Source organism: Oncorhynchus mykiss, chromosome 13, assembly GCF_057628025.1.
Source record: "Oncorhynchus mykiss isolate SJ-2025 chromosome 13, ASM5762802v1, whole genome shotgun sequence".
Lineage (NCBI taxonomy): Eukaryota > Metazoa > Chordata > Actinopteri > Salmoniformes > Salmonidae > Oncorhynchus > Oncorhynchus mykiss.
In genome coordinates, this window is record NC_143034.1 from 14,422,262 (window position 1) to 14,491,845 (window position 69,584).

Here is a 69,584-nt window from a genome sequence, read left to right on the forward strand (position 1 = left end):
ACACACACATACAGGAATACACACACACACACGCACATACAGGAATACACACACACACACGCACATACAGGAATACACACACACACACGCACATACAGGAATACACACACACACACATACAGGAATACACACACACACACGCACATACAGGAATACACACACACACACATACAGGAATACACACACACGCACATACAGGAATACACACACACACACGCACATACAGGAATACACACACACACACATACAGGAATACACACACACACACGCACATACAGGAATACACACACACACACATACAGGAATACACACACACACACATACAGGAATACACACACACACACGCACATACAGGAATACACACACACGCACATACAGGAATACACACACACACACATACAGGAATACACACACACACACGCACATACAGGAATACACACACACACACGCACATACAGGAATACACACACACACACATACAGGAATACACACACACACACGCACATACAGGAATACACACACACACACATACAGGAATACACACACACACACGCACATACAGGAATACACACACACACACGCACATACAGGAATACACACACACACACATACAGGAATACACACACACACACGCACATACAGGAATACACACACACACACACATACAGGAATACACAGCTTTTTTGTTGTTGTAGCTTTTATTCTCTCACACACACTGAATATCCTCTCTCTCTCTCTTTGCCCCCCCCCCCCTCTCTCTCTCTCTCTTTGCCCCCCCCCCTCTCTCTCTCTCTCTTTGCCCCCCCCCCTCTCTCTAGGTGCATGATATTCTCATGGATTCCGTTCTGTGTTGACTCCTGTAAGGACGTAGAACACCACTGCCCCAACTGCAAGACAGTGATCTACATCCACAAACGCATGTGAACAGACCTAGACCAGACACCTACCACAAAGTGATCCTTACCTATATTAATCTATTCCAGTAGTGTTGACCCTCTGAGGGAAACTGCAAACCCAGTTGAATGCACCACGATTGGAAAGACAATGGGCTCCTCTACTGTCTGTCGCTGAAATCACTGCTGCAGTACCAGCTTTTCATCTACTGGGAATGTGTGACAGGGTATTGTTATAGTTGTCATTTACTCTATCGTAAAAATTCATGAAATCAAAATGTGCTTCTTGGTCTTAATTACAGGTTAAGGTTCGGTATTATGGTCAGCAGTGTGGTTATATTTGATGACTTTGTGGCTGTGCCAGCTAGTGACCCCTCTACAGAGCTGCCTACGGGGCAAGATTCATGACAATAAATGCCAACCTGCCCCTAATTAGGGGGAACAGGTTAAAGAGTAGACAGACATACACATGCCAAGACCAGTTTAATAGGTTTTATACTGATTGTAATGAAGTTTTTCAATTAACACAGAACGTATTGTTCTTTGCAATGAATAACGGTCAAGTTTATTGATTGGTTGTTTACTTTAAATGATTGATGAATTAACAAGGATTATTTTTGTGTGTTTTTTTTACCCCTTTTTCTCCCCAACTTATTTATTTATTTTACCTTTATTTAACTAGGCAAGTCAGTTAAGAACAAATTCTTATTTTCAATGACGGCCTAGGAACAGTGGGTTAATTGCCTGTTCAGGGGCAGAACGACAGATTTTGTACCTTGTCAGCTCGGGGGTTTGAACTTGCAACCTTCCGGTTACTAGTCCAACACTCTAACTACTAGGCTACCAATTGTTTAGTAGCTACTATCTTGTCTCATCGCTACAACTCCCGTACAGGCTCGGGAGAGACGAAGGTTGAAAGTCATGTGTCCTCCGATACACAACCCAACCAAGCCGCACTGCTTCTTAACACAGCAACACATCCAACCCGGAAGCCAGCCGCACCAATGTGTCGGAGGAAACACCGTGCACCTGGCAACCTTGGCTAGCGCGCACTGCTCCCGGCCCGCCACAGGAGTCGCTGGTGCGCGATGAGACAAGGACATCCCTACTGGCCAAGCCCTCACTAACCTGGACGATGCTAGGCCAATTGTGCGTCGCCCCACGGACCTCCCGGTCGCGGCCGGTTACGACAGAGCCTGGGCGCGAACCCAGAATCTCTGGTGGCACAGCTGGCGCTGCAGTACAGCGCCCTTAAGAATTAACAAGGATTTTAATAATCTCAATAATGACTTTGACTTTTGAGATTATAATGGTCATTGTATAATTTTTTTCAGAAACACACTCACACATTCCACATGGTGGTGCTATTCCACATGGTGGTGCTATTCCACATGGTGGTGCTATTCCACATGAACCACACCACCTCCAAATCACCTGTAGTGGTGTTAATGATGTAGCTGGATTGGACTGGACTGATCTGGGCCTGTATTCACTAAGAGTCTCAGAGTAGAAGAGCTGGACTGGGCCTGTATTCACTAAGAGTCTCAGAGTAGAAGAGCTGGACTGGGCCTGTATTCACTAAGAGTCTCAGAGTAGAAGAGCTGGACTGGGCCTGTATTCACTAAGAGTCTCAGAGTAGAAGAGCTGGACTGGGCCTGTATTCACTAAGAGTCTCAGAGTAGAAGAGCTAGACTGGACTGATCTGGGCCTGTATTCACTAAGAGTCTCAGAGTAGAAGAGCTGGACTGGGCCTGTATTCACTAAGAGTCTCAGAGTAGAAGAGCTAGACTGGACTGATCTGGGCCTGTATTCACTAAGAGTCTCAGAGTAGAAGAGCTGGACTGGGCCTGTATTCACTACGAGTCTCAGAGTAGAAGAGCTAGACTGGACTGATCTGGGCCTGTATTCACTAAGAGTCTCAGAGTAGAAGAGCTGGACTGGGCCTGTATTCACTAAGAGTCTCAGAGTAGAAGAGCTAGACTGGACTGATCTGGGCCTATATTCACTAAGAGTTTCAGAGTAGAAGAGCTAGACTGGACTGATCTGGGCCTATATTCACTAAGAGTCTCAGAGTAGAAGAGCTAGACTGGACTGATCTGGGCCTATATTCACTAAGAGTCTCAGTGTAGAAGAGCTGGACTGGACTGATCTGAGTCTCAAGAGTCCATGTAATGTTATTCATGTTGATCTTAGTCCAAACTGATCCTAGCTCATCAGTGCTTTATGAATACTGGCCCTTATCTATATGGTGCTGAGAGGTTCTCTGGCTGGAGAGATAGAGAGAGAGACAGAGAGCGAGAGAGAGAGAAGGAAGGCACAGCGAGAGAGCGGGAAAGAGAGAGGGATGGAGAGAAAGAAAGAGATAAATATATATATATATATATATATATATATATATATATATATATATAGAGAGAGACCGAGAGAGTAATGTATATGGACAAATTAATCACTTCCTGTACTAACTGTTTACAAGTTACATCTCAAAACAGCCAATCACTAGTAAGTAAGTGGTTGAGGAGAGGTCAGACAGGAGAGGATGACCTCAGAATGACCCACAATGACCTTTGGGAAAGGAGGGAGAGAAGAAGGGATGGAGGGAGGGGGAAGGGATGGAGGGAGAGAAGAAGGGATGGAGGGAGGGGGAAGGGATGGAGGGAGAGAAGAAGGGATGGAGGGAGAGAAGAAGGTATGGAGGGAGAGGGAAGGGATGGAGGGAGAGAAGAAGGGATGGAGGGAGAGAAGAAGGGATGGAGGGAGAGAAGAAGGGATGGAGGGAGGGGGAAGGGATGGAGGGAGAGAAAAAGGGATGGAGGGAGAGAAGAAGGGATGGAGGGAGAGAAGAAGGTATGGAGGGAGGGGGAAGGGATGGAGGGAGAGAAGAAGAGATGGAGGGAGAGAAGAAGGGATGGAGGGAGGGGGAAGGGATGGAGGGAGGGGGAAGGGATGGAGGGAGAGAAGAAGGGATGGAGGGAGAGAAGAAGGGATGGAGGGAGAGAAGAAGGGATGGAGGGAGGGGGAAGGGATGGAGGGAGGGGGAAGGGATGGAGGGAGAGAAGAAGGGATGGAGGGAGAGAAGAAGGGATGGAGGGAGAGAAGAAGTGATGGAGGGAGGGGAAAGGGATGGAGGGAGGGGGAAGGGAGGATAATGGGATGTCCTGTACTTCACAACCGCAGGGTAATGATGAGGTATTCACCAAGCCAGCACTCTACTCCTTCATAGGCATTAACCTCTCTCTCACTCTGTCTCAGACTGTCGCTCTCTCTCTCCCCATTTCCCTCTCACTCTCTCCCCCGCCCTCTCTCACACACTCTTCCCCTCTCTCTCCCCCCTTTTTCTCTCTACCCCTCTTTCTCTCTCTCCCTCTCCCTCCTTTGCTCAGAGGTTGACATCGTTCACACCTGTTGCATGGTGCTTACATCCCGATTTGCAATTGATTGAACTGTTTAAGTATTGTTAACTGACATACATGGTCATTGAAATTGACTGATTTGATTTTCGGCTCACTACACATTACACATTGCTACACATTGGAGTTGAGTTGCACTAACGCAAAGTGCTTTGAGATTGAGAAAGACCCAACACTGTATAAAGCCATATCAGTCCATTCACCCAGAGCTCTCCTGCTCAGCCCTACTCAGGGACGGATTGGCCACAGGGCAATTCTGGCAAATACCAGATGGGCCGGTCCATCTGTAGCCTAGTGGGCCAGTCTGGATAGTTTTTTCTTCTTCTGCAGAATGACCATTATTTGGCTTATAATGGGGGCTTCAAGGGAAATAAAGGCCCGGTCTCGGGGCCCAGAGGAACAAAATGGGCCGAAATACCTGGGACAATTTGTGGTCCGTCACTGGCCCCATTCATTCAGGTCATCATGGTGTTACTAGGCTAGTTGAGACATTATTAGACACACTAATCTGCACTGCTGACGTGTGTGTGTGTGTGTGTGTGTGTGTGTGTGTGTGTGTGCTACTGGAGATGATGACAGGAACCTTCTATGTTTAGCCTCTATTACCGGCATCTTTACAGAACTCTATTGTCTATTCACTAACCACTGCTCCTAACGACTCTCTCAGTAATAAACAGTCTCAGGGTTGGAGTGCTGATCTAGGACCAGGTAACGACTCTCTCAGTACAGTACAGTGTCTGTATTAATAAACAGTCTCAGGGTCTGTACTAATAAACAGTCTCAGGGTAGGAGTGCTGATCTAGGACCAGGTCCCCCATGTCCATGTAATCTTATTCACACACACACACACACACACACACACACACGGTCACAGACTGGGGATTACCCCCATGTCAGTATAAGGAGAAAGCAGCATGCGGCTGAGTCATGGATTTTCTCTGTTACGTGACGTCCTGTCTCAGTCCCCAAATGTCACCCTATTCTCTATGTAGTGCACTAGGGCCCATAGGACTCTGGTTTAAAGTAGTGCACTACACAGGGAATAGGGTGACATTTTGGACCGAGACACTCACTAAACTAAGGAGACAGCGGTTACGTGAACCTGACACTCACCTGTGTTCAGGACTCTTCTCCTCCCCTCCTCTCCTCCGCTCTTCCCCTCCTCCTCCTCTTCCTCTCCTCCTCCTCCTCTCCTCCCGCTCTTCCCCTCCTCCTCCCCTCCTCCTCCCCTCCTCCCCTCCTCCCCTCCTCCTCCTCTCCTCCTCCTCCTCTTCCTCCCCTCCTCCTCCTCCGCTCTTCCTCTCCTCCTCCCCTCCTCCTCCTCCTCCTCTCCTCCGCTCTTCCTCTCCTCCTCCCCTCCTCCTCCTCTCCTCCTCCCCTCCTCCTCCCCTCCTCCTCCTCTCCTCCTCCCCTCCTCCTCCTCTCCTCCGCTCTTCCTCTCCTCCTCCCCTCCTCCTCCTCCCCTCCTCCTCCCCTCCTCCTCCTCTTCCTCTCCTCCTCCCCTCCTCCTCCTCCTCCTCTCCTCCGCTCTTCCTCTCCTCCTCCCCTCCTCCTCCTCTCCTCCTCCCCTCCTCCTCCCCTCCTCCTCCTCTCCTCCTCCCCTCCTCCTCCTCCTCCTCTCCTCCGCTCTTCCTCTCCTCCTCCCCTCCTCCTCTCCTCCTCCTCCCCTCCTCCTCTCCTCCTCCTCCTCCGCTCTTCCTCTCCTCCCCCCCTCCTCTCCTCCTCCCCCCCTCCTCCTCCTCCTCCTCCTCTCCTCCGCTCTTCCTCTCCTCCTCCCCTCCTCCTCCTCTCCTCCTCCCCTCCTCCTCCCCTCCTCCTCCTCTCCTCCTCCCCTCCTCCTCCTCTCCTCCGCTCTTCCTCTCCTCCTCCCCTCCTCCTCTCCTCCTCCTCCCCTCCTCCTCTCCTCCTCCTCCCCTCCTCCTCTCCCTCCTCCTCCTCCGCTCTTCCTCTCCTCCCCCCCTCCTCTCCTCCTCCCCCCCTCCTCCTCCCCTCCTCCTCCTCTCCTCCGCTCTTCCTCTCCTCCTCCTCCTCTCCTCCTCCTCCCCTCCTCCTCCCCTCCTCCCCTCCTCCTCCTCTCCTCCTCCCCTCCTCCTCCTCTCCTCTGCTCTTCCTCTCCTCCTCCCCTCCTCCTCTCCTCCTCCTCCCCTCCTCCTCTCCTCCTCCTCCTCCGCTCTTCCTCTCCTCCCCCCCTCCTCTCCTCCTCCCCCCCTCCTCCTCCTCCTCCTCCTCCTCCTCCTCTCCTCCGCTCTTCCTCTCCTCCTCCCCTCCTCCTCCTCTCCTCCTCCCCTCCTCCTCCTCTCCTCCTCCCCTCCTCCTCCTCTCCTCCGCTCTTCCTCTCCTCCTCCCCTCCTCCTCTCCTCCTCCTCCCCTCCTCCTCTCCTCCTCCTCCTCCGCTCTTCCTCTCCTCCCCCCCTCCTCTCCTCCTCCCCCCTCCTCCTCCCCTCCTCCTCCTCTCCTCCGCTCTTCCTCTCCTCCTCCTCCTCTCCTCCTCCTCCCCTCCTCCTCCTCTCCTCCTCCTCCTCCTCCTCTCCTCCTCCTCCCCTCCTCCTCCTCTCCTCTCAGCATACCTGCTCTAGCTGCCTTCTAGTTTCCCCCTTTGATTTGATTCTTCTGAAGATGTTTCACCTTCTATTGAATATAGGTCTCTGTTTATAGGTTTCTGCTAAGAGGCTTTACCCTGCACCTTGTATTGAATATAGGTCTCTGTTTATAGGTTTCTGCTAAGAGGCTTTACCCTGCACCTTGTATTGAATATAGGTCTCTGTTTATAGGTTTCTGCTAAGAGGCTTTACCCTGCACCTTGTATTGAATATAGGTCTCTGTTTATAGGTTTCTGCTAAGAGGCTTTACCCTGCACCTTGTATTGAATATAGGTCTCTGTTTATAGGTTTCTGCTAAGAGGCTTTACCCTGCACCTTGTATTGAATATAGGTCTCTGTTTATAGGTTTCTGCTAAGAGGCTTTACCCTGCACCTTGTATTGAATATAGGTCTCTGTTTATAGGTTTCTGCTAAGAGGCTTTACCCTGCACCTTGTATTGAATATAGGTCTCTGTTTATAGGTTTCTGCTAAGAGGCTTTACCCTGCACCTTGTATTGAATATAGGTCTCTGTTTATAGGTTTCTGCTAAGAGGCTTTACCCTGCACCTTGTATTGAATATAGGTCTCTGTTTATAGGTTTCTGCTAAGAGGCTTTACCCTGCACCTTGTATTGAATATAGGTCTCTGTTTATAGGTTTCTGCTAAGAGGCTTTACCCTGCACCTTGTATTGAATATAGGTCTCTGTTTATAGGTTTCTGCTAAGAGGCTTTACCCTGCACCTTGTATTGAATATAGGTCTCTGTTTATAGGTTTCTGCTAAGAGGCTTTACCCTGCACCTTGTATTGAATATAGGTCTCTGTTTATAGGTTTCTGCTAAGAGGCTTTACCCTGCACCTTGTATTGAATATAGGTCTCTGTTTATAGGTTTCTGCTAAGAGGCTTTACCCTGCACCTTGTATTGAATATAGGTCTCTGTTTATAGGTTTCTGCTAAGAGGCTTTACCCTGCACCTTGTATTGAATATAGGTCTCTGTTTATAGGTTTCTGCTAAGAGGCTTTACCCTGCACCTTGTATTGAATATAGGTCTCTGTTTATAGGTTTCTGCTAAGAGGCTTTACCCTGCACCTTGTATTGAATATAGGTCTCTGTTTATAGGTTTCTGCTAAGAGGCTTTACCCTGCACCTTGTATTGAATATAGGTCTCTGTTTATAGGTTTCTGCTAAGAGGCTTTACCCTGCACCTTGTATTGAATATAGGTCTCTGTTTATAGGTTTCTGCTAAGAGGCTTTACCCTGCACCTTGTATTGAATATAGGTCTCTGTTTATAGGTTTCTGCTAAGAGGCTTTACCCTGCACCTTGTATTGAATATAGGTCTCTGTTTATAGGTTTCTGCTAAGAGGCTTTACCCTGCACCTTGTATTGAATATAGGTCTCTGTTTATAGGTTTCTGCTAAGAGGCTTTACCCTGCACCTTGTATTGAATATAGGTCTCTGTTTATAGGTTTCTGCTAAGAGGCTTTACCCTGCACCTTGTATTGAATATAGGTCTCTGTTTATAGGTTTCTGCTAAGAGGCTTTACCCTGCACCTTGTATTGAATATAGGTCTCTGTTTATAGGTTTCTGCTAAGAGGCTTTACCCTGCACCTTGTATTGAATATAGGTCTCTGTTTATAGGTTTCTGCTAAGAGGCTTTACCCTGCACCTTGTATTGAATATAGGTCTCTGTTTATAGGTTTCTGCTAAGAGGCTTTACCCTGCACCTTGTATTGAATATAGGTCTCTGTTTATAGGTTTCTGCTAAGAGGCTTTACCCTGCACCCTATTCCCTATATAGTGCACTACTTTTGCTGTGCTTGGCCAGCCTGTGTTTTAACCTGTCCTCGAAACCTTCCGCCAGGAGGAGACAGTCGGGCGGAAGAGGACAAGAAAGTGGGGATTGATTATTCCACTATTAATATGGGATTGTAATGGTTGATTGATTGAATGAATGTATTTGGGGGTGGCAGGTGGCCTAGCGGTTAAGAGCATTGGACCAGTAACCAAAAAGTTGTTGGTTTCGAATCCCTGAGATGACTAGGTGACAAATCTGCCGATGTACCCTTGAGCAAGTCACTTAACCCTAATCGCTCCTGTAAAACGCTATGGATCAAGAGCATCTGCTAAATGACTCACATGTCCAATGTAAACCGTTGAAAGCTGCTGCAGTTGGAAGGAACCAACATTAAAGGCCGGTCTGATTATATACTTTATTATTGCATTGTGAAAGTGATAGAGAAGTTGAGGAATCTGTGGATACTGAACTGTTGACCTCTGCATGGAGGAAGACCAGTGTAAATGCACTTCTGACAGTGGGTGAGCAGAGAAGAGCAGTGCTTGGAAGTAGCATTGCAGCGTCCCTGTGAGCCTCAAGCCGACAGCTGCAACCAAGTTGCTGTTTACATCCCCCGCAGATTTAGAGAGAGAGAGAGAGAGAGCGAGATAGAGAGAGAAAAAAAACAACTTTTAGTCAGGTTTGTTATATTTGGCTATGTGGGGGAGTGAAGTCAAGCGTGCACCTGACACTTTCTTGGAGTGCTCATAGCGCGCTGTAGCATTGCCAAAACAATGATGTGATATAACGTGATACCATGGGAAAATAAAGGAAACGCACCAGAGAGATTCCACAGACAGGAGTGAAATTTAACGGACCCAATAACCGTCACAGCTCGCGCCACCGGAGACCGGATGGAATACAAACGGAATAGTCAACGAGTGACTCACCTTTTATACAGTCCGTTATTTATGGTGAGCGTGCGATCTGCTGTGCGCACAGCTCGCCAACACGTCAGATAACGGTCACCTTGTAGTCGCCTGTTAATGAAGAAGATCTTAAATGAGTCTGCTGAACAAACGTCGTTGAACTAACATGGACCCAAGATGAATTATGAGTTTGGGATATCGACTATGTGGGACTAGAGATGTGACCTCTTTATTTTTCCGAAGTCATGACAGTTATTAAGTAACCTAACGGAACATTCGACTAATCTCTCAAGGTGAGTTCAGTTCACAATAATTGAACAAATGAATATTTGAAGGATTAATATGCACAGTAGTTTTATGGATTATTGTTGTTTTTGGTGTCAGATGTAAAGACTGATAGCTTAATTATAACTTTTTGATAGCCCCTATCGTAGCCCCGCCCCGGGCCATGGCACTTTCAAAAAAAGTGCTTTCTTCCAATGTTGAACTGTGTGTGTCGGTGTGTTTGTGTGTGTGCGTGTACTTGTCACTCAGCCTGTGTTGTGAAAACCCAGCGCTATGTAGGCCAACCCACTTGGCTGTGCGTTACTATGGGAACCGTGGCCCTGGCTGGCGCAGGCTGAGTGGGCTGCTGAGGGCCATGCTGTGTATGTGTGTGTGTGCATTTTAGTGTTTGTATGTATGTGCGTGCGCGTGTGTGTGTGTGTGTGTGTGTGTGTGTGTTTGTGTATGAGCATCCAAGCAGTTAGAGATTGAGAAAGGACATTACATAATAATGATATATTTGTGAAATGAAAGATGTACCAGGAACAGTTAGTTCCCTCTAGCAGAAACTCATTCCACAGTCTCTTGTGGTCCAACACTGAATGATACACTGACTAAACAAGTGATAGCAAGAGACAGGCCATTTTGGTGCTGCGTTGTTGACATGATTCAGTAACAACGTTTTGCTTCTCTCTCCCTCCCTCTTCTTCTTCTTCTTCTTCTTAATTTCTCTCTATCTCAGATGGCCCTCAGTCCCGTCCTTCTCTTTCTCCTCTCTCTGATTGGCTGCGGCCACTCCCAGGATGACATCATCGACCCCGGCCTGGCCCCTCCCTCTCCTCTGGGTTGCGGTGTGAACGTGGACCCCTTCTACCGGACGTTGTGTGACCTGGAGTCTGTGTGGGGGGTGGTGTTGGAGGCCGTGGCCTGTGGTGGAGCCATCACCTCCCTGGTCCTCTCCGTGGTTCTCCTAGCCAAGCGCCACTCCATCCTTGACCCAGATCGGCGCTCCGGCCTGGGTCCTCTTCTCCTCCTGCTGGCCTCCCTCTTGGTTCTCTTCTCCCTGTCCCTGGTCTTCCTGGTGGGGCGTAACGAGGCCCTGTGTGTGGTCCGCCGGGTCCTCTGGGGCCCCCTGTTCGCCCTGTGCTTCTCCTGCCTCCTGGCCCAGGCGGTGCGGTTGAAGAGGCTGGTGTCTGGAAAGTCTAGCCCCAAAGGGAGCTCCCTGGCTGGGCTTGGCATGGCCCTGGCCCTGGTCCAGGGGATCATCTCTGGAGAGTGGCTGCTGCTGACAGTGGTGAGGGAGGGCCACGGGGCCTGCGACTACCCACCGGTAGACTTTGCCCTGGTTTGCAGCTACGCCCTGGGGCTGCTCCTGACGGCGCTGTGCCTCTCCCTGGCTGTGGTGCTGTGTGGAGGGGAAGGGGGAGGGGACGAGGCAGAGGAGGGGAGTGACGGAGGGTGCGAGCGGCGTTGGAAGTGCAACGCCGTATGGCTCTTCCTGTCCTGCCTGGCGTCCCTGTTGCTATGGGTCTCCTGGCTTGTGCTCTATCTCTATGGCGACGCAGCGTTGAGGGGGGCGTGGTTGGGTGGTGGGGAAGGGCGGCGAAAGGACTGGGAGGAGCCGGTGTTGGCGGTTGCCTTGGTGGCGCAAGGTTGGATCCTCCTGTTATTTCACGCTATCCCAGAAGCCCACCTGTGTCTGAGGGACCCGCCGGTCCCCAACCAGCAGGACTACTTTCACACCAGCCAACCCCTGCAGCCCTGCTTCCAACAGGAGGTGCCATTACCCACACACACCCTCACACACAGGCCCTGCGCAGATAACCAGACCTACTCTATCGAGGAACACAGCGCAGGTACACTGTGTGTGTGTGTGTGTGTGTGTGTGTGTGTGTGTGTGTGTGTGTGTGTGTGTGTGTGTGTGTGTGTGTGTGTGTGTGTGTGTGTGTGTGTTGGTTGTGTGAAAGGCTATGTGTGGGTTTGCAAATGTTTGTGTACATGCAAAAGATGTAAGTCCTAAATAGAATGATTGTCTACAGAAAAAAACGAACTAACGATTAACTAGTAACATCCCCTTGATTTGTGTTTGCTCTCTCCCTGGGTCGAGTCTCAGCACTGAGAGGTGGGTCGTACCATAACGGACATGGGGGGATGCGTCCTGGGATCCCCTTCAGAGGCCACATGTACCAGCCCACTGAGATGGCCCTGGTGATGAACGGAGGAACGGTTAGTGTGTCCTATCTCACACACACAAACACCCATGTTCATATTATATTTAAGCAATAAGGCCCGAGGGGGTGTGGTATATGGCCAATATACCATGGCTAAGGGCTGTTCTTAGAAACGGCGCAAACATTGGCCATATACCACAAACCCCCGAGGTGCCTTATTGCTATTATAAACTGGTTACCCACGTAATTAGAGCAGTAAAAATACATGTTTTGTCATACACGTGGTGTACGGTCTGATATACCCTGGCTGTCAGCCAATCAGCATTCAGGGCTTAAACCACCCAGTTTATAATATTATATTAATACATATTAACTCAACTACCTCTTACCCGTACACTGACTCGGTACCGGTGCTCATTGTATATAGCCTGTATATAGCATCGTTAATGTTATTTTAATGTCTTACTATTTTCTTTTGATCTATTTGCAAATGTTCTTACATTTTAACTGCATTGTTGGAAAAGGGATCACAAGTAAACATTTCATGGTAAAGTCTACACCTGTTGTATTCATGTGACAAATAAACATTTGATTTGATTTAACACACACACACACACACACACTAACCACTTGTCTGTCTGTAACAGATGCCTACCGCTCCGGTGAACTACACAGGGAGACAGCTGTGGTGAGAGGAGAACCTTGGAACCGGTCTCCACGGCAACACGGCATATTATGGTGCCGGAATGCTCCGGAATGTTTCCAATGTCACTCACAACCCCATCAATGCCTCTACCTCACCTCACCATTGACTGTACAAAGCACTGCAACAAGGAATCTACCCCTAGCCACAGATCTAGGATCAGCTCACACTAACTTTTTTTTATACACTTTGGTCATTGAGAGGAAAAGGGAAAAACTGATTTGAGATCAGTGCTCACAAGAAATGTCATTCCAGGATTGACTGCAGGAGATTCAGAGAAGGGTAACAAAGACATTGCCTCCCCCGTCTTAACCCATGCAGACTGGAATATATCCCCATTGATGATGATGAACGTCAAGCTCGCTCAGTGAACAGTTATCGTCTGCGCCCCAAATGGCACCGGCTCTGGTCAAAAGAAGTGCACTACATAGGAATAGAGTTCCATTTGGGATACAGAGATACAGACTTCTGTTTTTCTGTTAAATATTTTTTTGCTTTTCTGTTTTGTTGTTTTAAAAAGGGAGGGGGGGGGGGGAGCCTATATGACACACCAGGTACAGGAGAACAGTGATCACGTCCCAAATAGAACTCTATTGCCTATAAAGTGCACTACTGCTGGCCAGAGCCGTATGGTTCTGGTTCTGGTTGAAGCACTGCATTATAAGGAATAGGGCTCCATTCTGGAGGCATTCAGTATTTATGTAAATTCCATCCATCCACCGTGCTCACTAACCTCGCCTGCCCACTCATGTTCTCTACAGACTCTGTGTGACGAGTCTCAAATGGCATTCTATTTCCTATTTAGTGCGCTCATTTGGACCAGGATCCAAAGGGTTCTAAAGTAGTGCGCTATGTGGGGAATGGGGTGCCATTTGGGATGCGGAACACTAAGAGTTGCTCCTATTGATGATGCTTATATGACTCTATTAGATGTGTTGGGACACTAGTGTTTTTTCGAAGACTGTCAGCTTTGTGTTCGGTCCACCAGAGTTGTTGTGATCCGGCACTTTATTATTAAGCTAATCTCTGCTATTTGGGATATAACGTTCGTGTGGCATATTTCTATGGTGAATGTTACGGTGGTGAAATTGAATTTATTATTGGTGTCACAGACGAGTACTGTATTTTTGTTGGTGTGGTTCTATGATATCAGTAGTTTTGTTTTTGGGGTTGTTTGTAACACATTTTGAGAGTTTTTAACAGGGAGTGCAATATCAGTATGATTATATGGCAGAATATACAGTATATGAATTAATGGTAGGATCTGCACCTCATACTAACGTTATATATTTCAGAGACTTCTTCTTTGCTCTTTGCGTGTTTTATCTCCCAACACCTGAACAGTGAGACACCCCCTTGTCCTTGATTGGACTAATCTGCTGCCTCTTAATCCCTATGGTGCTCTAACCTTGGAATTACCCATTTAGGGAAACTGATAGGGGGGATTGGTATTAGTGGCTTTACAGTGACCAGTCGTGTACTCCTGTATAAGGCTATTTATTATATGATCATCCTATGTCCTGATACAGAGGAGGGCTTGGTTGCATGTCTCTTAAACACAATTCTCACACAAAACTCAATGAAATAAAATATAGATTATAGATGAAAGATGAAACTGTTTGGATCGACATAATATTGAGGTGTCTGTAGAAGGCTTTGTAGCATGCAAACTTGAAGGCAGAAACATTTCTATATTAAACTGTTTGGAAGGTTTATTTTGCTTCTATCTAAAATGACAGATTGTTTGCGTTTTAACATGATATGCCTTGCGGCAGCCGTGTTGTCGTGGTAATGATAGTATGTAGCATGGAAAGCCTAAAACAGAAAAGGTTCCAAATCTTGTAGGTTTAGGGCTTCTATCTATCTCTGGTAAAAGCCACTGGCACGGTAAGTGACAGTTCTAATGAGCTACAGGCGTTGCTAGGGAGCATCCTGAATGGCATCCCGGTCAAAAGTAGTCCACTATATAGGGAATAGGATGCCATACTGGACACACCCAACGTAACGGCTAGGCTACAGCACCCTAACGCCCTCTGCTGTGGGTTACAGAGTCTCTATAGACGGCTAGGCTACAGCACCCCAACACCCTCAGCTGTTGGTGACAGAGTCTCTTTGGGTCAGCCAACGTAACGGCTAGGCTACAGCACCCTAACTCCCTCTGCTGTGGGTTACAGAGTCTCTTTGGGTCAGCCAACGTAACGGCTAGGCTACAGCACCCTAATGCCCTCTGCTGTGGGTTACAGAGTCTCTATAGATGGCTAGTCTACAGCACCCTAACGCCCTCTGCTGTGGGTTACAGAGTCTCTATAGACGGCTAGGCTACAGCACCCTAACGCCCTCTGCTGTGGGTTACAGAGTCTCTATAGACGGCTAGGCTACAGCACCCTAACGCCCTCTGCTGTTGGTGACAGAGTCTCTATAGACGGCTAGGCTACAGCACCCTAACGCCCTCTGCTGTGGGTGACAGAGTCTCTATAGACGGCTAGGCTACAGCACCCTAACGCCCTCTGCTGTTGGTTACAGAGTCTCTTTGGGTCAGCCAACGTAACGGCTAGGCTACAGCACCCCAACACCCTCTGCTGTTGGTTACAGAGTCTCTTTGGGTCAGCCAACGTGACAGCTAGGTTACAGCACCCCAACGCCCTCTGCTGTGGGTTACAGAGTCTCTTTGGGTCAGCCAACGTAACGGCTAGGCTACAGCACCCTAACGCCCTCTGCTGTGGGTTACAGAGTCTCTTTGGGTCAGCCAACGTAACGGCTAGGCTACAGCACCCCAACGCCCTCTGCTGTGGGTTACAGAGTCTCTATAGATGGCTAGTCTACAGCACCCTAACGCCCTCTGCTGTGGGTTACAGAGTCTCTATAGACAGCTAGGCTACAGCACCCTAACGCCCTCTGCTGTGGGTTACAGAGTCTCTATAGACGGCTAGGCTACAGCACCCTAACGCCCTCTGCTGTGGGTTACAGAGTCTCTTTGGGTCAGCCAACTAGGCTAGGCTACAGCACCCTAACGCCCTCTGCTGTTGATTACAGAGTCTCTTTGGGTCAGCCAACGTAACGGCTAGGCTACAGCACCCTAACGCCCTCTGCTGTTGATTACAGAGTCTCTTTGGGTCAGCCAACGTAACGGCTAGGCTACAGCACCCTAACGCCCTCTGCTGTTGGTGACAGAGTCTCTTTGGGTCAGCCAACGTAACGGCTAGGCTACAGCACCCTAACGCCCTCTGCTGTTGGTGACAGAGTATCTTTGGGTCAGCCAACGTAACGGCTAGGCTACAGCACCCTAACGCCCTCAGCTGTTGGTGACAGAGTCTCTTTGGGTCAGCCAACGTAACGGCTAGGCTACAGCACCCTAAAGCCCTCTGCTGTTGGTTACAGAGTCTCTTTGGGTCAGCCAACGTAACGGCTAGGCTACAGCACCCTAATGCCCTCTGCTGTTGGTGACAGAGTCTCTTTGGGTCAGACAACGTAACGGCTAGGCTACAGCACCCCAACACCCTCTGCTGTTGGTGACAGAGTCTCTATGGGTCAGCCAACGTAACGGCTAGGCTACAGCACCCTAACGCCCTCTGCTGTGGGTTACAGAGTCTCTTTGGGTCAGCCAACGTAACGGCTAGGCTACAGCACCCTAATGCCCTCTGCTGTTGGTGACAGAGTCACTAGAGGTTTTTAATGTCACGTGCACAAGGACAGTAAAATGCATGTAATGCCCAGCTGTAAGCCCGACCATGCAGTAATCAATAACAATGTAAATCTGAGAATAACAAGGTAGAACAAAAACACACAGTAAATACAAGGTAGAACAACAACACACAGTAAATACAAAATAAGAAGAACATGATAAAGTAAGTAAACATACTATATACAGGGTCAGTACCATATTATAATGTACAGGGATACTGGATCTATAGAGGTAGATATGTATAGGGGTAAACATACTATATACATTGTCAGTTCCAGTACCATATTATAATGTACAGGGATACTGGATCTATAGAAGTAGATGTGTATAGGGGTAAACATACTATATACAGGGTCAGTTCCATATTATAATGTACAGGGATACTGGATCTATAGAGGTAGATATGTATAGGGGTAAACATACTATATACATTGTCAGTTCCAGTACCATATTATAATGTACAGGGATACTGGATCTATAGAAGTAGATGTGTATAGGGGTAAACATACTATATACAGGGTCAGTACCATATTATAATGTACAGGGATACTGGATCTATAGAGGTAGATGTGTATAGGGGTAAACATACTATATACAGGGTCAGTTCCAGTACCATATTATAATGTACAGGGATACTGGATCTATAGAGGTAGATATGTATAGGGGTAAACATACTATATACAGGGTCAGTACCATATTATAATGTACAGGGATACTGGATCTATAGAAGTAGATGTGTATAGGGGTAAACATACTATATACAGGGTCAGTACCATATTATAATGTACAGGGATACTGGATCTATAGAGGTAGATATGTATAGGGGTAAACATACTATATACAGGGTCAGTACCATATTATAATGTACAGGGATACTGGATCTATAGAGGTAGATATGTATAGGGGTAATGTGACTAGGTGTCAGGATATATGATAAACAGAACAGCAACAGTGTATATGATGATTTTATATGAGTCGGCGTGCGTGTGTGTAGAGTCAGTATAAATGTATGTTGTGTGTGAGCAAATTATGGAGTGAGTGTTTGCCCACACTGCATGGCTGCATCCCACATGGGAGCTCCGGTCAAAAGTAGTGGAGCAATAAGCACGTGAGCTTTTCAGAGCTCTGCAGCTTGATTGGATATGTTTTGTTGTTCTGCACGTTTTTGAGAGAGAGAACCACACACACAGCATATGAGAGAGCGAGAAAGATAAAGACAAATACGACGTGTGAAGAAGGGAGAGAATCAGGAGATAGGAGAGGAACAGGAGATAGGAGAGGAACAGAAGGAGCGTGCCGTTGAGCTTTGTTGCTATAGACACACGAGGACGATCACTAGAAGAGAATCTGACAGTATTTCCGGGTCAAGGAGCAGTGCAGTACTGGTGTACACACGTTTCCACGTGAGTCTTAAAAGTAAGTCAACTTTAATGCCGTTATTTGTAAATATGAAATGAGGAAGCGTTCAGGTAGTCTTCCAGCTAATTGCTGTGTTGACCCGTTGCAAAGTGTGTTATCACCGGTGACGGGTTATTTGGCCAACTAACATGGCAAGCTAGCTAACCCTAACACCCCATGCACACATTCAATCGATGCCGCTTGCTAGCATAACTTGACTTACACTGATCAAGCTGTTTTGTAAACTACATTATAACCTAGGCAAATAGACTGGTAAATGTTATTGTTTTGTATAACTTACCTGCGTTAACTGGACTGGATGTGTTTGCTTCTGCAGACGGCTTTTCATGACGAAGTGGTTTTCGTGTCCGAGAAGACAGGAAGATACAACACCGTGGAAAAGGTCTTTATTGATCAGGTAGCTAACGTTAGATGAGATCACCATAAAATAAATCACATTATCAATTGATCAAATCACATAAACAACAATCATTATCAATTGATCACCAGTCAGTGTATGTGAATCACTGATTTTAAGACGCCTTCCTCCACATGTGCTGGGATTGGCTGCCAATTTGGATAGACAACCTATGAAACATAGTACTTTAGCCAACATCTACTGTAAAAGTTTACTGTTAGTTTTTAATCCGGGCTTTATCCCCTGTAGGCTCAACGTCTGGCCCTTCAGAGGGAGATAGACAAGGAGTCCCAGTCCACGGTTTCAGTCAGATCGCTGGTTTGTATCTGGTTCTGTGTTGCTCTCCAACATGACACTGACTGCATCCCAAATGCCACCATATCCCCTATTTAGTGCACCACCTTTGAACCAGGACACATTGGGTCAGAAGAAGTGCACTATATAGAAAATAGGGTTTAATTTAGGACACACACTGTCAATATCAATATTGTGTCCATTTTAAACTGAAAATGCATTCTCTACAATGTCCTTGGAAGTGACTGCTTCTTTCAAACAGATCCATATTGTGGGATGTTTATTTTTCTCAGATGGTCCAAGCCGACACAGGCAACAGGATGGTTACCATGAAGAAGACGAACAAGAAGAGTGGGAAGGACACCCACGCTGAGGATGAGATCTCAGAAAACACTTCCATAAACCAGGGGAATAACGAAGGAGTGAAGAAGAAAAAGAAGACGAAAGTAGAGACTCTGGTAGAAGAAGAGCGGGTGTCCAATGGGGAATGGGGGAATACGGAAGGAGAGCAGGAGAAACAGAAAGGAAAGAAGAAGAAGAAGTTATCGTCTGAGACTGACACCAACGGTGAGGAAGTCATGACTAATGGAAATGACGGAGGAGGGTGCGGCCAGGAGAAGAAGAAGAAGCAAAAAGGTGTTAACACTGTTAAAACGGAGCTAGAGACAGAACACAGTGGATTAAAGGACGAGAAAGGAGTTGTGGAAAATGGGCAGAAGCTGAAAAAAAAGAAGCGCTCTCAGGCAGAAGAGCCAGAGATCAGCGTTGTCAAGGTAGAGGAAGGAGAGGTGATAGAAATAAAGAAAGGCAAGAAAAAGAAGGGAAAAACAGAGGAAGAAAATAAAGTGAAAAAGATCCCTAAAGTTACTGAACCAACTGAGAGTCAGGAGGAGGAAGAGGGGGAGACGAAGAAGAAGAAGAAGGGTAAGAAGAAGAAGGGTAAGAAGAGAGCAGTCGCTGAGAAAGGAGAGACAAAAGAGAAAGAGTGCGGAGAGGCAGAGAAAGAAGTGGTAGTAAAGAAGAAGAAGAAGAAGAAGGGAGCTGAGGCTACAGTAGCAGTACAGCAGGAGGAACAGAATAACACCAAGAAGAAGAAGAAGAAACCCAAGTCCTCCAGCAGCGCTGCAGACACCACCATGGACACGGAGACGGAGAGAAAGGAGAAGAAGAATAAACCCAAGTCCTCCAGCAGCGCTGCAGACACCACCATGGACACGGAGACGGAGAGAAAGGAGAAGAAGAGAAAGGCCTCTGCACTAACAGAGGAGGAGGATGTGTTGGACAAGCGGAAGCCCAAACATATGAAAAGGGTGGATATGACAGATGTGGAGGACGGAGAGAGCGAGGGAAGGAAAAAGAAGGTGAAGAAGAGCTCCTCTGAGATAGAGACAGAAATGGAGGACAGCACCCCTCACCAGAAAGGGAAGAAGGTTATGACGAAGGGGAAAAAGAAGATAAAGGTGGAGAGCTGCGACCCTGAATACCAGGAGGTGAGTTAAAGGGGTTAAGGGTCAGAGGTGAGGAGGTTATCAAATCATGGGTCTCCTTCAGCAGGGTACAACGTTGTGGAACGTTCAGATAGACATATATGATGTAGAACAAACATGTCTCTCTGACATGTAGAATGAGGAATCATGTCGGCTCTATTCCTGACATTTCTATCTGAAATGGTCAACAATGTTTGCTTCTGGAAGGTGGCCCTGATTCTAGAGCCATTTGAAAGGTCCTTGTTGAAAGTATTGTAAAAACCAATGCTCTGACCCGCACCCAGAATGCTGGAGGTGCCGACTAACAGAATAGTTAACTGTTAAATGAATATATGGATAAATGGATAAAACAGTGTTGACTTTCTTACTTAATTGTTTCTACTTAAAGGTATTAAAACGCTGACAGTATCAGTCTGTAGTTGTCTGATATGTTGTTTTGCTCCAACCCCCCAGAGGGACCAGACGGATGTGGTTTTCCTGTCAGAGACCAGGGGAAACGCCTTCGAGATCAATATTGATCAGGTAGATCGCTAACGACCCATTAGATCTATTTGGATCCTGTGAATCCCACTTGCCAGTCAGTCCACCAATCCAACTCTGTCACTGTGAGAAAGAGAGATGTAATTTCTTCCTGGTCTGAATTAAACATTGTATATTGATTCTGTAACTATTTATAAATAAATTATGAATTCATTATATTATACAAATGCTTATTAGTGAATGCTGTTGTTTGACTGCAGCATTGTGTTTAATCAATGACATGTTGGACACACCAACCAATATAAATGCTCTATACTGATTAAGTAATCCCCTCTGACTGTAATAATATACATGGCGCTAGAAGCATCCGAGGACATTAAGCTGGACTGTGTGTGGCTCTGGCTCCAGAGTGGCCCATGGTGCCTGGTCTGTGACAGGGATACTCCCCAAGTGATTGCAAAGTGATTCTGCTGTTGTTCCAATAATCAGATCTTTTGCCAATAACTGGTCAAAAAATCAAATGGGCAGCCATTGAAGCACACGTGGATTTGAGTATTTTAATCTTTTAGACTAGGAGTACAGTAAATAGAATCACCAACCACATGTTATAGACTATAGAGTATATGTTGTGTACTATATAACATGGACTATACAGTATATGGTGTGTACTATATAACATGGACTATACAGTATATGGTGTGTACTATATAACATGGACTATACAGTATATGTTGTGTACTATACAGTATATGGTGTGTACTATATAACATGGACTATAGAGTATATGTTGTGTACTATATAACATGGACTATACAGTATATGGTGTGTACTATATAACATGGACTATACAGTATATGGTGTGTACTATATAACATGGACTATACAGTATATGTTGTGTACTCTATAACATGGACTATACAGTATATGTTGTGTACTATACAGTATATGTTGTGTACTATATAACATGGACTATAGAGTATATGTTGTGTACTATATAACATGGACTATAGAGTATATGTTGTGTACTATATAACATGGACTATACAGTATATGGTGTGTACTATATAACATGGACTATACAGTATATGTTGTGTACTATATAACATGGACTATACAGTATATGTTGTGTACTCTATAACATGGACTATACAGTATATGTTGTGTACTCTATAACATGGACTATACAGTATATGGTGTGTACTATATAACATGGACTATAGAGTATATGTTGTGTACTATATAACATGGACTTGAGAGTATATGTTGTGTACTCTATAACATGGACTATACAGTATATGGTGTGTACTCTATAACATGGACTATAGAGTATATGTTGTGTACTCTATAACATGGACTATACAGTATATGGTGTGTACTATATAACATGGACTATACAGTATATGTTGTGTACTATATAACATGGACTATAGAGTATATGGTGTGTACTCTATAACATGGACTATAGAGTATATGTTGTGTACTCTATAACATGGACTATACAGTATATGGTGTGTACTATATAACATGGACTATACAGTATATGTTGTGTACTATATAACATGGACTATAGAGTATATGTTGTGTACTCTATAACATGGACTATACAGTATATGTTGTGTACTATACAGTATATGTTGTGTACTATACAGTATATGTTGTGTACTATATAACATGGCCTTCATATAAAACGATGGTCCTATTATATTCCATAGGGGAGACGCCTGGCCCTGCAGAATGAGATCGACCAGAAGTCCAATCCAGTCCAACTCAAAGCAGCACCGGTACCATCGGTCAGTACTCTTATGATGTCAGGACACCAAGGTGTATCCCGACTCTTCTCTGAAACAAATCATTATGTCGAATATAAATATAACAAACCGTGTTCTTCTTCCCTTCCAGGGTTTGGGCCAGTGGGGCACCGCCCAGTTTGACAGTTCCGACCAACATAGTAAGTTCCTGCGGTTGATGGGTGGCTTCAAGAAGAGCGGGCAGCCAATAGCAGCGAGCGGTGCGACGGGAGGGTGGGCCAACATGGCGCTGACTAAAGACGGACAGCAGAGCTTGCAGCAAGGCCTACTGGGGGAGTTTGAGCGCGCTCAGTCGCGCCGCATGGACTTCACGGGAAGGGGGGCGGGACTTGGGTTCTCGGCGCCGTCCAATAAGAAGTTCTCGATTGACATCAACACAACCCGATCGGTGCGCTTCGATGACTGAGTCGGGACGGACCCTTGAGTGTGCGTGTCTAGCATCCAAAATGGATTTGGATGAGTGTGTGTGTGTACCTTTTCTCTTGCAGGGTCTTGGGAGTGTCTGTCGGTGAATGTGGTGTGTATGAATGTATATACAGTACCAGTCAGTAGTTTGGACACACCTACTCATTCCAGGGTTTTTCTTTATTTTTACTATTTTCTACATTGTAGAATAATAGTGAAGACATCAAAACTATGAAATATGAAATAACACATATGGAATCATGTACTAACCAAAAAATCTAAATATATTTTATATTTGAGATTCTTCAAAGTAGCCACCCTTTGCCTTGATGACAACTTTGCACACTTTTGGCAAATATATTTTGATTTGATATTTATACTTTTTTGTTGGTTACTACATGATTCCATATGTGTTATTTCATAGTTTTGATGTCTTCACTGTCATTCTACAATGTAGAAAACAGTCAAAATAAAGAAAAATCCTGAAATGAGGTGTGTCCAAACTTTTGACTGGTAACAAAAATATAAATGCAACAATTTTGATGATTTTAATGAGTTAGTTATAAAGAAATCAGAAATAAATGCATTGGGCCCTAATCTATAGATTTCACATGACTGGGCAGGGGTGCAGCCATGGATGGGTCTGTGAGGGCATAGGCCCACCCACTGGGGAGCCAGGTCCAGCCAATCAGAAAAGGCTTTTCCCCACAAAAAGGTTTTATTACAGATAGAAATACTCAGTTTTATCAGCTGTCCGGGTGGATGGTCTCAGACGATCCCGCAGGTGAAGAAGACTGAACGTCGAGGTCCTGGGCTGGCTTGGTTACACGAGGTCTGTGGTTGTGAGGCCGTTTGGACGTGCTGCCAAATTCCCGAAAATGACATTGGAGGCGGCTTATGGTAGAGAAATGAACATTCAAATCTTTGGCAACAGCTCTGGTGGACATTCCTGCAGTCAGGATGCCAATTGCACACACCCTCAGAACTTCATCTGTGGCATTGTGTTGTGAGAAACCCGCACGTTTTAGAGTGGCCTTTTGTCCCCAGCACAAGGTGCACCTGTGTAATGATCATGCGGTTTAATCCGCTTCTTGATATGCCACACCTGTCAAGTGGATGGATTATCTTGGCAGAGGAGAAACGCTCACTAACATGGATGTAAACATATGTGTGCACAATGAGATAAATAACATGTGTGTATGGAACATTTCTGGGATCTTTTATTTCAGCTCATGAAACATGGGACCAACACATTCATATTTTTGTTCAGTGTATAGGAGTACTGTGTGACATAAAGCTGCACCTATACACCTGTGGTATCAATGAGAGCAGAGCTGTGTGTGTTTCTGCCTTCTGACTGGTCCAGTATGTGATGCTTCCTGGCTGTATGATATGAGAAGGTTGTTAGCGTCCTGAATGGCACCCTACATAGTGCACTACTTTTGACCAGTGGGCCCTGTAGTGCACTATATAGGTAATAGTCTAGTACGGTCAACTAATGCCTTAACTGAACATGACATGATAAAAACTGGCAGTTGATAAGCTGTCAATTAGACACATTTAAACAGCATAGAATTGTTTTACACACAGTCAACAAATGGACATGCTGAATGATGGTCAGTTGGGGCTCTCTTATATAAAGGATTTCATTTTTTTTTTAAAAAGACATCTTTAAAATGAACCTTTCTGATAACAGGTGAATAACATTGGAACAGGGTGAGTAGTTCATACATTATACACTTTATTTGACTCCTAAAAACACATGTGCCTCTGCTGACAAGTACAGGAAGAAATGAGACGAAGAAACAACAGAAATATTGTTTTGAAACGACAGAAGAAACACCTCTTGGAGAGAACCAACCAGACATCTCCGTTTCTCTGACTTGGTGCAGAAAGGTCCACGTGGTCGTATGAGTCCAACGGTGCCGCCACAAAACGACACTTTCAATTCCAGCTCTTCCCTTCAACATCCCAACTGTTAGCCGTCTAAGGCCCAATCCCAAATCAAGCACTACTTCACTAGCGTGTAGGGTTTAAGGGTCCATTTGGAATTGGGCCTGTCTGTACTGGTGACTGTCACCCCAGGGCTGTGGTCTGATTCTATAACTCATTCACTACCCCTCATGGATTTAAAAGGAAAGGACTGGTGGAAGAGAGATGCTAGTAAATCCATGGGGGGGGATACATGAGAGCACAGTTCAGGGAGAAGGGTATGGGATCAGAAGGTGACCCCGGATCAGAAGGTGACCCCAGATGTTATTTATTCCTGCTTCTAAAGGGCTAGTATTGTAGCCCAGTAGATTCCTCCCTCTACAACCTACAGCAAGGCAGCATTTCTCTCTCACCTGGTTCTACAAGGCTACAGTAGAGGTGCAGGCTTTTATTCCAGTCCAGCACTAACGAGACTGAGTCAGCCAATCAAGGCCCCAGTGATCAGTTGAATCAGGTGTCCTAGTGCTGGGTTGGAACAAAATCCTGCACCTCTACTGTAGCCCTCCAGAACCCGGAGGGAAAAAAATGCTGCCTTGCTGTAGGTTGTAGAGGGAGGAATCTACTGTTGAGGTATCCCTCCTGAAAATAAGGCTGTGTGTGTGTCGAGGTATCCCCCCTGAACACAAGGCTCTGTGTGTGTGTGTGTGTGTGTCAGGTCAATGACCTGTGTACTATATAAGCATCATGTCCAAGCATCTGTACATGACCTCTAAAATATTTTGGTCCTTTGTACACACAATGCATCGTTCACAATCCAAGTGTGAGTGTGTTTGTCTCTCTATCAGAGATATGGAAGCTGTGTGTTTCTTGAGGAAGGGAAAGGGGTCCCTGCCGGGGGGGGCTGGAGGGGTGCACGCCACCCACTGGTCCCTGCTCAGGCCTGCAGGTACTCAGGTTGCACCCTGGCCACCTTGCGGAACTCTTTGGCGTGTGTCCGTGGGCACTGCATCTCACACCAGCTGATAGGCACCATCTGGGCTCCTGAGAGGAGGGAAACAGAAATATACTACTGATAGACACCATCTGGACTCCTGAGTGGAGGGAAACAGAAATATACTACTGATAGTCACCATCTGGGCTCCTGAGAGGAGGGAAACAGAAATATACTACTGATAGACACCATCTGGGCTCCTGAGAGAAGGGAAACAGAAATATACTACTGATAGACACCATCTGGACTCCTGAGAGGAGGGAAACAGAAATATACTACTGATAGACACCATCTGGACTCCTGAGTGGAGGGAAACAGAAATATACTACTGATAGTCACCATCTGGGCTCCTGAGAGGAAGGAAACAGAAATATACTACTGATAGACACCATCTGGGCTCCTGAGAGAAGGGAAACATAAATATACTACTGATAGACACCATCTGGGCTCCTGAGAGGAGGGAAACAGAAATATACTACTGATAGACACCATCTGGACTCCTGAGTGGAGGGAAACAGAAATATACTACTGATAGACACCATCTGGGCTCCTGAGAGAAGGGAAACAGAAATATACGACTGATAGACACCATCTGGGCTCCTGAGAGGAGGGAAACAGAAATATACTACTGATAGACACCATCTGGGCTCCTGAGAGGAGGGAAACAGAAATATACGACTGATAGACACCATCTGGGCTCCTGAGAGGAGGGAAACAGAAATATACTACTGATAGACACCATCTGGGCTCCTGAGAGAAGGGAAACAGAAATATACTACTGATAGACACCATCTGGGCTCCTGAGAGGAGGGAAACAGATATATACTACTGATAGACACCATCTGGACTCCTGAGAGGAGGGAAACAGAAATATACTACTTGACAAAAGTGTCAGTTGGTTTCAGTTAACCAAGGCTTGTGTTAAGGAGGGTAACCTAGGGTTAAGGACAGCCCCGGGCTAAGAACAGCAGTGTTGTTGTCATGTGACCAGTCTCACCTGCTTCACTGTGGGCTACCACCACCCCCAGCTCGTTCTCTGCTGTGGTCAACAGGTAGTTGGACTGGACGTCTCCCAGGGAGATCTGGGGGTCAGGAGGTTAAAGGGCAACACTTGGAAGGGCACAGAATCAGTCATCTTGATCACATAATGAGTAGTTATTTGGGATGCAAGGTGATTCATAGATCAGTGGTTTTGTGCGTTCTGTCTGGCTGATTTCGAACATTCACAATTGAACATTTAAGCAATATGGTGAAAGCTACACTGCACTAAGGGAATAGAACCAGCCCAACATCAGTCACTGGTTGACTGTCCCTGTGTTACTACCTAGTTACTGAACTGGAAAGACTGTCGAAAGGAAGGATACGACTTTAGCCAGGACGATGTCTCCAGGACGGAAGCTTTTATACGTCTCCACCTGCAACAGAGGTCAAAGGTTATAGTGGTTCCCAGTCTATTACAATTAAAAAACGAGCTAAGACGGTATGACGTCATGACAAACAGTAACCGACGGTATGACGTCATGATAAACAGTAACAGACGGTATGACGTCATGATAAACGGTAACAGACGGTATGACGTCATGATAAACAGTAACAGACGGTATGACGTCATGATAAACAGTAACAGACGGTATGACGTCATGACAAACAGCAACAGACGGTATGACGTCATGATAAACGGTAACAGACGGTATGATATTTCATGATAAACAGTAACAGACGGTATGATATTTCATGATAAACAGTAACAGACGGTATGACGTCATGATAAACAGTAACAGACGGTATGACGTCATGACAAACGGTAACAGACGGTATGACGTCATGATAAACAGTAACAGACGGTATGATATTTCATGATAAACAGTAACAGACGGTATGATATTTCATGATAAACAGTAACAGACGGTATGACGTCATGATAAACCGTAACAGACGGTATGACGTCATGACAAACAGTAACAGGCGGTATGACGTCATGACAAACCGTAACAGACGGTATGACGTCATGACAAACAGTAACAGGCGGTATGACGTCATGACAAACAGTAACAGGCGGTATGACGTCATGACAAACAGTAACAGACGGTATGCCGTCATGATAAACAGTAACAGACGGTATGACGTCATGACAAACAGTAACAGGCGGTATGACGTCATGACAAACAGTAACAGGCGGTATGACGTCATGACAAACAGTAACAGACGGTATGCCGTCATGATAAACAGTAACAGGCGGTATGACGTCATGACAAACAGTAACAGACGGTATGACGTCATGATAAACAGTAACAGACGGTATGACGTCATGACAAACAGTAACAGGCGGTATGACGTCATGATTAACAGTAACAGGCGGTATGACGTCATGATAAACAGTAACAGGCGGTATGACGTCATGATAAACAGTAACAGACGGTATGACGTCATGATAAACAGTAACAGGCGGTATGACGTCATGATAAACAGTAACAGACGGTATGACGTCATGATTAACAGTAACAGACGGTATGACGTCATGATTAACAGTAACAGACGGTATGACGTCATGATTAACAGTAACAGATGGGTCTATATGATTCAAACAGTGGGGGAACTTTAGATTGATTCAAAAACATACCCTGTCTTTTTCTGTTGCTCGTACATCTTCTTTCCTGTGTATATTTGTGTAGTAAACAGTAGATTAGTTTTGATCAGATTTGAAGGTTATGGCATCCTGTTCTCTATATAGTCCCAAATGGCACCCTATTCCCTATATAGTCCCAAATGGCACCCTATTCCCTATATAGTCCCAAATGGCACCCTATTCCCTATATAGTCCCAAATGGTATCCTATGTAGTGTACTACTTGTGACCAGAGCCCATAGGTTGCCATCTGGACCCCAGACAAAAGTAGTGCACTGAATAGGGACTAGAGTGGCATTTGGGACACTCCATGAGAATAACAGTAATAAGACAATCCCTGTTACCGGATGGTTCCTCTAAAACGGTCCTTCAGTGGCGTGGAACCAACGTAGAGGATGTGGACCTTGGCAAACCTGGGGTTGATACAGGTCACCTGGACAGGAAGGGAGACCGATCAGGGCGGTTATCAATGAGGTTAAACACACACACACACACCTATTGTTGAGAGCTTGGATCAGTGACAAGAGCACCTCACCTCATCTATCAATCCTCAAAAGTACTCTGTCTGGTTTAATCCAGGTGATGTGGTGCTAAAAAGCTGTGCACGTGGGTCTACAACAACTACCAGGGTGTACAAGAAGTGGACACGCGCACGTCAAGGGCCCTCCAAACCTCACCTTACAGGTCACTATGGCTCCTACATCTGGTAGTAGCTGAGCCTCGGTTTCTCTCACCACCGAGATGACTGGTAGCTGCAGACACACACACACACACACACACACACACACACACGACTGAAGTGTCAATGTAAAGACAAGGAAGGATTAAGGTGTGAACATGTTACATTTCGTTCCCACAACACTGCATAATTCCTCAGGGGTTCCAAGTGAACAAACCTGGAGTGGTTTCTCTACTTCCAGGAATGTTACACAATAAATAACCATTGACGTGAGTCCCACACCCAAACCCAGCCCCAACTGCTTTCCCCCATGCCAATAAACCAGCCACTCCCCTCTAATCCCCTCCTCCTCCTTTCACCTCCTCTCATCGTCCCTCCCCGTCACACTTCTGATCACACCTCATAAATCACATTTCATTTCAAAGCAGACACTCTTATCCAGAGCAATTTCCAGTTAGTTTTTTCCAACTAAGGTAGGTGATCCCGTGCAGCTCAGTTGGTAGAGCATGGTGCTTGGAACGCCTGGGTTGTGGGTTTGATTCCCACGAGGGACCAATATCAAAACAGATGCACTCAAGTCGCTCTGGAGAAGTGTGCTAAATTAGTCAAATTATTAAAAAATGTAAGACAACCACATATCACAGTCACAAGAAGTAAAACCCCTCAATAAAGCAGCTATAATCAGCACTAGTCACAAAAAGACAAGTGTTGTTAGTGCTTAAAAAACCAGCGCAACAGGGGTGTGTTCATTAGTGGCAGACTGTAGCAAAATGTTTGGCTGTTTAGTGTTTACTCTAGGAAACAAACGGAATGGGGAGGAAACTACCTGAATTTGTCCAATAGAAACTAGTTTTTTATGCAAAAGGTTTTTAAGTAAATATTTAGCAAGAGACCAAATGTTTTGTGTTCTGTGACTAATGAATACACCCTGGTACACCCTGTTGTCCCCGTCTCACCTCCTCTCCTTCGTTCTTCCTGAGTACATAGCCTGCTAGCGAGGAGTAGATGTAGCCGTGTCGTAGGTACACCCCAGTACCGGGCATACAGTCTTCTGTGCTGCATAGCCTATCACCTGCAGGGAGAGAGAGATGTATACACACACAGGGAGAGAAACATTTGAACTTTTCGCAGATATCCAGAGACTTACAGTCGCTGCTTTCAACTAAGGTAGATAAGACAACCACTATCATTACCAGACAGACAGACAGACAGAGGTAGAGAGACAGACATGTTTTGTGTAAACAGAGTCCTGCTGATCTATCACATTTCCAATAGTAGAATATAATAATAGTCTGACAAAAACCATCAGAATCGCTAAATCACTCAAGAGTTTCTCGTCCCAGTTCCTGACAAACATATGCGTAAATCAAACGACAATCAAAATAAATCACTGCCCTTATAGTTGACATTTCACTGACATTTAGCCGACATGAGAAGTCCCCGGGGTTAATTCAACATTTGCACGTAGAGTCCATCAAAACAAGAGATGGAACGCTTGGAATTAGTGGGCTCCCCGTTCGCTCCTCCCGGAGGCGGTGGGCAGGGCACTTAAAAAATTTGATGTCTTCTAGGTACTTTTCAAGCCCAACATCGCTAGCTAGACCCCACAATCTCGTAATTTAGCAAACGATGTCATGCCTTGTACCAAGTGACTATGCATTGCGTTTGTATTTCACATAATGTGGAATAAATACACTAGGTTAGGTCACGCTAGTTAGCTAGAAAACAGTAAAATAGACTGAGTTAGTTAGCTACCTAGCTAGGCTAGAACGTAAACGAGCATGTGGTGGCACAGCACGCATTTCCCGTGCTAGAAAGCTATAAATAGCAATATAACCTTCAAAAACATATTGCCTAACGTATTTGTCTAATGGTCTCAAATGTGAAAAGAATGCCATTATTAACTCATTTAAAAGTTTGTAATGTCAGACTCACCTGGAACACACAGCTTCATGGGCGACATGTTTCAAGAAGAGCAGAACGCAAGCCGATTGGATGTGACCTGGAGCTCAAGTCTTTGACGGAAAGGTTGGTCCGCCATCTTTGTTGTGGTTTTCCGGATAAAGTCAGTGTCCTGGTTCTGAGTGCATCAAGTCTAAAGCGACCTTCTCTCCGTTCCTTCACCTACACTCATTAGAACTCTAATTTAAGATGAGTGCAGACAGGGAATAAAGAACAAGAGATGTATCCAGTATCATCAATGGAAATGTTTTTGTTTTAGAGCAAATTAGAAAATAGTGCAGCCAGACACGTCAGACAGAAACGAACAGGCAAGAGGAGAGAACAGCTGCAGGGCTCACGTTTGTTGTAATTGCTCCAGAGCTGGACATCTGCAGGAGCTGGAGTACCAGCACCTACATTTTTCTACTGCCTGAGCTCCTGTTCCTCTTATAGAATATTAGCACAAAAGTATTGTGGAGCTCCTGCAACTAAATATAAACAGTACCAGCACCCAACATGAGTACTGGCACCTATATCAGTCCAAGTCCAGCACTACATTGCAGCATACATGTAATCAGCTCAACTCTGCCAAGTCAAGAAATATGCAGCTTGTGAAACAGACAAGGGACACAGTCATTTGACAGCTCATAAATAATAAGATGAATCTTTATTTATTCCACACAGAACACTAAGCACAGGTCAACAACATGGCATTAGAATGAGTGGAAGGGGTATAGAACCTCTCCTGAATGAGGACGCCCATTCTACCCATTCTAATTCTATGGTCAGCAGTACAGTACAGAACAAGTCCGCCTGCCCCTTTTAACAATAACCACCAGAACCACGATAACATACTGTTGCCGTAGAGATACAACAATAACAATGAGATTCAATGTTTCCTTTTTCAAACGTGCTCGTCAATGTTTACATACATGTTCACTCAGTGCAAAACTACATGGCAGTAGAAAGCACTTTCTATCATTTTCCACATTTAGATAAATACTATATATATATATATATGATGGTCCTGATTCTGTGTTTTTGGATACTGTAAATACTCTTATTAGCTGGTCCCTATCCTGTGTGTTTTTGGATACTGTAAATACCCTATTAGCTGGTCCCTATCCTATGTGTTTTTGGTCAACTCAAACAATCTTGATCAACTCATATTATGATGATCCGTACAATCCAGCATTACTGATTCCTATTGGCTGTGTAATACTGACATCTCAATGTGCAGGAAAGCAAAGAACTATCAAATCCACCTATAGTGTAATGTGATGTGTGTGTTTGTGTGTATTTGAAGTGTATGTGTGTGTTATATACACATATCTGTCTATGTGTAAACATGATAATGTAATGTCACGCTGTGTGAGTGATTATTATCATTATCACGTGTCCTAGCCACACCGACGCCTCCTGACCACACGGGGGCGCAGTGTCTATTTCTTGGCCTTGCCCTGGGCAGCCACAGCCTCCATTGCCTTCTTCACTGTCTCCTCGTCTCCCAGGAACTGCATGGGCCCTACAGGCTTCAGGTTCTTGTCCAGTTCATACAGGATGGGGATCCCTGTAGGCAGGTTGAGCTCCATGATGGCCTCCTCTGACATACCTGGAAGTCAACAACAATAACAACAATCAGTAACATATACAACTAAACACTAGGAAGGTTCAACACCATGATGACCTCCTCTGACATACCTTGAGGTAAATAACAAGAACAAGTCAACAATAACAATCAGAAAAACAACAATATCAGTAACATACCATTACTCTGGCATGACCACTGGAACATGAGTAAGCGTTGAGATGTAGGGAGGTTCTTTCTCCCCCTCTCTCCCCCTTCCTCTATCCATCCCCACCCCACTGCCCCTAGTGACCTACCCTCCAGGTGCTTGACAATGCCTCTGAGACTGTTGCCGTGGGCGGCGATGAGAACCCTCTTCCCGTCCTTGATTTGGGGCACGATTTCATCGTTCCAGAAGGGCAGCGCCCGGGCAATAGTGTCCTTCAGGCTCTCACAGGACGGCAGCTGATCCTCCGTCAGGTCCCCATAGCGACGGTCCTGCAGGAAAGAGAATATTAGTGCTGCAAAGTCAAACCCTGTTAGCCCAAGTCTGTATGGCTGACACCATGATGTCTAATCACAGAATATGAGTTCAGTGATGTTGTAGATGTGTGTATGCCTCTATGTGCATGCTTCTGTGTGAATGCTTCTGTGTGCATGCTTCTGTGTGTGTACCTCTGTGTGCGTACGTGCGTGTGTGTCCGTATCCCTCTCACCTGGCTGATGTTGTTGTAGAAGTTGTGCTCCTCCTCCATGGGAGGAGGCGGGGTGTCATAGCTCCTCCTCCAGATCTTAACCTGGGCCTCGCCGTGCTTCTCCGCTGTCTCTGCCTTGTTGAGCCCCGTCAGGCCTCCGTAGTGGCGCTCGTTGAGGCGCCAGGTGCGGTGGACAGGAAGCCACATCTGGTCGATCCCGTCCAGGACCAACCACAGAGTCCGGATGGCTCTCTTCAGGACTGAGGTGTAGCACACATCAAACTCATAGCCAGCATCTGAGGAGGAGAGAGAGAGAGAGAGTAGGGCTTAGAGAGAGAGTGTGTGTGTGTGTGTTGGGAGGGGGGGGTCAATGAGTGACGTACACATATGGTTCTTTACTTGTGGGTACATCTTAGGTCTCAAGTGGTTTCCTCGTCTCCTTTCCTTCATCTGCACAGAGGTGAAAGAATTACAGGTTACAGTAAATAGCTGGTAGGCATCCACCACCACCATATTACTTATGCAGGTGAAGGAAAGGAGACAAGAAGAGGAGTCCACTTCAGACTATTGAGATGCACCCTTATTTTGGGGGCGAGTTGCTTTAGGCTATCCAGGCTAGGCTATAAGCCAAACACAACCTCAATTTGACCAGCTACACTATAGAGAGAACAGAAATGCTTTCAGGTTGTAGGGGCTGATAACAGTTCACATTATGCCACAGGGCAAGTCCTTCAAGTGATGGTTTAGATAATGCTGCAGTGACACAACTACCTGTTTCCTCAAGCCGCGCCTTGCGTAACGGGAATAGCCTGCCCTACTATCTGTCAGCAAAACTCTCCATGGCCCTCCATGCCCCGTGTTAATCCTACGAGAGAACGAAAGAGATATACATTATACTGTGTAACAATATAGACCGGGTCACCTTTTAACGCCTGTCCTCCTCTCTTCGCCTCCTGCTCCCCGGTTTCACTGAGGTCCGCGTCGAACCATCCGCAGAAGCGGTTCTCCTGGTTCCAGCAGCTCTCTCCATGACGGATCAGAACCAACTTGTACGCAGCCATCTCGAATCCGTGACGTTTGAATCGACCTCCGCTGTATTTTCGGGAATTTAAGAGCAAAAATCTTGTTGTCAAATGCGGAGAAAATCCCCGCAGTAGTGTCGTGGCTGATATGAAATGAGGATTCGGTTCGAGAGGTTACCTAGGCTGGCTGTTCCGTTGTGAACTTGAAAGCTCCTTCTGAATAATGCCGATAGACTTCCTGCCGCGCTAGACCAATCAGAAACCCTCTCGTGTGCGGTGCGGAGGAAGCGAACGCGCAGTGGAGCACGTCAGCCAGTGATGTTCAGTGGATAGAAAGCACAGTAGCCTAGGCGACCATCGTATCACAGTGATTACATTTTAGGCCTATGTTTGGTGTATGCGTAGTATTGAGATACTTTATGGGAAACCTATTATTGTATTGCTTGTTTTTATATGTATTATGGGCTACTAATATGCTGCCATATCTTCCTCTCTCTGTCCCTTGCATGAAAAAGGAAGTTTATTATGTCACAATATAAGGCCCTGATAATGACACATTCTTTTTGTATTGAAACAACTTTATTGATAACTCATTTCAAAAGAGATCTGCAACAACCACCTGATACCAATCTATCCAATCTGACAGCAGACTGTAAGGGTGGCAGTCACCATTGTGTAAAGGAAACCGTAGAAACTTGGTATGCAAGCAAGTGTCCAATCAGTGAGTCTTGTAGAGCGGCAGTCTCCTGTGGAGTCGTGACTTGGTCTTCCGTCTGAATCGTCCCAGCTGCTCTCTGTACTCCCTGTGTAGCATGGGAACATAGCCACGCGGCTCACACAGCTCCTAGAAAGGCAGATAAATAGACAGGCAGACAGACAGACAGACAAACAGGCAGACAGATTGAAAGACTTACAAACAGACAGACAGACAGGCAGGCAGGCAGGTAGGCAGGCAGGCAGGCAGGCAGGCAGGCAGGCAGGCAGGCAGGCAGACAGACAGATAGACAGACAGGCAGGCAGTCAGGCAGACAGACAGGCAGGCAGGCAGTCAGGCAGACAGACAGGCAGGCAGTCAGGCAGAGGAACAGAGGGAAAATGCATTGAAAGCTTTTATGAATAGGCTGAATAGAAGATCATTTGGAAATGAATACCCCCCCCCTAAATGTCTAAATCATGGGGGTGGGGGTCATGGCTGAGACCTTCAGGGTTGTGTCAACAACACTCTGCGTTGTAACTAGAAACAATGCTCTTGTTTATTCAGAGAGTCAAGGGAAAATGAGGAACGCTTAAAAGACCGTTTGTGATTCACTGCTCTGAGACATCGAATATGAAGAAGATACTGTTTCACTTCGTAGTGATTTTAGTACAATACCTCTAACAACCTTGTCAATAGGTGAAGCTGTTGGACTGACAGGGATCCAGGTTCAAGTGTCAGTCGTAACTATCCCTCCCCCCTAACATTTGCTACACTATTATAAGTAGGAAGTATACATTGATTATGAAGAAACTGTCCTATTACATCTCAGTTTAAGACGTGCTTCATAATGTAGCGACTGGACAACCCTCTTGGCGTAACGCTGGTTAGGTTGTTGTAGTGACAGCGATCGGAGCTACCCCCTGAATTCGCTACAATGATGTACTTAGGAACCGTACCGGGTAGCAGGAGTAGAAGTGTCTGTAGCCCCCCTCCAGCAGGTACAGCTCAGGGTAGAAGAGCAAAGGGTAGAGGGAGGCATGGAGCGCTCTGTCCAGCTCTCTCAGGTAATGACATCTACAGGGGAAAGGTGAGAACAGCCATTATATCAGGATCCAGAAGTTGTGTATGTTTGTGGGATGAGGGGGTGCATGCAGCGTGTGGGTGGGAATGTGTGTGTGTTTCTCTGTTTGTGTGTGTGTGTTTGTGTGCAGACGAGTGTGTGTGTTGTTCTCTTACAGCCGCGGGCCCCTCTCTGACGAGAACTCGCAGTGGAACACAATCAGTTTCCGTGGCGATAACCCCTCCATGGGTGACCCCTGTTCTGGTGGCGTGGTACCACTTCCGGGTGAATGTGACTGTGAGCTGGACCTCTGTAACACTCCACCCATGGAAGTACCACTGACGCCTGGATCTGGAGCCTGTCCAGTGGGGCTGGTGGGAGCTCTGCCCCAGGAGGAGAGCTGTAAGAGGGCAGGGAGCTGGAGTAAAGCCCCCTGGATCTGAGCCTCAGTGTGGAGGTTGTCTGCCCCCTATGGGACACATGGAGAACAACATAAATATATAAATGTATATACAGTACCAGTCAAAGGTTTGGACACACCTACTCATTCAGGGGTTTTTCTTTATTTGTAAAATATTTTCTACATTGCAGAATAATAGTGAAGACATCAAAACTATGAAATAACACATATGGAATCATGTAGTAACCAAAAAAGTATTAAACAAATCAAAATATATATTAGTTTCTTCAAAGTAACCACCCTTTGCCTTGATGACAGCTTTGCACACTCTTGGCATTCTCTCAACCAGCTTCACCTGGAATGCTTTTCCAACAGTCTTGAAGGAGTTCCCACAGCACTCCATTACTCTCCTTTTTGGTCAAATAGCCCGTACACAGCTGGAGATGTGTTGGGTCATTGTACTGTTGAAAAACAAATGATAATCCCACTAAGCGCAAACCAGATGGGAAGGCGTATCACTGCAGAATGCTGTGGTAGCCATACTGGGTAAGTAAGTGTGCCTTGAATTCTAAATAAATCACAGAGAGTGTCACCAGCAAAGCACCCACACACCATCACACCTCCTCCTCCATGCTTAACGGTGGGAACAACATGCGGAGATCATCCGTTCACCTACTCTGCGTCTCACAAAGACACGGCGGTTGGAACCAAAAATCTCAAATCTGGACTCATCAGATCAAAGGACAGATTTCCACCGGTCTAATGTCCATTGCTCGTGTTTCTTGGGCCAAGCATGTCTCTTCTTATTTTTTGTGTCATTTATTTGGGCTGCAATTTCTGAGGGTGGTAACTCTAATGAATTTATCCTATGCAGCAGAGGTAACCCTGGGTCTTCCTTTCCTGTGGCGGTCCTCATGAGAGCTAGTTTCATCACCATGCTTCATGGTTTTTGCGACTGCACATGAAGAAACTTTCAAAGGTCTTGAAATGTGTTAAAGTAATGATGGACTGTAATTTCTCTGCTTATTTGAGCTGTTTTTGCCATAATATGGACTTGGTCTTTTACCAAATAGGGCTATCTTCTGTATACCTTGTCACAACACAACACAACTGATTGGCTCAAACGCATTAAGAAGGAAAGAAATTCCACAAATTAACTTTGAACAAGGTGTAACGGATGTGAAACGGCTAGCTTAGTTAGCGTGGGCGCTAAATAGCGTTTCAATCAGTGACGTCACTTGCTCTGAGACCTTGAAGTAGTAGTTCCCCTTGCTCTGCAAGGGCCGCGGCTTTTGTGGAGCGATGGGTAACGATGCTTCGAGGGTGACTGTTGATGTGTGCAGAAGGTCCCTAGTTCGCGCCCGGGTATGGGCGAGGGGACGGTCTAAAATTATACTGTTACATTGATGCTGTTGACCCGGATCACTGGTTGCTGCGGAAAAAGGAGGAAGGTCAAAATGGGGGTGAGTGTAACGGATGTGAAACGGCTAGCTTAGTTAGCGTGGGCGCTAAATAGCGTTTCAATCAGTGACGTCACTTGCTCTGAGACCTTAAAGTAGTAGTTCCCCTTGCTCTGCAAGGGCCGCGGCTTTTGTGGCGCGATGGGTAACGATGCTTCGAGGGTGACTGTTGATGTGTGCAGAAGGTCCCTAGTTCGCGCCCGGGTATGGGCGAGGGGACGGTCTAAATTTGTACTGTTACATTGATGCTGTTGACCCGGATTACTGGTTGCTGCGGAAAAAGGAGGAAGGTCAAAAGGGGGGTGAGTGTAACGGATGTGAAACGGCTAGCTTAGTTAGCGTGGGCGCTAAATAGCGTTTCAATCAGTGACGTCACTTGCTCTGAGACCTTGAAGTAGTAGTTCCCCTTGCTCTGCAAGGGCCGCGGCTTTTGTGGAGCGATGGGTAACGACGCTTCAGTTGTTTGATGTGTGCAGAAGGTCCCTGGTTCGCGCCCGGGTATGGGCGAGGGGACGGTTTAAAATTATACTGTTACAAAGGCACACTTGTTAATTGAAATGAAATATATTCCAGGTGACCTCATGAAGCTGGTTGAGAGAATGCCAATAGTGTGCAAAGCTGTCATCAAGGCAAAGGGTGGCTACTTTGAAGAATCTCAAATATAACATATATTTTGATTTGATTTGTTGAACACTTTTTTGGTTACTACATGATTCCATATGTGTTATTTCATAGTTTTGATGTCTTCACTATCATTCTACAATGTAGAAAATAGTCAAAATCAAGAAAAACCCTTGAATGTGTAGGTGTGTCCAAACTTTTGACTGGTACTGTATATATATCTATATATATATATATATATAATAAACCAAAACCTTGACCATAATATTAATGAAATATATTTTATTATACATAATAAGTTAACAACTGACTGGTCTGATAACTTATGACCTACTGTATGGGCCTGCTCATCTGAGTCCTCTACATATATATATATATATATATATATATATATATATATATGTGTGTGTGTAGAGGACTCAGATGAGCAGGCCTATACAATAGGTTATAAGTTATCAGACCAGTCAGTCGTTAACTTATTATGTATAATAAAATACATTTCATCAATATTATGGTCAAGGTTTTGGTTTATTTCTCTATTTGGTTTACTCAAAAAACATCACCCTGATGTGTCCACCGTGGTACTCATAAGGGTAGCGACAGTCTATGATGAGGAAGTCTCCCACTGTACCACTGTACTGTCCTCTTAGCAGAGACGCCACCTGCAGGCCATCAGGAGAAATGCACCTCCAGTTTACCACAGTAACAGTACGAGCAGGAGACAACCCTCTAGATACCATAGCTAACAGGATGTTGAAGTCCAATAAGCAGTGTTGTAGTCCACATATGTATCTGATGTGGATATCCTTTATGATTATGATGAAGAGGATGAAGGAGAATATAGAGAGAACATAGAGAGTGGGAGTGGAGCAACAAGGAAAGGAAGGAAGGAAGGAAGGAAGGAAGGAAGGAAGGAAGGAAGGAAGGAAGGAAGGAAGGAAGGAAGGAAGGAAGGAAGGAAGGAAGGAGAGATGGAGAGATGGAGGAAAGGAGAGGACTTACTGTTTGGGCTGAGACGCAGTGAAGATCCTGGTGTTCCACTCTCTCTACTGGTAACAGTAGTGGCTGTGGACACACACACACACATTAAACATATTGTTCTAGCACAGCACTAACACACCAGATTCAGCCAATCAAGGGCGTGTCCTAGCCTACTATCACCCAGCTGGGGGAAAAAAAATAATTGTTTACAACGTTGTGAAAATGTTGATGTGAGGTTGCACACCTTGCTGTAATCTCCTGTCAGGGTGTGGTCCTCCATGGTAAAACCCAGGAGGCTACTGGGAGGGAAATGCCGCCTCCTGGCCCTGACCCGCCGTACAGAGAGCAATGCCTGATGAGATACATTGTTTTTAACCAGACTTCATGAAACTAATGTGACACAAATGTGCCCCAGGTTTATAGGGGGATCCTATGTTTATCATTCTCTACCCTCCTCCCCGTCGTGTGCTCTTGTATGTAGGGGTGCAAACTTCAGGGAGCATGGTGGAACACTGCAAATGGATCTCACCTCAACATCTGGCAGCTCCACGTCACCCTGACGGACACGCAAGGCTCCGCCTCCTGGCGGGGAACTCTGACCTTGACATCTGAGACCCCTGACCCCTGGGTCTGACCTCTGAACTGCAGCGCTGCAGAACCGGGTCGACAGCTTCACACGCAGACGCTTCTGGACAACCAGAACCAGAACATCACATGATGATGTTCCTGAATATAGTTAGAGCCCAGAGTTGTTCCAGTCACTATGTTCCAATTCCAGGACCTTATTGATTATTATTCCCTCAGTTTCTGTGTAAATACTCACCATTTTAGGAGCAGAACATGCAGGGGAGAGAAACCTATAAAGTAAATGGTACAATGATTGAAAATGTCATTCAGACAGCAGACAGGATGTGCTGAGGGAAGGACGGCTCCTAATAATGTCTGGAATGGAGTCAATGGAATGATATCAAACACATGGAAACTATGTGTTTGATGTGTTCCATACCATTCCATTCATTCCGTTCCAGCCATTACTATGAGCCGTCCTCCCCAATTAAGGGGTCACCAGACGCCTGTTATTTGTAGGCACCAAATAATCACTTTGCAATTTTTGCTAATAGAATCCATGTGTCCTCACCTCTCTCCCCTTCTCCTGTTCCCGGAGTCTGTTAGGACATTACCTACATAGAGAGAATATTGTGGGAAAAAATGTAGATATCAAAAGGGAAGCTACACATGTAAATGATTCACAAACTGAAAAGTCATACTCAACATAAGATATACAGAGATTTAAATTCTGGACAAACTGGATTTAAATCCCAATGTTTTTGTCCCAAATTGCACCCTATTCTCTATACACTACCTATACTACCTTTGACAGGGGCCAACATGGGGCTCTAGTCAGAAGTAGTGCACTATGTCGGGAACAGTGTCCCATTTGGGATTGAACAAATAGTTCTGCCTCTGATGCATTCTAACTCTAACCAGCGTCATCAAGCCATGAGGAACCGCTAATCATTGATTAGGATATTTCACCGTCTGTCATCCAGAGCTTGCCCAGACCTGTCGGCGTCTCGTCTCCCTGGGGGGCAAGCCCTCTGCCACAAGTCGAACCCGGCGTGGGCCCAGGGGGACTGGGAGTCACTAGCTCAGGCGTCAGTCGCAGCTTTCTGCGCGGGGTGTCGCTGTGGAGTATGAAATTAAAGTTTGTTTTTTAACTAACAAAGATCAAAAGATGTTCAACTATATAACAACTGGACTTGATAGTCTCCAGTCGCTCTGTTACGCACAACGTCCCAACGTGCCCACATTGTATTTATTATATTATTCCACATCTCCTAGCCGACACATAGCTTTCTTTAGCTTTTAAGTAACCGGGATAACTGTGTGTGTACTCACGCGCCGTCGTGGCATCGGAGGCTCTTTAGGCTGAAGGAGAGCTCGGATACAGGTGAGGGTCCGGTGCCCGGTGAAGGTGACAAGCTCCAAACGGTCTCGTTGTGTGACGGACCCGGTAGTGCGTCTCCCGGAGAGATTTCATTCCCAAGTACATTGAATGTCTCCATTCCTCGTCGCCTATTCTATCATAAAACAAGAGCAACGAATTTTGCTTATTTAGAAGTAATCAAGATGTGCCTCAATTCTGTTAAACGTCATGCGTAAAACTACAATCATGCGTCAAATTAGAACCAGCGAACATACCTAAGTCTACACAATATGCATACTGTCAAGATACACTATTTGCGAAAAGCTTTTCCAAAAGTGTTCCCAGGTCTCACCTGTGTGATGATGATTATGTTATGGGTCTCCATCCTACCATCACAGCAGAGATGTTTCATTCAGCCCCTTCCCCGTGGCAACCGTGGTTGCTACAACAAGCCAGCTAGACCGGGCATGCAGGCGGCACGTCCCCGCCACCCTCACCAACCAAGCGGCCCTGTTTATCTCTCCTTTCTCCCAAAGTGTTTACTTGTTCACTTCCCTTCACTGATTTGAAAGGAAATTACTAATAAATATACTGTTGGTTATGTTTAGCCTATACCCATACAGTCCTTTAATGAATACTTATAGAAACTCTCACTCTATCCCATCCTCCACCAATCCAGTGCTTTTAAATTTGTGGGAAGTAGTGAACGAGTGCAGACTTCAGTAGAAAGGAGATGGGACGCACACATAGCCGAGTCACCAACCCAAAACACTGACCAGCCAGGCGGCCACCCACGGTGACTGTGTTGGTGGTGGTTCGTTCCCGTGGTAACGCATCCGCGGGATGATGCGGCATTTGTTGTTATTATGAGGAGCTCCTTCACCTCATGGGGCATATTAAGTTACACAATAAAAAAAACAATACAAAGTTACACAATTGCCTTCAGGCTAAGTACGAAAAATACATGTTGAGACTTCCAAAAGGTGGCCTATGTCCTTCACTGAATAGTAGGCTAAAGTTGGTGATATAAAGGTGTTTGGATGTATGAAGATATAATGCGATATTAGGCATTTCATGTTATCATCATTTCTGACACAAGGCCTATCTGAGACTAACTAGACACTGTATAATTATCTATCGACTTCCTGGTTAAATAAGAAATTACATTCTAATTCTTCTCCCCCTGGAAATGAATTCATTTGGTCATCATTAACCACTAGTCCATTGATCTGCAGCCATTCTACAAAATCTATAGCCTAGGACCCTATACTATGGCTATGCTATATGCTGCTTGCACACAATGTAAACATCTCACCTCTACAGAATGACTACCTGTAGTTGGCTTATTATAGGGCTATACGCATTTTGCATTAAGTGAAGCTTATAGCAGTCTTCTTCCGTGACTGATAGTAGGCTATTGATAGAAGGCTATGTTATTAATACAATAATTATTTTCAGTGCTTTCAAAAGCCATCATCTGACTTGCCTGCAGTGTGGTCATCAAAATGTATTAAAAAACACGTCCCAGGGATGTGTCCTTTGGGGACCTCTAACAGAATATGACTGGCAGAATGGGTGTTGTATGTGGAGGATGAGGGCTGCAGTAGATATCTCAGATAGGGGGGAGTGAGGCCTAAGAGGGTTTTATAAATAAGCATCAACCAGTGGGTCTTGCGACTGGTATACAGATACGGTCAGTTTACAGAAGAGTACAGTGATGTGTCATATAAGGCGCATTAGTGGAAAATCTGATGGACATCGGTCCCGGATGAAAACGTTTGAATACCACTGATTTATAAAGAGTTTTGATTCGTTGTCTTGTATTTAAACTGTGTGGCACTTTTTTGTCACGTGCTTCAAGGGAGCGTTATGATTCCAGCCAATAGTTGCGTGCACAAAGAACCTTGACGGCCGGATGATAGCTCTGATTGGCCAAACACTCCAACAATCACCAACTGGGCCCGCCTCTTCCCGGAAGCCTACTGTCAGCTGATTTGTTTTTATTGACAACGGTGACGTTACATTATCGGTAAATATCCTGAACACAAAAGCTCATCCCTTCGTCTTTCCCCCTTTTCTCTCTACCTATCTTTCCTCCGCGTACCCCGGTATGGACGAAACTAGTCCGTTGGTTTCCCCGCTACGGGACTCCAACGACTTCGGCTTCTGCCCCACCGAGCCCACCAGTCCCCGGGGCGGATTTGGAGGCACGCCGGGCTCGGTGGTTCGCATCCCGGCCGGGAGTCCGGAGCGCAGCCGGGAGAGACAGCCGTTGTTGGACCGGGACCGAGGAGGTTCACCGCGGGATCCGCATAGAAACGACTTATCGGAGGATCCCGAGTTTCGAGAGATCATCCGCAAGGCGGAACGCGCCATCGACGAAGGGATCTATCCGGAGAGAATCTACCAGGGATCCAGCGGCAGCTACTTTGTCAAAGATTCACAAGGGGTAAGAAAGAGTGAAAAGCATTGAAAGGAGATCACAATCGATCGATTTAGCTAGGTCACCTAAACAGCTATGGATTGCATGTCGTCATATTTAGCTAGCATATATCAAAGATAAGTACGACACTTTGTTTTATTGTTTATGAATGACAACAAGGAGATTGACAAGTCCATTAGTTATCATCCTTGAGTAATGATGTCTTGTGCGTCTTTTTATTGTCCAGAAGGCTGTTGCAGGTAAATTCCTCCCATCTCACTTTGTACTCTAAAAGTGGACAAGGCCTCTGGTTTGTTTCCTTCAGTATGACCTGTAAATATATCCTCCCAGCGGAGAAACCGCCTGAGGAAACAGGTGTCTAACTTCAACCTCCATTGTCCTGTTTGCTCTCTCCAATGTGGCCCCGTTCTGGTGTTGTTTATTGACTGTACTTCCATACAGTAGAGTTGACCCAGTTACAGTCTAGCCAATCTCTTATCTGGAACAGCTGTGTCACTGTGGCAACACCAGCTGAGGAGCCTAGTGCCCTCTACTCACTCTCATGTGTTGGCCTCGACTCGCGGATAGACTTTGTGTGTGTTTGTGTAACGCAGGGACAAATGACTCACAAATGGCACTGTATTCCCTATATAGTGCACTACTTTTGACCAGAGCCCGAACACACGTACACTCCCACACAGCTTCACGCAACAGTCTATCCGTCTGCATCGGCAATCAGTCATTGTTGCGCTGAACTCATGGGGTTGTAATCACCCACACACTCTTGGTAATAATGATGAATTGTCACGAGGTTTGTTGGGATGGAAAATAGTGCTCTTTCTATTTGATTGAGCTCCAGTCTAGAGAATTCTAACCAAAATCTGATCTTTGGATAGAAACATGAGGGAGAAGCAAACTATGGTGACTTGGTGCACAGACATAAACCTGGTACTAGTAGCAACTTACCCAACATTTATCATCATCTGAAACTCCACGATGCGGTCACATGTGTTGGTTAAAAATGGAAGTGTCTCTATGGACTTTGGAAGTCCTGACGTGTGGGGAAATGCACCAGATTTCACTTCCTGTATGTGTAATTCCAAACAAGCACATTGTCTACCGGAATTCAGCCAGGTCTGTCTATAGTATTGTACCGACCCTGTGTGTATAAGCGCAGATATCTGCTCTGCCATGAAACATGCTCCTGTGGCAGTTGAGTAGTTAACAGAACAGTGTTGTTACAGTATGAAGCATGGTAGTAGTTAACAGAACAGTGTTGGTACAGTATGACGCATGGTAGTAGTTAACAGAACAGTGTTACAGTATGAAGCATGGTAGTAGTTAACAGAACAGTGTTAGTATGAAGCATGGTAGTAGTTAACAGAACAGTGTTACAGTATGAAGCATGGTAGTAGTTAACAGAACAGTGTTACAGTATGAAGCATGGTAGTAGTTAACAGAACAGTGTTGGTACAGTATGACGCATGGTAGTAGTTAACAGAACAGTGTTGGTACAGTATGAAGCATGGTAGTAGTTAACAGAACAGTGTTACAGTATGAAGCATGGTAGTAGTTAAAAGAACAGTGTTGATACAGTATGAAGCATGGTAGTAGTTAACAGAACAGTGTTGGTACAGTATGAAGCATGGTAGTAGTTAACAGAACAGTGTTACAGTATGAAGCATGGTAGTAGTTAACAGAACAGTGTTGGTACAGTATGAAGCATGGTAGTAGTTAACAGAACAGTGTTGGTACAGTATAAAGCATGGTAGTAGTTAACAGAAAGTTGTTACAGTATGAAGCATGGTAGTAGTTAACAGAACGGTGTTGGTACAGTATGAAGCATGGTAGTAGTTAACAGAACAGTGTTGTTACAGTATGAAGCATGGTAGTAGTTACAGTATGAAGCATGGTAGTAGTTAACAGAACAGTGTTGGTACAGTATAAAGCTTGATAGTAGTTAACAAAACAGTGTTGGTACAGTATAAAGCATGGTAGTAGTTAACAGAACAGTGTTGGTACAGTATAAAGCTTGATAGTAGTTAACAAAACAGTGTTGGTACAGTATAAAGCATGGTAGTAGTTAACAGAACAGTGTTGGTACAGTATGACGCATGGTAGTAGTTAACAGAACAGTGTTACAGTATGAAGCATGGTAGTGGTTAACAGAACAGTGTTGTTACAGTATGAAGCATGGTAGTAGTTAACAGAACAGTGTTGGTACAGTATGAAGCATGGTAGTAGTTAACAGAACAGTGTTGGTACAGTATGAAGCATGGTAGTAGTTAACAGAACAGTGTTACAGTATAAAGCATGGTAGTAGTTACAGTATGCAGCATGGTAGTAGTTAACAGAACAGTGTTGGTACAGTATGACGCATGGTAGTAGTTAACAGAACAGTGTTGGTACAGTATGAAGCATGGTAGTAGTTAACAGAACAGTGTTGGTACAGTATGAAGCATGGTAGTAGTTAACAGAACGGTGTTGGTACAGTATGAAGCATGGTAGTAGTTAACAGAACAGTGTTGGTACAGTATAAAGCATGGTAGTAGTTAACAGAACAGTGTTACAGTATGAAGCATGGTAGTAGTTAACCGAACAGTGTTGGTACAGTATGAAGCATGGTAGTAGTTAACATGCAGCACCTGTGGAGAAATTTCTCCCTGTCTCCTCTGCATATTGTAACTTCATTCATTCCATCTTTTACCAATGTTACATTTGTTCACAGCACAGGTGAGTTTGCAATTAGAAAATGCCCACCTAAATCTCTCTCTCCTCTCTCTGACTCTCTCTGTTTCTCTTTGTAGAAGATCATCGGTGTGTTCAAGCCTAAGAACGAGGAGCCTTATGGTCAGCTGAACCCAAAGTGGACCAAGTGGCTCCAGAAGCTGTGTTGTCCCTGCTGTTTTGGACGGGACTGTCTAGTCCTGAACCAGGGTTATCTGTCTGAGGCTGGGGCCAGTCTGGTGGACCAGAAACTAGAGCTTAACATAGTACCCAGGACCAAGGTAGGGAGGGGTTAGACACACACACACACACACACACACACACACACACACACACACACACACACACACACACACACACACACTGAACCAGGGTAGTCTGTCTGAAGCCTGTGCGATCAGAAACTAAATACAGTCCCCGGGGCCAAGGTAGTGGTTAGACACACACACTTAGGCACGCAGGTACACACACAGGTACTGGGAGGTCCTGCGTCAGGGTTCTCTCTTGATTTCCTTCACTCTCTCACTCACACACACACACTCTCTCTCTCTCCTGTCCTCTCTCTCGCACTCTCTCTACATCTTCTTCACCCTCTCCTTCTCTCCACCCTCTTGTCCCCCACCCCATCTCTCCACTAGGTGGTGTACCTGGCCAGTGAGACGTTTAACTATAACGCTATAGACCGGGTCAAGTCCAGGGGTAAGAGGCTGGCTCTGGAGAAGGTACCCAAAGTGGGACAACACTTCCACAGGATCGGCCTGCCTCCCAAGGTACGTCTGCTGCTTCCTGGGTGTGTTCCAAAGGGTACCCTATTCCCTTTATAGTACACTACTTAGTTCACATACTATTCTTGAACTACAGGCCGCCCAGAGGGAAATGCAGGATGAAGGGTTTTTAAAGTGAATCCTTAATTGAAGTAAAGAGATTTAGCAGATTAAAGTTTTAAAGTTGAGACTTTAATCTAAAACTTCTCCATTAGGATCTGTGATTTCCTCTAGATTTGATTACTCTCTCTCTCTCTCTTTCTGTCTCTCTTACTCTCTTCCACCCTCTCTCTCTCCCACCCCTCCCACTCTCTCTCTCTCCTCTCTCTCCGCTCTCTCTCTCTCCTCTCTCTCTCCCACCCTCTCTCTCTCCTCTCTCTCTCCCACCCTCTCTCTCTCCTCTCTCTCCCACCCTCTCTCTCTCCGCTCACTCTGTCTCCCACCCTCTCTCAATTCATTTCAATTCAAGGGCTTTATTGGCATGGGAAACGTGTTAACATTGCCAAAGCAAGTGAGGTAGATAATATATAAAGTGAATATATAAAGTGAAATAAACAATAAAAATTAACAGTAAACATTACACATACAGAAGTTTCAAAACAATAAAGACATTACAAATGTCATATTATATATATATATATATACAGTGTTTTAACAATGTACAAATGGTTAAAGGACACAAGATAAAATAAATAGGCATAAATATGGGTTGTATTTACAATGGTGTTTGTTCTTCACTGGTTGCCCTTTTCTCGTGGCAACAGGTCACAAATCTTGCTGCTGTGATGGCACACTGTGGAATTTCACCCAGTAGATATGGGAGTTTATCAAAATTGGATCTCTCTCTCCCACCTTCTCTCTCTGTCTCTCTCTCTCCCACCCTCTCTCTCTGTCTCTCTCTCTCCCTCCTGTCCTCCAGTTGGGTTCGTTCCAGATCTTCGTTGAGGGCTTTAAGGATGCAGACTTCTGGCTGCGGAGGTTTGAGGCAGACCCCTTGCCAGAGAACACCAACAGACAGATGCAACTACAGTTTGAGAGGCTGGTGGTCCTCGATTACATCATCAGGAACACAGGTACGTAACCAAGGCAATGACGGTGAAGAAGGACAAGCAGGCCGGCTGACACCTGTGTGAATATGTGAAATAGTGATGTGGAAGGTGCATTAAACTCTAACACCTCTCTGTCTCTCTCTGTCTCCACAGATCGGGGAAATGATAACTGGCTCCTAAAATATGACTGTCCCATGGACCAGGGAAACCGGGTAACCACACACCCACACACCAGAACAGGCACTGAAACCTTGTGTGTCTGTTCCTTTTTCGGTGTCTGTTCTGGGGGGGGGGGGTGTACTCTTATGCACTTATGTCTGACTCAGAGTGCTCTCTTTCCACCTCTCCGTCTACCCCCCTGTCTATCACCCCTCCTCCCCCCTCCACTCTCTCTGTCCAGGACACAGACTGGGTAGTAGTGAAGGATCCTATCATCCAACTAGCTGCTATAGACAACGGACTGGCCTTCCCTCTCAAACACCCCGACTCCTGGAGAGCCTGTAAGCACCTCCTTCTGCCTCCTCAACCAATCACTGAACAGCTTGTAGAGATGCTCTGACCAATCACAGAGCAGTTTGTAGAGATGCACTTTCCCACTGCCCAATCACAGAGCCCCCTATAGAAATGCACCTTCTCTGTGACCAATCATTGCATTTCTCACTAAAGTTTGTTAATTTTTTTGACCAATCGTAGACCCGTTCTACTGGGCGTGGCTGTCCCAAGCCAAGGTTCCATTCTCCCAGGAGATTAGAGAGCTGGTTCTTCCCAAACTGGCTGATCCCAACTTTATCAAAGATCTGGAGGAAGACCTGTACGAACTGTTTAAGGTGAGGAGGAGGAGGGAGGGAGGAAGACCTGTACGAACTGTTTAAGAGGAGGAGGAGGAGGGAGGAAGACCTGTACAAACTGTTTAAGGTGAGGAGGAGGAGGGAGGAAGACCTGTACGAACTGTTTAAGGTGAGGAGGAGGAGGAGGGAGGAAGACCTGTACGAACTGTTTAAGGTGAGGAGGAGGAGGGAGGAAGACCTGTACGAACTGTTTAAGGTGAGGAGGAGGAAGACCTGTACGAACTGTTTAAGGTGAGGAGGAGGAGGAGGGAGGGAGCCAACTTCAAACGGAATTGATTATCCAATCTTTGATGGCGTTTTCTGTTTGAGTATTTTTGACCCTTGACCTGTGTGTTGCAGAAAGACCCAGGCTTCGACAGAGGGCAGTTCCACAGGCAGATAGCTGTTATGAGAGGACAGGTATGTTTTAAATACGCCATGCCTCTTTTTAAATAATAATATCCCGGAAAACTTAAATTAAACACAGAGTCCCAAAACGCCGCCTGTCCATTTTTAATAGCCTGGGAATCGGCACTCATTTCAGCAAATAAAAGCCGGCTCTAGATGAATTGTTTACAAGTGAAAGTCGGTGAGTAACGTCATTGGATGAGACGGCAGTGTGGTTTGACGTAGCTCAACTACAGCCGATACGAGAGACTGGTGCTGAAACATGAACTCTGGGGTTACTAGGCAGTCTAGTCTCTGCAAGTCTAACCTGCGATGGATGTGTTACTCTAATGTTTATACTGGTCACAATAAACCGCGTGGTAGTCTTCTCAACTGTTTTATTGGGCGAAAGCTGTGCGCGTTAAGGAAATAGAAGCCCGTCTCTAGTAGGCGCCGGTCGTGTTCAGTGATTGAAGCAAATAAATGTTGGGCTATTAATTGAAGTTAACTTGGAAGTAACTATTTATGTAGAAATAACTTCTCATTTTTATCTTTATTTTACTAGGCAAGTCAGTTAAGAACAAATTCTTATTTTCAATGACGGCCTGTTCAGGGGCAGAACGACAGATTTTGTACCTTGTGAGCTCGGAGATTTGAACTTGCAACCTTTCGGTTACTAGTCCAATGCTCTAACCACTAGGCTAACCATTCTTTGTAGATCAGTCAGTCAAAAATGACCCACAATGCATCACAGATGTTATGCCCTTATGAAGAGTGACCAACCTATCGGTCTCTCTCTCATCCCCCCCCCTCTCTGGTGGCCTAGATCCTGAACCTCAGCCAGGCTCTGAAGAACAGTAAGACCCCCCTCCAGCTGGTCCAGATGCCTCCAGTTATAGTAGAAACAGCCAGAGCACCACAGAGGGCCAACAGTGAGTCTTACACACAGAGCTTCCAGAGCAGGAGACCCTTCTTCACCCGGTGGTAGAGGAGGAGGAGGAGTGAGCAAGTGTGTACGTCAAATGTATGTGTGTAAAGGGCAAACGAGTGAGGAGTCTCTCCGCCCCCCCGCCCCGTTCTCTATTACCCCCAACGGACACAGACGGTATTGAGAATGACTGAGGAAGACGAGGAGGACTGAGGACAAAAGGAAGAGAATGCATATCCCTCCGTCTGTTTGTCTCTGTGCCTTGTGTGGATGTCAAAGATGATGATGATGATGATGGTATATCTTCCTATAAGGAATGGAGTCTATATGAAGGGCTTAGTAAACTCCCTTTCTATGGAGGTGCACACAGTGTATGTCCCAAAAGGAGCCCTACTCCCTAGTGCACTACTTTTGACCAGGGCCCATAGGGTTCCATTTGGGAAACAGAAATTTAACTCAGCCACTGCAGTTTTAAAGCCTCTCTCTCTCTCTCTCTCTCTCTGTCTCTCTGTTTGGGTGAGAGATGGTGTTGCATTCCTTATGACGGCCACTCTGTGGACAGCAGCAGCCATGCGGACTCATTGCTCTCATGGCTCTCTACTGCCCCCTTTGTCTTCGGATGAGGAACTGCAAGGTACTGCAGCGCGTTGAAGTTTTAGGGGGCCACATTTGGAGAAACTACTACTTTAGATCAGGTTTTCCTCTCTGCCATTCTGTAGTCAAATACATTTAAGATGTCTCCCATCGCTTCTGTTTACTTTGATTTCTGGTAATTTTTTAAATAATTTTTCATTCTTGTGGGAGAAAGATGGACACGTTTTTTTTGAAAACACACTATCAGGACTTCCTGCTGTTGCCACAGATTCTAACTGACCTGAAATGTATTGTGACATTTGCACTGTATAATTTGTATGTAATATATTTAATGAAAGATTATAACAAAACCGTATTACATTAATACCATGTATCTTGTCGTTTTGTTTTGATAAATGTGTTTTTATTTTAGAGAGAAGACTTTATTCTTATTTTCCTCCTCACTTTATTCGGTGAGGACATTCATCTACTTCTTAGACAAAACTATGCACACAAATACATCTATGCAAGTTTACTTTGACAGGTTTGCATGTTTATGTGTCAACCGTAACCCTTAAATGGATAGTTGACTCGAACTAAATCTTAGTTTTATTCATTAGTCCACTGTTGGACCACTTTCAGTACAGAGTGATAACGGTCCTGTGTTTTACATCACAGTTAATGCTGTGTAAATGTCTTCCCATGTTGTTTACACCTTTCCAAGTCCTTTCAGGTTCAGTTGTAGGCTATCTACCAGGTATAGCTTTGTTATAGAGAGATCCCATTTCTAGTGTTACTGGCTTTTCTACGAAGTCCATGCCTTTTGGGATTTTTGGACCACACACAGGCCGTGTTCGAGAGGATCAAAACCGCAATGTATCATGGGCAAATTGTAACTGACCGACTGATCTAGAAATAATGAGTAATTTGATGCCAGGGGATTCGACAGTCGCCTGCAGTCGTTTTGAGACTCTCGAACACAGCCATAGTCACCTGCCGATAGTGTTGTAGATCGGTCTGTCTGCTCTGATCAGTCAGTGAACAGTGACTGAGCAGGATTGATAATGCTCTCACACAGTCATTGTGATGTTGCCAGTTCTCTCCCTTCCTTTGGTTAAAGTGACAACGTCTCGACAGGTAAGGTTAGGTTGACAGTGTGGTCGAAAACGTACTTCATTTAACTCCACACATGGAGTTATTGAACGACACCTCGCTCTGATTGGTGTGAACGGAAAAAGGACCAATCACAGAGCAGCTTTACGACACGTTTTAAGTTCAGCAGGCCAGCGCTCATTTCTCTCCGTTGGCTCAGTGTAGAATGCGATGGAGGTAGCGTTCTGGGTCCCTGGTTCCTTCCTGCCTCGTCACGGCCCCCAGCCTCTCCAGATGGGGTCTCTCTGAGGGCTTCTGTGCGTCCGTCAACGGGGCGCCCCCCTCTGCAGCTGTCGACCCTCCAGGGAGGGGGTCCAGCTCTCCAATATCACTGGGGTCCTCCTCTTCATTGTCCTCCTCAGGGTGGTCCAAACCCTCCTTAATCCTGGAAGGAGAGGAGGGAGAGCATAAATGGGAGGGAAGGAAGGAAAGAGTGAGGGAAAGTGGGAGAGAGGGAGGGAAGGAGAGAGGGACGTCTCTTTAAAACAAAGTCACAGTGGAAACCTACCTGGAAGTGGTATTTCAGGCCCATCCCTGCTTCTACCTATGCGGTTGCTTCAGGGCCTGTATGTATCCAAGCTTTCAAAGTAGTAGTGCTGATTTAGGATCAGGTTTTGCCTTTTGGATCACAAAGAATAAGATAAGATGGACATGGGGGATCTGATCCAAGATCAGCACTCCTACTATGAGATGCTTGATACATAGGGCCTCAGATGTGCAAACACTGACATGGGATAGAAGAAGAGACCATAGAGATCATTAGAAGCCCGACTACCACTCATTTAATCGATCTGCCAGTTAAACGTAAGTTAAATGTGGAGAGTCTGTCTAGTCGGGTGGAGGATGTAGTTAAAGGATTTGAGCTGATCTGTCTGTTGATGCCAGACCAAATACCCTTGACCTGGTTTCCACTCTCTTTAATTATCTGTCTCTCTGTCTCCTCTTTCCTTCTCTCATTGTGCTCTCTCGCTCTCCATCGGTCTCTAACTCCTTTCTCTCCCTTCTATCCCTCCTCTCTCTCTCTTACCTGAGGTGTCCAAATGCTTTCAGCAACTTGGGTTCTCTGTGTCCCTCCGTCCTGATACCACTCCTGCTTCTGGCTCTCACCCTGAACCCCACCAACGCCTGGGCCAGCCCTGCATCCATCTCTCCCTCCTCCTCCTCCTCCTCCTCCTCTCCCCCTCTGTCTCGCTCTTCTCTGCCCCACACCAGTCTTGCCCGCTGCTCTGCGTCCCGGTCCCCGGCCACATGGAACAGCCGTCTTAGCTGACGCAGATTTACCCCCGCGAAGATGTTGGAACATCCCGACTTCCTGCTTCGCCTCTTTTCAGGCTGCCAGAGCAGGGACGGACCATCCACCACAGAGGGGGGTTCCGGGTCCTCCATAACCCTCAGAGAGGGGAGATGGAGGGGTGAGGAGGAGAGAGGGGGGGATGAGGTAGTAGTAGGGAGATCAGGTTGATGAGAGACGGATTGAAAGAATAGAGGGATTCCAAGACAACTCCGTCAGCACCTGCAAACAAACAGACATCAATCATTAGCTAAATGTCGCTATCCCCTGACCTGGGCTGGCAACTGCCCAGCAACCTAGATGTTTGTGAGATGACAGCATTATCCTTGAGCCTCAGACCACACAATGTCTGCATCCCAAAATAGCACCCTATTCCCTATATAGTGCACTCTGGGTCCTGGTCAGAAGTAGTGCACTACATGAGAATAGGGTGCCATTTGGGATGTAGCCAAAGACACTGTAGGTTGTCAAGGAAACACATGCACACATGCAGTGTAAGCCTGCTTAGAGAGGAAGGAGAGGGGGGGGGGGGGGAGCGAGGGAAGGAGAGAGCGAGAGAGAGAGAGGAGGGGAGAACATAACGTTTAAAAGCTGGTTGTTGACTCCAACAAGGGATAAAGAGTGGATGTTGGACTGAGGCCCTTTGTGTTGTTACTAAGCAATAGTGAGACATTATCTTATAGTTCAACTATTTTACAAGGCACTTGTATTAGTATAACACTGGCACTGTCTGAAATACTGATGTTGACAGAAATAAAGTGAAAGCAAAGGTTAAACAAAGCAACATTTAATGAGAGAGGGTGGTGTCTATCAGGTGTAGGTCATGGCTTAATTTTCATAGACACAGGGCTGGCCACAGATACAATGAAGCATAAGATGAGTAAACCTAGTGTAAAATCATGTAATTATAAGTAGTATATAAAATGACCAATTGTTTACATAATGAGTAACTTGACGAATATCATAGATAATAGCCTACATCAAGGACCAACTATCATTATTATGCTTGACAGTCACAGGGGGAGCTACTGAAATGCGGGAATGCCTAGTTATGTCTGGAATTATAATTGACCTTCCCACCCCGCAGCGAAGCGCAATCTGCTCATAGACGCGCATTTTAACGAACAGTTTGCTGCAGGCCGCCAGATGTTTCACGATCGAACATATTTGCTTATAGTATGCCTACCAATAACGTACAAATAATGCTTATAAAATAGCATGACATGTTGTAAATCAACATATAACGTTACCTGCACAACAAAATCAATGAGCTATTAGTCAAGCGGATTTGCTGCGTGACAGCATCAGAGAGATTATAAACTCTTACCCCTTCAGCAAGTGAACGCAGTAAAATCTGACACCTGCTCAGGCTTTGAGGAGATGTAGCCTACTGCGCAGATATGGAATTCCATATGGAAATTGACATTCTCCGCTACTTTATAGTAGCCTTCTTCTGCTGTCAAAGACGAGAAGCAAACAAAGTTTTTCTGTGTAGTGTGCGCTTGAGCCCTCACAATGAACTCTCTCTCTCACTATCTCATTCTCTCTTTGTCTCGCTCTCTCTCTCGACAACCAATAGCAGCACTTGGGACACAGCACTCCCCTCCTATTCGACCGGGGCGACCCCTTTCTGACCAATCACAGGCTTTGAGAGAGACGCGTCAGCAACTGTTTAGATCACACAGTGTACAAGGTGTGATCTGACATTGACGTCATCGGCGCGTGTGCTTACCTCAAAGCCAGGGTTGCCATGTCATGGAGCGTATTATTAAGCTCCCAATAATAATAATTTGAATGGAAAACTTTTCTTCTGTCGTTACAAATTACGTCGATATTCCTTCTTAATTCGCTAGGTAACGTTGTGGGAAAAAGGGTTTATTAGAGAAATGTGTCAAATCATCTCTTGCTGCAACAAAAATGTTGACCTAGTTTTCTGAACCTATGGGAGGGTTTTTGAGAGGTTATTGTCATTTCAAATGGACCTGGCAACCCTGCTCAAAGCAGAGGGGAAGAAACCATCAGGAGTGTAATTCATCCATGTGCCATTCCTCCTCCTCAGACATATCTATAATCATCATAACAGTGTGTAACAAATTGTGTAAGACAGGGTAAATGCGTCCGCATGCTTCAGTTCGGGTGGCGTCTAGCCGAAGTCAGTTAGGCGAACCGAACTAGTGTGGTCGCATGCACTCAAAATACACTGCTCAAAAAAATAAAGGGAACACTAAAATAACATGTCCTAGATCTGAATGAATGAAATATTCTTATTAAATACTTTTTTTCTTTACATAGTTGAATGTGCTGACAACAAAATGCCGTTTGATACTCCTGGTATTGGATATGACTGAAAAAGAATCTCACAGACATTCATACCTGAACCGCACCTTTATTTACCAAGGTAGAGTACATGATCAGTGGAAATATTAAATGTACAGGCTACAATGTGGGGATCTCATGCTACATGTATATACGACTTGCATCCTTGGCACAAAGTTAGATTATATTCTACTCAATCCATAGGCTTCATTGATGCCAGTCAGACTGTTTTGAAGTTGATACAACCGGCTATGATAGCTTAAGTTCATATCTAGGTTCTGAACTAATATGTATACCAAACGTTTGGGTCCATACACATATCTGCTAGACAGCTACACATCCATAGGTATACAGGGATTTTATCCTCCACTGCCCAATAAGCAGGAACATAGTTAGCTACGTTATTTCATCTCACTGCATTGCATGGCAAATATCAGCAAGGCAAACTGTACATTCAATTTGCAGTAAATGCTTTAGCTAGCTAGATTCTTTACGTCCACTGTTTCACAAGACGACAGCCTGGTTTGCTGGTAGTTTCAGGAGTCCCTAAAACATTAAACAACCAGAATTACAATTTCATACTCATGTCAAAACACCTATAAAGCTAGCTAGCTGGCTACTGTGATTTACTGTGATTTAATGTGATTTAGTGTAATTGAATGTGATTTAATGTGATTTAGTGCAATTTGGTGTGATTAGCTGTGCCCTAAATGGGATTGGCCCTATGGTGAACGGAGGGCTGGGTTGTGAGGTTGGGTTGTGAGGTTGAGTTGTCAGGTTGGGTTGTCAGGCTGGGTTGTCAGGGCAGAACTGTTGGAACACACAGAATAGCTGATCTGGAACCATTCATCTGTAGAGAATGGAATATAGATGAGGTAAAGAGTTCAATGGAACTTGACCCAAAGAATCTAATTGCCATGGAAACGCATGGGGGAAAGATCCCGAATCTCCTCATTGCACCCCAGCAAAATGAAACTACACTTAGGCTATTAATTATAAGCTCATTTCACACTATGTTGAGGTAAAAATCTAGTCAATGATCTCCAGCAGTTCCACAGTAAACCACTCGCTGTCTGGTAGACACACCTCTCCTAGTCAATGATCTCCGGCAGTTCCACAGTAAACCACTCACTGTCTGGTAGACACACCTCTCCTAGTCAATGATCTCCGGCAGTTCCACAGTAAATCGTTCATTCCCTCTTTATCTCTAATTTGGTATTATAAACTGTCAGTAAACTAAGTTGTTAATGTTATTTAATCAGCTAGCTCCGTCACCCGCCGAGACCCAGCATCAGTCAGGGAAGAGCTGATTCCAAAGCTTTAATGAGATTTCCTTCTAAATGTACGATGAATAAGGACCCTGTTAACCAGGTCCGTGTGGATAGAACCTTTTGCCAGGCCCCCCGGGTTTGAATGTGTCAAGAACTGCAACGCTGCTGGGTTTGTCACGCTCAACAGTTTCCCGTGTGTATCGTGCATGGCCCTCCACCCAAAGGACATCCAGACAACTTGACACGACTGCCAAGTTTGTGTATATTCCATATGTTAACCAATACTTGAGATGCGAATACAGTTGATTGACTTCATAACAAGAAGACTGTGAACACGGGTGTGTGTGACGCGTCTCTTCCTCCATTCAGATCCTATCGTGTTGACGATCGCTAGCTACGGTTTTTAACACTTTCCCCGCTAGTCAGGTTGGCCTGATGTTGCATTTCTGGCCTTTTTATTATTCATGGGGGGCATTTCATCAGTACATTGCATTTATGGAAAGCATGCATGCAAAGTTATGTAGCATTTGATGCATGTCAGATCCACATGGGCAAATTAGATTCCAATAATGCATAATTGCCATCATTGTAAAGTAATCTTGCATAATTTAAAAAGGGATTGAATACCTAGATAACAATGCAATACATTACAGACCCATATGCATGTGTGGATTGAAATGCAAGAGAAATATCATGCTTTTCACATCATTAAACTAACACATGATAGATGTATTATATGATCAACACTGTTTCATTGCAGCCTGGTTGCAAGTCTCTGTATTGTTACAAAGTTCGTCAAACAGACTACAGCCCAGACTAGTTCCATTCATTACACACGCACGATTTTCATAGCTTTGGGTGTCCAAAAGATAAGAGTTCACAACTTTCTCCAAATGCAGGGTATTGCTGGCTTCTAGCCAACATCAAGTAAGTTAGGTACCAGTGTTGTGCCGAAAATCCCCCTGCCAGAATCCACCCCCGCCTTCTAATTTCCTTAATTTTGTGGCTTGAGTCAAATACTTTCGGTGACACACATCAGAGTCAAATAGTTTCTATAGAACAAACTTCACGTCAGAAAAGGCAACCGAAATGAATAATTAATGTATGTGTGTTATTTTAAACATAGAGGAGGGAGTAAAATGTTGGCAAGCAATAAACATTTCAGAACAATTATGTCTGAATTATTATCCTTACACTTTCAAAAATACTAGTTGAATAAGACATGGGAGAGATGACGAATTATGGCGAAGAGATTTATTTATAGACTAATACAACAATCAGTAGCGGATTTAGGTACAGGCGACATGGGCAGCCGCCCAGGGGCATCTTGCCCGGGGCAACACGGAGCGGGGCGGGCGCTGAAGGGGGCGTTCGCCCAGGGCGACATACAAGCTAGAACCGCCACATACACTTGAAACAAATAGCCAAACTGAAAACTGCAGACAAAAATGCTTTCTGCTACTAAGATCAGTGAAATGTAGGCTAAACTGACAGAGTGAAGAGCAGAAATGTCAGCTAGCAAGCAAGTCACAGTAACGAGGAACGCGAGGGGAGATTTTCGACACAACACCTGTGCAGAAGCAAAGGCTACGTATGTATTACAGGTATAACATATACTTTATTTATAACATATACTTTATTTATAACATATACTTTATTTATAACATATACTTTATTTATAACATATACTTTATTTCACCGAAAATCCCTCATTAATTGTTTTAAGGTTATTTTGAGATGTGTTACACTACTTTTAAGAGTGAACTATCGTATTGTATTTATTTTCTACATGGTGTTAATGCTGTGAGGTCATCAACGGGAGCCATGCTTTTACTCCTCGGTTTGCTCAGAGCCTGATGAGGAGAGGTATGTCTTATGTACGCTCCGCTCTTTTCAATGCACATGTAAGCAAATGTCCACACATGTCCAAAAAAAGACAAACGAAAATTATATCGTCATTGATTTAGTGTTGCGCTACTGTTTTTAGGAATATATATTAGTGTGAATGGGGATAATGTTTGACTGCAATTTTGCAAGGCTTGCCCAGCCAGCGTTACCTTTGCGGGTCTCTCAGGTGCAGACAGCGTGAGTTTTCTGACAGGAATTCAGCACTCTTTTGTCTTTTATCAGGCTAATATACTTGTGTATGGCAGTCCAGACGGCAGCATCAAGCTTGACTTTGTATTTGTATCCATTCCATGCAGGTATGTTGTGAAATGTGACGATTTATATGTAATGTTTAATGTGCTAATTAGTTAGCTGTTGTTCATTTTGTTACTTTTCTGGGCATGTCAAAATGGCGTTGTTGCCTCATTAGTATACCTCAGGTACACTAAGAAATATTTAGCATTTATTAGCAAATTATTCCTGTACAACATTTATAAAATGAAATGAGTCTTTTGAAAATATGAACACGTACATTTTGTACAATGCATTTTTAGTTGTTGACGTGAGTTAGCTCAGAGCGTGATGAAGAGAGGCTAATATAGTTGTGTTTGGGAGTCCAGACAGCAGCACCAACCTTAGTCTTGTATTTGTATCCATTCCATGCAGTCACTAAAAGAGAGACAACCGGCAGACTTGTGTCCAGAGACTTGTCTTCCACCTACACCTCACCAGAACACAACGCAGAAAGGTACGGTACTGTACAGTGCCTTTAACACGTGCATGATGGGGAGATGAGGCCAGAGGTTGCATTGCATTACAACTTCTCTCTTTTCCCCCTCACTTTTCTCTCTTCCCTCTAACCTCATCTCTCTCCCTCCCTCCCATTTTCTCTTTTCCTATTTTTCTCTCCCTATTTCTTTTTCTCTTCTCTGTTATCTCTCTCTTCATTCCACTCCACTCTTTTCTCTTTACTCACTTTTCTCTCTCTACTTTTTCTTTCTATCGCTCTCCTTTCTCTCTCATTTTTCTCCCCTCTTTCTTTCTTTCTTTATCTCCCCTTTCTTTCTCTCTCTCTCTCTTTCTTTCTTTCTTTCTCTCTCTCTTTCTCCCTCTCTCTTCTTTCTCTCTCTCTTCTTTCTTTCTCTCTCTCTTTCTTTCTCCTCTTTCTCTCTCTTTCTTTCTCTTTCTTTCTCTCTCTCTTCTTTCTTTCTTTCTCTCTCCTCTTTCTTTCTCTCTCCTCTTTCTCTCACTCTCTTCTTTCTTTCTCTCTCCTCTTTCTCTCTCTCTTTCTCCCTCTCTCTCCTCTTTCTTTCTTTCTTTCTCTCTTTCTTTCTTTCTTTCTCTTTCTTCCTCTATTCTTTCTCTCTCCTCTTTCTCTCTTTCTCTCTCTCTCCTCTTTCTTTCTTTCTTTCTCTCTTTCTTTCTTTCTCTTTCTTCCTCTATTCTTTCTCCCTCTCTTCTTTCTCTCTCTCTTTCTTTCTCTCTCTCTTATTTCTCTCTCTCTTTCTCTCTCTCTCCTTTCTCACTTATTTTTCTCTCCTTTCTCTCAAATTCATTTTTTTACTAATTCAAGCTGATTTATTGGTATGAAAAACATTGTGTCACTTTTGCCAAAGCAACAATGTGTACAATATACATTGTAATACAATTATAAAAAGATAACAAATAGTAATATAAAATGGTGGCAAATGATAATACAACATGAAATACAAAAATAACAAGGGAAGTCAGTAGTAGAAATATAATAAATAAAAATGGAAAATGAAACTAAAACTAACTTATAACTAAATAACTCATCTTCACCATTACATCAGTACTATCAGTATTACATCAGTACTACTACTACTACCACCACCATCATTACTACTACTATTACTACTACTACTACTACCACCACCATCATTACTACTACTACTACTACTACTACTACTACCACCACCATCATTACTACTACTACTACTATCATCATTACTACTACTATTACTACTACTACTACTACCACCACCATCATTACTACTACTACTACTACTACTACTACTACTACTATCATCATTACTACTACTACTATTACTACTACTACTATTACTACCAGTACTATTACTACTACTACTACTACTACTATCATCATTACTACTACTACTATTACTACTACTACTACTATTACTACTACTACTACTACTACCATCACCATCATTACTACTACTATTTCTACTACTACTACTACTATTACTACTACTATTACTACTACTACTACTATTACTACTACTACTACTACTACTACCATCACCATCATTACTACTACTATTACTACTACTACTACTACTACTACTACTACTACTACTACTACTACTATCATCATTAACGCTACTACTACTACTATTACTACTACTACTATTACTACTACTACTATTACTACTACTACTATTACTACTACTACTACTACTACTACAATCACCATCATTACTACTACTATTACTACTACTACTACTACTACTACTACCATCACCATCATTACTACTACTATTACTACTACTACTACTACTACTGTAACAGATGTGAAACGACTAGCTTAGTTAGCAGTGTGCGCTAAATAGCGTTTCAATCGGTGACGTGACTTGCTCTGAGACCTTGAAGTAGTAGTTCCCCTTGCTCTGCAAGGGCCGCGGCTTTTGTGGAGCGATGGGTAACGATGCTTCGTGGGTGTCAGTTGTTGATGTGTGCAGAAGGTCTCTGGTTCGCGCCCGGGTATGGGCGAGGGGACGGTCTAAACTTATACTGTTACACTACTATCATCATTACTACTACTACTACTACTATTACTACTACTACTACTATTACTACTACTACTACCATCATTACTACTACTATTACTACTACTACTATCATCATTACTACTACTACTACTATTACTACTACTACTACTACTACTACTACTACTACTACTACTACTACCATCACCATCATTACTACTACTATTACTACTACTACTACTACTATCATCATTATTACTACTACTACTACTACTATCATCATTACTGCTACTATTATTACTACTACTACTACTATTACTACTACTACCATCACCATCATTACTATTACTACTACTACTACTATTATTACTACTACTACTACTACTATTACTACTACTACTACTATTACTACTACTACTACTATTATTACTACTACTACTACTACTATTACTACTACTACTATCATCATTACTACTACTACTATTACTACTACTACTACTACTATCATCATTACTACTACTACTACTACTACTATCATCATTACTACTATTACTACTACTACTAATACTATTACTACTACTACTACTACTATCATCATTACTACTACTACTACTACTATCATCATTACTACTACTACTACTACTACTGCTATTACTACTACTACTACTACTACTATCATCATTACTACTATTACTACTACTACTACTACCATCATTACCACTACTACTACTACCACCACCATCATTACTACTACTACCACCATCATCATTACCACTACTACTACTACTACTACCACCACCACCATTACTACTACTACTCCTACCACCATCATTACTACTACTATTACTACTACCACCATCATTACTACTACTACCACCACCATCATTACTACTACTACTGCTACTACCACCACCACCACCATTACTACTACTACTACTACCACCATCATTACTACTACTACTACCACCATCATTACTACTACTACTACTACCACCACCATTACTACTACTACTACTACTACCACCACCATTACTACTACTACTACTACTACTACTACTACCACCATCATTACTACTACTACTACCACCATCATTACTACTACTACTACTACCACCACCATTACTACTACTACTACTACTACCACCACCATTACTACTACTACCACCACCATCATTACTACTACTACTACTACCACCATCATTACTACTACTACTACTACCACCATCATTACTACTACTACTACTACTACTACTACCACCACCACCACCATTACTACTACTACTACTACCACCATCATTACTACTACTACTACCACCATCATTACTACTACTACTCAATGCACATGTAAGCAAATGTCCACACATGTCCAAAAAAAGACAAACGAAAATTATATCGTCATTGATTTAGTGTTGCGCTACTGTTTTTAGGAATACATATTAGTGTGAATGGGGATAATGTTTGACTGCAACTTTGCAAGGCTTGCCCAGCCAGCGTTACCTTTGCGGGTCTCTCAGGTGCAGACAGCGTGAGTTTTCTGACAGGAATTCAGCACTCTTTTGTCTTTTATCAGGCTAATATACTTGTGTATGGCAGTCCAGACGGCAGCATCAAGCTTGGCTTTGTATTTGTATCCATTCCATGCAGGTATGTTGTGAAATGTGACGATTTATATGTAATGTTTAATGTGCTAATTAGTTAGCTGTTGTTCATTTTGTTACTTTTCTGGGCATGTCAAAATGGCGTTGTTGCCTCATTAGTATACCTCAGGTACACTAAGAAATATTTAGCATTTATTAGCAAATTATTCCTGTACAACATTTATAAAATGAAATGAGTCTTTTGAAAATATGAACACGTACATTTTGTACAATGCATTTTTAGTTGTTGACGTGAGTTAGCTCAGAGCGTGATGAAGAGAGGCTAATATAGTTGTGTTTGGGAGTCCAGACAGCAGCACCAACCTTAGTCTTGTATTTGTATCCATTCCATGCAGTCACTAAAAGAGAGACAACCGGCAGACTTGTGTCCAGAGACTTGTCTTCCACCTACACCTCACCAGAACACAACGCAGAAAGGTACGGTACTGTACAGTGCCTTTAACACGTGCATGATGGGGAGATGAGGCCAGAGGTTGCATTGCATTACAACTTCTCTCTTTTCCCCCTCACTTTTCTCTCTTCCCTCTAACCTCATCTCTCTCCCTCCCTCCCATTTTCTCTTTTCCTATTTTTCTCTCCCTATTTCTTTTTCTCTTCTCTGTTATCTCTCTCTTCATTCCACTCCACTCTTTTCTCTTTACTCACTTTTCTCTCTCTACTTTTTCTTTCTATCGCTCTCCTTTCTCTCTCATTTTTCTCCCCTCTTTCTTTCTTTCTTTATCTCCCCTTTCTTTCTCTCTCTCTCTCTTTCTTTCTTTCTTTCTCTCTCTCTTTCTCCCTCTCTCTTCTTTCTCTCTCTCTTCTTTCTTTCTCTCTCTCTTTCTTTCTCCTCTTTCTCTCTCTTTCTTTCTCTTTCTTTCTCTCTCTCTCTTCTTTCTTTCTTTCTCTCTCCTCTTTCTTTCTCTCTCCTCTTTCTCTCACTCTCTTCTTTCTTTCTCTCTCCTCTTTCTCTCTCTCTTTCTCCCTCTCTCTCCTCTTTCTTTCTTTCTTTCTCTCTTTCTTTCTTTCTTTCTCTTTCTTCCTCTATTCTTTCTCTCTCCTCTTTCTCTCTTTCTCTCTCTCTCCTCTTTCTTTCTTTCTTTCTCTCTTTCTTTCTTTCTCTTTCTTCCTCTATTCTTTCTCCCTCTCTTCTTTCTCTCTCTCTTTCTTTCTCTCTCTCTTATTTCTCTCTCTCTTTCTCTCTCTCTCCTTTCTCACTTATTTTTCTCTCCTTTCTCTCAAATTCATTTTTTTACTAATTCAAGCTGATTTATTGGTATGAAAAACATTGTGTCACTTTTGCCAAAGCAACAATGTGTACAATATACATTGTAATACAATTATAAAAAGATAACAAATAGTAATATAAAATGGTGGCAAATGATAATACAACATGAAATACAAAAATAACAAGGGAAGTCAGTAGTAGAAATATAATAAATAAAAATGGAAAATGAAACTAAAACTAACTTATAACTAAATAACTCATCTTCACCATTACATCAGTACTATCAGTATTACATCAGTACTACTACTACTACCACCACCATCATTACTACTACTATTACTACTACTACTACTACCACCACCATCATTACTACTACTACTACTACTACTACTACTACCACCACCATCATTACTACTACTACTACTATCATCATTACTACTACTATTACTACTACTACTACTACCACCACCATCATTACTACTACTACTACTACTACTACTACTACTACTATCATCATTACTACTACTACTATTACTACTACTACTATTACTACCAGTACTATTACTACTACTACTACTACTACTATCATCATTACTACTACTACTATTACTACTACTACTACTATTACTACTACTACTACTACTACCATCACCATCATTACTACTACTATTTCTACTACTACTACTACTATTACTACTACTATTACTACTACTACAACTACTACTACTACTATTACTACTACTACTACTACTACTACCATCACCATCATTACTACTACTATTACTACTACTACTACTACTACTACTACTACTACTACTACTACTACTATCATCATTAACGCTACTACTACTACTATTACTACTACTACTATTACTACTACTACTATTACTACTACTACTATTACTACTACTACTACTACTACTACAATCACCATCATTACTACTACTATTACTACTACTACTACTACTACTACTACCATCACCATCATTACTACTACTATTACTACTACTACTACTACTACTGTAACAGATGTGAAACGACTAGCTTAGTTAGCAGTGTGCGCTAAATAGCGTTTCAATCGGTGACGTGACTTGCTCTGAGACCTTGAAGTAGTAGTTCCCCTTGCTCTGCAAGGGCCGCGGCTTTTGTGGAGCGATGGGTAACGATGCTTCGTGGGTGTCAGTTGTTGATGTGTGCAGAAGGTCTCTGGTTCGCGCCCGGGTATGGGCGAGGGGACGGTCTAAACTTATACTGTTACACTACTATCATCATTACTACTACTACTACTACTATTACTACTACTACTACTATTACTACTACTACTACCATCATTACTACTACTATTACTACTACTACTATCATCATTACTACTACTACTACTATTACTACTACTACTACTACTACTACTACTACTACCATCACCATCATTACTACTACTATTACTACTACTACTACTACTATCATCATTATTACTACTACTACTACTACTATCATCATTACTGCTACTATTATTACTACTACTACTACTATTACTACTACTACCATCACCATCATTACTATTACTACTACTACTACTATTATTACTACTACTACTACTACTATTACTACTACTACTACTATTACTACTACTACTACTATTATTACTACTACTACTACTACTATTACTACTACTACTATCATCATTACTACTACTACTATTACTACTACTACTACTACTATCATCATTACTACTACTACTACTACTACTATCATCATTACTACTATTACTACTACTACTAATACTATTACTACTACTACTACTACTATCATCATTACTACTACTACTACTACTATCATCATTACTACTACTACTACTACTACTGCTATTACTACTACTACTACTACTACTATCATCATTACTACTATTACTACTACTACTACTACCATCATTACCACTACTACTACTACCACCACCATCATTACTACTACTACCACCATCATCATTACCACTACTACTACTACTACTACCACCACCACCATTACTACTACTACTCCTACCACCATCATTACTACTACTATTACTACTACCACCATCATTACTACTACTACCACCACCATCATTACTACTACTACTGCTACTACCACCACCACCACCATTACTACTACTACTACTACCACCATCATTACTACTACTACTACCACCATCATTACTACTACTACTACTACCACCACCATTACTACTACTACTACTACTACCACCACCATTACTACTACTACTACTACTACTACTACTACCACCATCATTACTACTACTACTACCACCATCATTACTACTACTACTACTACCACCACCATTACTACTACTACTACTACTACCACCACCATTACTACTACTACCACCACCATCATTACTACTACTACTACTACCACCATCATTACTACTACTACTACTACCACCATCATTACTACTACTACTACTACTACTACTACCACCACCACCACCATTACTACTACTACTACTACCACCATCATTACTACTACTACTACCACCATCATTACTACTACTACTCAATGCACATGTAAGCAAATGTCCACACATGTCCAAAAAAAGACAAACGAAAATTATATCGTCATTGATTTAGTGTTGCGCTACTGTTTTTAGGAATACATATTAGTGTGAATGGGGATAATGTTTGACTGCAACTTTGCAAGGCTTGCCCAGCCAGCGTTACCTTTGCGGGTCTCTCAGGTGCAGACAGCGTGAGTTTTCTGACAGGAATTCAGCACTCTTTTGTCTTTTATCAGGCTAATATACTTGTGTATGGCAGTCCAGACGGCAGCATCAAGCTTGGCTTTGTATTTGTATCCATTCCATGCAGGTATGTTGTGAAATGTGACGATTTATATGTAATGTTTAATGTGCTAATTAGTTAGCTGTTGTTCATTTTGTTACTTTTCTGGGCATGTCAAAATGGCGTTGTTGCCTCATTAGTATACCTCAGGTACACTAAGAAATATTTAGCATTTATTAGCAAATTATTCCTGTACAACATTTATAAAATGAAATGAGTCTTTTGAAAATATGAACACGTACATTTTGTACAATGCATTTTTAGTTGTTGACGTGAGTTCGCTCAGAGCGTGATGAAGAGAGGCTAATATAGTTGTGTTTGGGAGTCCAGACAGCAGCACCAACCTTAGTCTTGTATTTGTATCCATTCCATGCAGTCACTAAAAGAGAGACAACCGGCAGACTTGTGTCCAGAGACTTGTCTTCCACCTACACCTCACCAGACACAACGCAGAAAGGTACGGTACTGTACAGTGCCTTTAACACGTGCATGATGGGGAGATAAGGCCAGAGGTTGCATTGCATTACAACTTCTCTCTTTTCCCCCTCACTTTTCTCTCTTCCCTCTAACCTCATCTCTCTCCCTCCCTCCCATTTTCTATTTTCCTATTTTTCTCTCCCAATTTCTTTTTCTCTTCTCTGTTATCTCTCTCTTCATTCCACTCCACTCTTTTCTCTTTACTCACTTTTCTCTCTCTACTTTTTCTTTCTATCGCTCTCCTTTCTCTCTCATTTTTCTCCCCTCTTTCTTTCTTTCTTTATCTCCCCTTTCTTTCTCTCTCTCTCTCTTTCTTTCTTTCTTTCTCTCTCTTTCTCCCTCTCTCTTCTTTCTCTCTCTCTTCTTTCTTTCTCTCTCTCTTTCTTTCTCCTCTTTCTTTCTCTCTCTTTCTTTCTCTTTCTTTCTCTCTTCTTTCTTTCTTTCTCTCTCCTCTTTCTTTCTCTCTCCTCTTTCTCTCACTCTCTTCTTTCTTTCTCTCTCTTTCTCTCTTTCTCCCTCTCTCTCCTCTTTCTTTCTTTCTTTCTTTCTTTCTTTCTTTCTCTTTCTTCCTCTATTCTTTCTCTCTCCTCTTTCTCTCTTTCTCTCTCTCTCCTCTTTCTTTCTTTCTTTCTCTCTTTCTTCCTCTATTCTTTCTCCCTCTCTTCTTTCTCTCTCTCTTTCTTTCTCTCTCTCTCATTTCTCTCTCTCTTTCTCTCTCTCTCCTTTCTCACTTATTTTTCTCTCCTTTCTCTCAAATTCATTTTTTTACTAATTCAAGCTGATTTATTGGTATGAAAAACATTGTGTCACTTTTGCCAAAGCAACAATGTGTACAATATACATTGTAATACAATTATAAAAAGATAACAAATAGTAATATAAAATGGTGGCAAATGATAATACAACATGAAATACAAAAATAACAAGGGAAGTCAGTAGTAGAAATATAATAAATAAAAATGGAAAATGAAACTAAAACTAACTTATAACTAAATAACTCATCTTCACCATTACATCAGTACTATCAGTATTACATCAGTACTACTACTACTACCACCACCATCATTACTACTACTATTACTACTACTACTACTACCACCACCATCATTACTACTACTACTACTACTACTACTACTACCACCACCATCATTACTACTACTACTACTATCATCATTACTACTACTATTACTACTACTACTACTACCACCACCATCATTACTACTACTACTACTACTACTACTACTACTACTATCATCATTACTACTACTACTATTACTACTACTACTATTACTACCAGTACTATTACTACTACTACTACTACTACTATCATCATTACTACTACTACTATTACTACTACTACTACTATTACTACTACTACTACTACTACCATCACCATCATTACTACTACTATTTCTACTACTACTACTACTATTACTACTACTATTACTACTACTACAACTACTACTACTACTATTACTACTACTACTACTACTACTACCATCACCATCATTACTACTACTATTACTACTACTACTACTACTACTACTACTACTACTACTACTACTACTATCATCATTAACGCTACTACTACTACTATTACTACTACTACTATTACTACTACTACTATTACTACTACTACTATTACTACTACTACTACTACTACTACAATCACCATCATTACTACTACTATTACTACTACTACTACTACTACTACTACCATCACCATCATTACTACTACTATTACTACTACTACTACTACTACTGTAACAG

At 43.9% G+C, this 69,584-nt stretch overlaps 8 protein-coding genes across 17 annotated transcripts in view; 4 read left to right on the forward strand and 4 right to left on the reverse strand.

The window, feature by feature from the left end:
• The window catches only part of LOC118940030 (lipopolysaccharide-induced tumor necrosis factor-alpha factor homolog), a 14,625-nt gene extending 13,127 nt beyond the window's left edge, over window positions 1-1,498 (forward strand). The window contains exon 5 of the mRNA XM_090195296.1: window positions 819-1,498. Within this exon, the coding sequence (XP_090051422.1) occupies window positions 819-924 (106 nt within the window). The 3' untranslated portion in view covers window positions 925-1,498. The remainder of the gene's footprint in view (window positions 1-818) is intronic.
• A 7,555-nt stretch (window positions 1,499-9,053) lies between these two features.
• On the forward strand, window positions 9,054-14,335 carry gprc5bb (G protein-coupled receptor, class C, group 5, member Bb). Its single transcript, XM_021567665.3, has 4 exons — window positions 9,054-9,882; window positions 10,596-11,709; window positions 11,967-12,079; window positions 12,672-14,335. Exons 2-4 carry the CDS (start codon window positions 10,596-10,598, stop codon window positions 12,714-12,716), a joined length of 1,272 nt encoding a protein of 423 aa, XP_021423340.2. The 5' UTR covers window positions 9,054-9,882; the 3' UTR covers window positions 12,717-14,335.
• A 2,641-nt stretch (window positions 14,336-16,976) lies between these two features.
• Window positions 16,977-23,900, forward strand: knop1 (lysine-rich nucleolar protein 1). Of its 2 annotated transcripts, none has more exons than XM_036949031.2 (7): window positions 16,977-17,825; window positions 18,145-18,225; window positions 18,475-18,543; window positions 18,813-20,009; window positions 20,460-20,528; window positions 22,199-22,276; window positions 22,386-23,900. In XM_036949031.2, the coding sequence occupies exons 4-7, from the start codon at window positions 18,813-18,815 to the stop codon at window positions 22,698-22,700; spliced, it is 1,659 nt and encodes a 552-aa protein (XP_036804926.2). In that variant the 5' UTR covers window positions 16,977-17,825; window positions 18,145-18,225; window positions 18,475-18,543; the 3' UTR covers window positions 22,701-23,900. The 2 variants fall into 2 exon arrangements, with proteins under 2 accessions (XP_036804926.2, XP_036804927.2); XM_036949032.2 differs by having other exon boundaries at window positions 17,516-17,825; window positions 18,145-18,210.
• Window positions 23,901-24,416: 516 nt separating this feature from the next.
• On the reverse strand, window positions 24,417-30,997 carry exosc1 (exosome component 1). Of its 4 annotated transcripts, none has more exons than XM_090195316.1 (8): window positions 30,862-30,996; window positions 29,883-29,998; window positions 28,925-28,999; window positions 28,592-28,680; window positions 28,243-28,276; window positions 26,987-27,037; window positions 26,620-26,704; window positions 24,417-25,672 (listed from the first exon to the last, which is right to left on the reverse strand). In XM_090195316.1, exons 1-8 carry the CDS (start codon window positions 30,887-30,889, stop codon window positions 25,566-25,568), a joined length of 585 nt encoding a protein of 194 aa, XP_090051442.1. In that variant the 5' UTR covers window positions 30,890-30,996; the 3' UTR covers window positions 24,417-25,565. The 4 variants fall into 4 exon arrangements, with proteins under 4 accessions (XP_090051442.1, XP_090051443.1, XP_090051441.1 ...); XM_090195317.1 differs by having other exon boundaries at window positions 30,345-30,863; XM_090195315.1 differs by lacking the exons at window positions 24,417-25,672; window positions 30,862-30,996 and adding exons at window positions 26,059-26,422; window positions 30,345-30,430.
• A 506-nt stretch (window positions 30,998-31,503) lies between these two features.
• On the reverse strand, window positions 31,504-34,715 carry pgam1b (phosphoglycerate mutase 1b). 2 transcript variants are annotated; one of them, XM_090195312.1, is made up of 4 exons: window positions 34,052-34,715; window positions 33,151-33,425; window positions 32,752-32,932; window positions 31,504-32,479 (listed from the first exon to the last, which is right to left on the reverse strand). In XM_090195312.1, exons 1-4 carry the CDS (start codon window positions 34,188-34,190, stop codon window positions 32,310-32,312), a joined length of 765 nt encoding a protein of 254 aa, XP_090051438.1. In that variant the 5' UTR covers window positions 34,191-34,715; the 3' UTR covers window positions 31,504-32,309. The 2 variants fall into 2 exon arrangements, with proteins under 2 accessions (XP_090051438.1, XP_090051439.1); XM_090195313.1 differs by having other exon boundaries at window positions 33,901-34,391.
• cdc25d (cell division cycle 25 homolog d) lies at window positions 34,712-42,139 on the reverse strand. 4 transcript variants are annotated; one of them, XM_090195308.1, is made up of 12 exons: window positions 41,650-42,139; window positions 41,270-41,451; window positions 40,934-41,055; window positions 40,509-40,551; window positions 40,194-40,227; window positions 39,900-40,058; window positions 39,615-39,722; window positions 39,392-39,454; window positions 38,953-39,051; window positions 36,085-36,377; window positions 35,805-35,922; window positions 34,712-34,995 (listed from the first exon to the last, which is right to left on the reverse strand). In XM_090195308.1, the coding sequence occupies exons 1-12, from the start codon at window positions 41,707-41,709 to the stop codon at window positions 34,870-34,872; spliced, it is 1,407 nt and encodes a 468-aa protein (XP_090051434.1). In that variant the 5' UTR covers window positions 41,710-42,139; the 3' UTR covers window positions 34,712-34,869. The 4 variants fall into 4 exon arrangements, with proteins under 4 accessions (XP_090051434.1, XP_090051436.1, XP_090051433.1 ...); XM_090195310.1 differs by having other exon boundaries at window positions 41,270-41,446; window positions 41,650-42,131; XM_090195307.1 differs by having other exon boundaries at window positions 40,907-41,055; window positions 41,650-42,131.
• A 1,101-nt stretch (window positions 42,140-43,240) lies between these two features.
• Window positions 43,241-51,406, forward strand: pi4k2a (phosphatidylinositol 4-kinase type 2 alpha). 2 transcript variants are annotated; one of them, XM_090195311.1, is made up of 9 exons: window positions 43,241-43,746; window positions 46,527-46,727; window positions 47,085-47,216; window positions 48,130-48,283; window positions 48,413-48,471; window positions 48,660-48,759; window positions 48,953-49,086; window positions 49,447-49,506; window positions 50,300-51,406. In XM_090195311.1, the coding sequence occupies exons 1-9, from the start codon at window positions 43,408-43,410 to the stop codon at window positions 50,459-50,461; spliced, it is 1,341 nt and encodes a 446-aa protein (XP_090051437.1). In that variant the 5' UTR covers window positions 43,241-43,407; the 3' UTR covers window positions 50,462-51,406. The 2 variants fall into 2 exon arrangements, 1 of the variants encoding a protein (XP_090051437.1); XR_016485667.1 differs by having other exon boundaries at window positions 43,254-43,746; window positions 48,953-49,338; window positions 50,300-51,359.
• On the reverse strand, window positions 51,377-55,024 carry avpi1 (arginine vasopressin induced 1). Its single transcript, XM_036949045.2, has 3 exons — window positions 54,745-55,024; window positions 53,154-53,639; window positions 51,377-52,511 (listed from the first exon to the last, which is right to left on the reverse strand). Exons 2-3 carry the CDS (start codon window positions 53,510-53,512, stop codon window positions 52,283-52,285), a joined length of 588 nt encoding a protein of 195 aa, XP_036804940.2. The 5' UTR covers window positions 53,513-53,639; window positions 54,745-55,024; the 3' UTR covers window positions 51,377-52,282.
• Window positions 55,025-69,584: the final 14,560 nt, after the last annotated feature.

Bases quoted from the DNA above. Each gene is read 5' to 3' on its own strand.
- gprc5bb (XM_021567665.3), top strand. From the start codon at position 10,596: ATGGCCCTCAGTCCCGTCCTTCTCTTTCTCCTCTCTCTGATTGGCTGC. The intron at 11,710-11,966 runs GTACACTGTGTG...GTCGAGTCTCAG, and splicing joins TATCGAGGAACACAGCGCAG to CACTGAGAGGTGGGTCGTAC. The intron at 12,080-12,671 runs GTTAGTGTGTCC...TGTCTGTAACAG, and splicing joins TGGTGATGAACGGAGGAACG to ATGCCTACCGCTCCGGTGAA.
- exosc1 (XM_090195314.1), bottom strand. From the start codon at position 30,889: ATGTCGCCCATGAAGCTGTGTGTTCCAG. The intron at 29,999-30,861 runs GTGAGTCTGACA...CTCTCCCTGCAG, and splicing joins CATGAAGCTGTGTGTTCCAG to GTGATAGGCTATGCAGCACA. The intron at 27,038-28,242 runs GTATGTTTTTGA...CCTCTGTTGCAG, and splicing joins GAGCAACAGAAAAAGACAGG to GTGGAGACGTATAAAAGCTT.
- pi4k2a (XM_090195311.1), top strand. From the start codon at position 43,408: ATGGACGAAACTAGTCCGTTGGTTTCCCCGCTACGGGACTCCAACGAC. The intron at 48,284-48,412 runs GTACGTAACCAA...CTGTCTCCACAG, and splicing joins TTACATCATCAGGAACACAG to ATCGGGGAAATGATAACTGG. The intron at 48,472-48,659 runs GTAACCACACAC...CTCTCTGTCCAG, and splicing joins CCATGGACCAGGGAAACCGG to GACACAGACTGGGTAGTAGT.
- knop1 (XM_036949031.2), top strand. From the start codon at position 18,813: ATGGTCCAAGCCGACACAGGCAACAGGATGGTTACCATGAAGAAGACG. The intron at 20,010-20,459 runs GTGAGTTAAAGG...CCAACCCCCCAG, and splicing joins GCGACCCTGAATACCAGGAG to AGGGACCAGACGGATGTGGT. The intron at 20,529-22,198 runs GTAGATCGCTAA...TATATTCCATAG, and splicing joins TCGAGATCAATATTGATCAG to GGGAGACGCCTGGCCCTGCA.
- cdc25d (XM_090195307.1), bottom strand. From the start codon at position 41,709: ATGAAACATCTCTGCTGTGATGGTAGGATGGAGACCCATAACATAATC. The intron at 35,923-36,084 runs GTAAGAGAACAA...TTTCCCCTGTAG, and splicing joins TCAGAGAGGGGCCCGCGGCT to ATGTCATTACCTGAGAGAGC. The intron at 34,996-35,804 runs GTACGGTTCCTA...CTGCCTTTCTAG, and splicing joins ACTTCTACTCCTGCTACCCG to GAGCTGTGTGAGCCGCGTGG.
- avpi1 (XM_036949045.2), bottom strand. From the start codon at position 53,512: ATGGAGGACCCGGAACCCCCCTCTGTGGTGGATGGTCCGTCCCTGCTC. The intron at 52,512-53,153 runs GTAAGAGAGAGA...CTCTCCTTCCAG, and splicing joins AAAGCATTTGGACACCTCAG to GATTAAGGAGGGTTTGGACC.
- pgam1b (XM_090195312.1), bottom strand. From the start codon at position 34,190: ATGGCTGCGTACAAGTTGGTTCTGATCCGTCATGGAGAGAGCTGCTGG. The intron at 32,933-33,150 runs GTGAGAGGGATA...TCTTTCCTGCAG, and splicing joins TCTACAACAACATCAGCCAG to GACCGTCGCTATGGGGACCT. The intron at 32,480-32,751 runs GTAGGTCACTAG...GTTGACTTCCAG, and splicing joins CATTGTCAAGCACCTGGAGG to GTATGTCAGAGGAGGCCATC.